A 72,089-nucleotide genomic window follows, 5' to 3' on the forward strand; every position below is an offset into this window, starting at 1 on the left:
TTTACAAAAAAAAAAAAGTATAGTTTTTGTGGAGCTACAAAAGCAGGAGATTTGCATCAGCTAGCTACAGTTGTCATAGAACTTACTATTTTCTAAAATATATCATGCTAATCTCACAAGTTACAAGTACATCGCTAGGTACTGCTTTAGATGTGAGTAACTAGCCAGACACAAGGTCATGTAAGTTATTTCAATTAGGAGAGGAAACTGGCAAGGGAAGCACATATCTCTGATGTTAAGCTGTTTATATATAAGGAAGCTGAAAATCTTGCCCCTTGTTAGAAGTGAAGTACTACACAGTTAGAATGCAGTGAGAGCACACAGAGAGGCAATGTTACGCACACTAGGACAAAGGAAATGTGCACCCTGGCTTATCTCAAAGTAACTTTTTGATGTACCCATGTCCTCAGTGGCACCTTGAAACCAATGGTATCTTTCACAAGTTAAAGTCAGGTACTTGAATTATATGCCTTAGTAACAAGAATAAAAACCTCATTAAGACTTCAGTGCCATGACTATAAGAGTGCAGTAAACAAAAGCTTTCATGTCTTTGCTCTGTAACAACAGACTTATAGCTTGAAAATTAAAATTTGTGAGTTTTTCTTTCCTCCCTTAAAAATATTGAAAGACAAACCTGAATTTTTAATGTGAAGCCTTTATATTCTATTTTCCTGCCACTCCTTGGGAGTTTTATTTTTCTTCCAAAAAAGCCTCAAAGAAACCAAGAAAAGTATATTCTCATGAACTGTTTTAAATATTTTTGTTCTTTCAGAGCTTTCTATGAGCTTAAAATACAAATTTCTAGTAATCTGTATCAAAACACATTAAAAATTACATTTTAGCAATGTCTTTTGAGTGTCCCACTTCAGACAATGCTTGTATGGGAGCAGGCCTTTTCTGTTGTTCATGATGTCATCAGCCACGCTGCCATGCTAACATGTTATGCATTCCAGTTTGATCCCAGCACAGAAACAAACTGGGAATCAGACCAATACAGAACTCTGGACTTCCTAACTGATAGTATGTAGTTGAGACAAGGAAGAAATAAGAAAAAAACCCCAAACTATTATCAATATCTGTTGGAAAAAAAAAATCTGATTTTCATAGCATTTTTAAATAAAATTTAGCACCACTACCCGCAGGTCCCTCTATACAGAAACTGAGCTGGAGTATCGATCAGAAACCTCACCCTAGTAAAAAAATTATACTTCACTTATCCTCTACTGTGATTTCAGAAAAAATATGACAATGGAAACCCCAACAACCCATCAGCAGCATGGAAATTCTGATGGTCTCTTTAGTTTGACTGACTCTGGTAGGTTGCTGCTATGAATATAGTTGCTATGGAAGGAATGTTTTAGTGCTATCTGTCTTCTAAAGGGGTCATGATTTTGAAATATCTCAAATTACAGTGATGGCTTAATGTCTGTAAATAGTACTACATTTCACATTTTCTATGCACAGTGAAGATTTTAGTTCATAATTTATTATTCAGAAATTACGTAAAAATATTTTCATGAAAAAATGGGAGAATCTGTTTAAATATTCATGAAAATAAACAATACATAATAAATTTATTTTACAATATAATAAGTAATAAGAAAGTAATCAAAGACACATTTAGAGCTTTAACAAATGAAATGGAATTTTAGTAGATGAAAAACATATATTGAATTAGGCCACCTCTATTTTTCTCCAAAGCAATGAAAATATTTTCACTTACTCTTCACCAGAACATCATTACACTGCACTGACTTATTTTCCTCTCTCAAATTCAAACAAAAAAAAAGCTTCCAGAGCAGGAGCTTTCCATCTCACATGTCATCAAGTTTCTTAATGCTGTATTTGGCTCTAACAAAGATTAAACATAAGCAATGGTTTAAAAACTGAGCCAGTTGTGGGCTAAGATTTTATGAAAACATGATCCAGTAGAAGACAAAACTCTAATGATAAAACTAAAAGTATTCTGCCCCTATTGTGATCTTCTCTACCGACTATTTATATGCTTCTATCCCTTAATTGGCATCTTCCTACTTCTCAAATGACAGTCTCCAACAGAGGACTGGTATGGGATGGATGTTCCCCAAGGTTCAGGGATACCTTAATCCTAAGCAAAAATGTAGCATGACAGAGAGGCCACAGGTGGTGTAAGATGCCACTGGAAAGAGGAGTGATGACTACATTATGCTTCATTTATGCTGGGTGGAGTGAGCTGTTTGGAATACAGTCTCCAAGCCAATGCTGGGAGGTCAGATTGCATGTTTGCAAAGAGCATTTCAATTTATGAAATTTTTTGCTATCTGAATGATAAAAAATGAGTGCTGGTCCCCATTTTTTTGAATGACATGGCATGGCTCATCCAGGAGCTAGTAATATCTGGCTAGCAACAAACAAAATTCAATAGAATTGAATATTTTATAATTTCCCTCATGCTTTATACCTGTTAGTCCTCAAAATTATGGCTCTTATTTTTGCTTGCATCCTTCTATTAGTTACAAAAAGGAATTTCACTACACTCTGAGCCTTTCAAGAGATTTTTATGCTTCCTAAACAATAAACAAGACAAGGTCTTTTAGAACTGTCAGTTTAATACCAAGGGGGACACAGAATTAACTTTTTGCAATGAATAAACCTGTAATTCTACAATTAGTATTTGAAAATGAGCCAGAAGGGTCACATTCCTCCTGTATTCTCAGGCTGGAATATAAAGCATCATACACAAGCAATTTGATCAGCATAGCCCTGGCAAGTGTTCCCGGTTCTCTTAAAATTCATCCCTTTGTGTCTTAATCCGCAGTAAAAAGGGCAGTCTGTCCTGCTGGCACATTTTCTATGATTTTTAAAAAGAACTTTTTCACAGCTGACTTGACGTTTGTATTCCACATGCCAGCAATGTCTTCACGAAGCATGTGAGTAGTGTAACAATACATATACAACACAGTATGTCACTTAGTAATATATCATCGTGTAAAAGAAGATTAATGACATCATCCAGGTAAGGGACAGGATTTGCCTAATATGAGAAATGCAATCATTTAAAAAGCACAGAAAGGAGAAGAGTGATGATGGAATCTGGGCAGAAGGCATGTAAAGGACAAGAAGCCCATTACAAATGTCCCTATTTAGGAATATGTGGCATTGCTTTGGACTTCTAACTATACGGGAGAAAAACGGTAGCAGAAAACTGGTGACTTGGCAGACACATGCTGCAGAGGATGACTGATGTCCTTCTATTCTTCACCAAACAAAATTCAGGTGTGTCTTGTGTTTTATTGTTCACATCACAAACAAATTAGATGTAATAATGTAATAACTGACAGTTTGCCCCCACAGTAAGACTATGCTTACAATTATTAGTTTATTTTTCTTACCATATAACCTAGGAGTGTTTGTCACAGAGCAGGATTTCTTTGTGTTATGGGCTGCCCAACCCAGAAAGAAAGCATGGTTGCTGATTGATGCTCTTCAGTTTAAGGACTAAATAAAAGGCAATGGAAGGGTATGGACTTATGGAGAATTAGGACATGACAGTGTTCATCAGCAGTATCACTGACATCAATTCATTTAGTGACTCAAAGATCTACTTTTTACAGGCTTCTTTGCAAAGGAAAGTTTTAAAGCAGAATTTTAAAGTCTTAAAGACAGCTTTGCAAATGTGCATGGGATTTTCTTTCTATAGCATAGGACAGGGAACAGTATATTTGAAAGTGTGTCAAGTAGAAACTGTAAGCTGAGAGTATTGGGGGATTTCTGACAACACAGAGCCAAACAGGCAGACATTATTAGAAAGCATCCAAGTGGTGAGTGCAGTAGTTTAGATATGCAAAGGAACAAGAAAGAAGCAAAGAATAGTGCAGATATGGATGCAGTCAAGACTATAGGTTAGATCAGCACTGTCATTATTTCCATTTGTTATTGTCTATGGTTATTGTCAAACAACTTGTGATTCATGTTTCTCAACCACTGTCAAACTACAGTAAAACCCCTATGCTTAAACTCAAAATGTTTACTGTACAGTGCCACTGAATCCACCAGCATAAACCCAAAAATGAACTATACCTGGTCAAACAGAGCAGACTCAATGAGTGCCACACAAGTTTAGCATATGAAACACCATCACATCAGCCAGCCTGGAACATACCTGCCAATGTAAATATACACTTGCAAAGAAAACCCCTCCAAAAACTGAGGTATGTAGTAAAAAGCTGCTGGTTTTAAATATTTTATTAAAAATGGAGGCAGGGAGACAAACTAACCTAATAATAGAACTTGAAATAGATTTCCTAGCATCCTAAAAAGAGATCCATTCCTTTCATTTTGCCATTGTAGCCTGCTTCAAGAGGGACATTTGCTTATGAAATTCAGTTATTATTTATAACATGACACCAGCTGAAATGTAAAACCATGATCAAAGTACAATAAAGCCCATTGAAATCATGGTGTGTATACAGCTATTCAGTCTACAGCTGAAGAATTTTCTCTTTCTCTGTCTCATACACATACATTTTGCCTTCAACTGCACCTAGAATAAGTACATTTTCCAGGGCTATTTGACTCACAACTTAGCCAGACTACACTAACTGATAGCACTTATTTTCCTGGAAAGCGTATTTTCTGGGCACTGAAGAGCACAATTTTGCTGAGTGCAGGACCCAGCATTGGGGGGGAAAAAAAATCAAAATTTGCCAGTTATTAAACTAAATGTCCTTGATGCTTTGTGCCGACAAAAATACGCTCCCCTTGACCCCCCAAGTCCATTAACTTTAGGAGAACAGTTCTGCAGTTGCTGGTCTCCTAAGGTGCCCTTTTCACAGCAACATGATAAGCTCTCAATATACAGTTAGTATAAGTGAGTTGTTCTTTGTAGCATAATGTAGGATATACGGTAGCTTCTTACCTTCTTAACCCTCTGGGATTCTCAGGATTTGTATACTGTGTGTTCTCCTTATCTGTTTTTCTAGGAGTTCCACCAAGAATTTAAGAATTTATGAATTTATTATCTTTCCCAGGCTTAGTCAATAGATAAGAATTGCACTTTAACTTCCCTTCACAATTTTTTTTTTAATTGCCAAGACATTTCAAGTTACTGGTTGCTCCAGGCCACCTGTTAATTTGTTCATTCTTCCAGTGTTGGCATGCTTTACTTATCCATGGACATACAATATACAGTGTTCCTGGTAACAGGGAGATTTTTGATTTAATCTGTAGAGTCTGAATTAAGGTAGGCAACAGAGCCATGGCTTTACAGAAAACATAGCCACACTGCCTGCATGGCTCAACAACTTTAAGGATGACTTTAAAATTCTTGTCCTAGTCTGTTCTAGTACTAATGCAAACACTGATATCAATTTTTGGGAGATGCTCTTTTCATTCTTACCTAACCAGGAGCAAAAAGTGGATACTCCTAAAAGCTTTGTAAAGAGATACTGCTATGGTTTTCAGTAGCAACAAACTAGAAATATCAGGTTCAATACTGAGGTGAAGCAGCCACTTCACATCATTTTTTCTTGAATAATTCTTCTTTAGAGTTGGGTTGACCATCTTTGCAAACCCCTCAATTACTTCATTTACCTTCTCCCTTTAAACTCTTGCCTTTCTTCTGCTGAATATCCCTCTGAAATCTTGCCAAATGTTTTGGGTCATATATACAAATGATCTGGATTGCACCATTTATCTTGCTACTTTTTCATAACTATAAACACTAAAAGCATACAAGCATATGAGAGACTAGTTAGGCACTGTGTCACAGTGTCACATTCTTCTTTCCGGTAAAGATCCAGAATACATGATTGTATTCTGCTATTTGACATCAATTTTTCTGAAAGCACTTGCCTGCAGTTTCAACACTTCTCAAGTTAGGACATATCTATCCATAATGTAACCAGTTCACTCAAGGAAAACCACATTAAAATGCTCCTTAGATTAATCTGTACAGACTGGTTTCCATATGTTCCTTAAATATGACAGTAGGATTGAATTAAAAATGTCAACACATTTCACGTTAATGAAGTTTAAAAAAAGCTTATTCTAGTATATTTGGATTTGGTTGAACTGAAACTGATTGAGAAATTAGAAAAGCCTTCATGAAAAAAAGAGCTTCGGGGTGGGTACTTGGGAAAATCTGCATCAGAGTGCTTGCAGTGAAGGGTTCTGAGCATTGAAGATGAATGAATGAAACTTCCTCTGTCCCATCAACAACACTTGTTTGTATTGAGCACTGTTCCTCTCCTTTTCATTTCCTCTCTCTTCCCTTGGCAAAATCACACAAGCAGGGCATCTGTGGCACTTTTTGAGCTCCTGCTTAGAGCTGCTACTACAGGAGCCTTCACTCCACTGTGGAAGCCAGGACACGCATGAGTGTAATTCTGGTTCTTTATTGATATGTTATTATTCTCACAAATCCATCTCCCAGTTTACTTGGAAATTTACATAACTGTGAAGAGCATGAATGTCTTGCATATATGAGGAGGGAATAGGATACCCTTGGGTAAATCTGGCAAAGAAATACATTAATATTTGTAAAAAAAGCATTACAGTTGTGAGATATGTGGTTATATGATAGAGTTGTTCCCTGCTAACAAGCAAGTAGCTATGGTGTAAAACAGCTGCAAGGTGATAAAGTACCAGAGTCCCATATAAGAAGGCAGGATGTGCTCCATTTACACATCAGGACTCATCCTGATAAACGTGTGGCTGCGTGTAGCAGAAATACTCTGGTCTACCCTTATCTGGTGTCAGATAACTTAAAAGAGTATCTGCCCCACAGACAGTTCTTTTTTCAGAACAACAACCTTTAGGGCACAGGAATAATTAGTGTCTGCTGTCCAAAAGGTCTGGCCCATGACTACAGCTGGGCTTCTATGGCTTCATGTGGGCAAACAAGCAACCGGGTCAGAAGAGAGGGACAGAGCCTTCTTTAGATTAACTGTTAAAGCAGGGAGGTCCAGCATTTCCCCTGCAAGCAACTGGGACTGCCTCATGACTAATCACTGACTATGGATTGCTCACAACTCCAGAAAAGATCACACAAAGCCATTAGAAAAATGGAAACAGAACAAGTCACAAAACACAGGTTCACAAGGCTACACTGTACCTGGTAATTTTGAGGACACCAACATAGCTGTGCCCTTGTGCATAGTAGTTGAGTGTGGACACCTGCATCAGCTCAAAGTGATGGCAATCAAACAGTGAGAGTGGTAATGGTGAAATTACCTCTCCAATACTTTCCAATACTCTGTGTATGAGCTTTTAACATAGTTGTGATGCCACAGCCCCCACCTGGTCCTTTTAGTGGCTTGTCCCTAATGAGTTCTTATTATATCTCAGTGCACAGAAGCATCCTGCCCAGACATTGTATTGCTAAATTCTCTGGGCTTTCAGACAACCTGAGATGAAAGATAATTCAAGAAAGGAGAGTTATTTTAATGTTTGGAATCCCATATATTTAACAGCATTTCACTACATGTTATCACTCATCTAACACTGAGTTCTGTGTGAACTCAACAAAAGAGGAAAATAGGCAGAAGAGAAAAGAGAAAGAAGCAGGGTTTCTCCTGCTCATGCACATGGCAGCAAGGGGCTTCAGTCAGGCTGAAAAGACAATGGCCTAAAGGAGAAGACGTGGCTGACTACCAAAGACTGTTGTATACACGACACAGGCTTTGTACTCCTATTTCAGATGACAAGTAGAGTGGATGCTCAAAAAGGCTAGCAGTCCAGGAGAGGCAAAAAAGAGTGCATATTAGAAGATCAAACATTTGACAGCCACTCATATTGCACACACAACCTAGCTGATCACTGGTGTCTACAGACATAGTTGGTTTCAGTCTCCTCAGAACACACTTGAGTAAATACAAACAAATGAAGGAGATATTTGATTCAAGCACCTAAGGTAACAAGTGTCTGGTCCACACAAAAGCAGAGCAGATTTGATATCCAGGGAATGAATCATGACAGCTCTGACACTCAGATAGTGCCCCTCCAAGTGACGTCACCTGCTTGGCTGGTCCCCTCCTCCCCACAGTGTATATTAGTTTTCCTCAAACTGTCACTTTAGGTTCATTTCACTGCAGTTGCCAAGCTATTGTAATGGGGAAAAGGAAAGAGAAACTATCACAGTGAAGCAGCATGACAGTCTAAGTCCAGTAATCAAAATAAAGGAGATTTTATTTTTAAATCACCTCATTCACTTTCTTTTCAAGAAAGCATCCAAAAAACAAACAAACAAACAAACAAAACCAAAGCAAAAAAACAAACAAACAACAAAAAAACCAAAAAAACAACAATAACAAAAAAACCAAACAAAACAAACAAACAAACAAAAAAAAACCAAATCCCAAAAACAAACAAAAAAGCCACCCAAAAACCTACTTGTAACTTTCAAGCCATGTGAAATAGGCTGTTTTACATACATAAGACTTAGCATTTTGCCACATGTTAATATTTATTCCTACTGAAAATTCACTTAGTCTAGCAAGGTCAACTCCTTTTTTTTTTTTTAAATATAAAGGGGAACAATACTTGAGTGGGAGTGTGGAGACCTCTGCCAGCTGCAGTCCCGTTTGCTTGCCTTCTTGCATTTACTCAAGGCTCAGAGGTGTCACTGTGTCTTCCCTAGGTAAAGATAGATCCATGAAGTCTACTGTGTTCACTAATACAAAACCTGAGCTGGCCTTAGCAGTAGTTAGAGCAGTATCATCTGTAACAGTACAAATCACCCCAGCCAGTTCTGCAATGCAAGAAGTTACTCAGCTTTCAGAGAGAGACAGAGTTCAGTTGTGCTGTGGCCATGCAATAGACTCTCATACAGTGTGATGCAGGGGCAGCACCAGGAATGTTTGAATTGAGCCACACATAAGAATTTCTTAACCTTCAAGGTACAGGTTCTTCATGGATGTTGACCAAACACTATGAAGAAGCATGCAGAGGGCAGGAAAGCTGGTGCTCCTGTTGAATCTGAGGCCTCAGGTAATCAAAACAGACAATAAGCATCACTTTTTTACATGTGACATATGACAACATATCTGAAAGAAAGTATAAAGCAAACAAACAACTGGCAAGTTGGACACTTTTGAAGGAAATGAGTGAAAAACTGGAAAAACATACTTATATTCTCCTACAAATATTAAATGTGTCTTTTTCCTGTTCAGTTTTCTATTGGTGCTTATACTAAATGGACTGAGTTCAATCAAAGGAAGCAGCAAAGGGTTTGTTAAAGAACTGGGAAGGAAAGATGTAAGACTGGCCCAGATAAGGAACCTCCCTCAAAACACTAGCACAGGATTTGTAGCTAGAAAGAGGGATTCCTTGTGTCCTTACCTGAGAAAAGGAAGATCAGAAAACACTGATCTGTTAAAAGACCCTGTCCTACAGACAGCAAAGCATTTTGGGCTGAAGTAGAAAAGACAGAGTGAGAAAAAGGTGTCAGCCTGGAAGATTCGGAAGCAGTCAGAACAGCCTTTAAAGCAAAGCAAGTTGTTCCTCCTGGCTCAGATGTGAACAAGACGGTGGTGCTGAATGAACTGTGGATAAACAGGGAAACTTTGGTATGTGGATGTGGGCGTAGACAGCCTGTTTTTTACTTTGGTATGCTGAAAAGTTGCTTGGGGGTCTTTTTAATGAGAGCTACTGTTCCAGGCTTCAAAAGATAAAGGATGGCCCATGCCTGGACCTGCAAAAGTAGTGACTGGTTGGTACTCATGGGATTTCAACATGACCTGAAAGCTGGTGGATTAAAGTATTCCACTCCCAGAGAAGTAATGACCTGAGACGGACCAAGTAGGAGAGGAGAGAGACATACTGGTTTTGATAGGTCTCAAGACATGGCAGTAGCTGTTAAAGACTAAAGAAAGGCAAGGACTGAAACTAACACTCAAAACCTTGTTTCTGGAGAAAAAAAGTACTACTCAGCATTTTATGAGAAAAAAAGAGGGATATTTATTTCTAAGACATTCTGAGCACTGAGGATGGATGGATGTACTGTCTGTATCTCATCCACTGATATTGTATTGACTCTTCCACTTATGTTCTCAGTGGTATATTCCTCTGACTTTGATTTGTATAGAAGTCTTTACATAGTCACAAATAACTATTGTACTGGAGAGGATAAAATAACATGATAGGGAAATATTGAGAGTATCATTATAAGCACAAATCTAAAAATCTTTTTTCCTATACTGCAGCTAGTAGGCTGCTCGATTAGAAGTTGTGTCAAATTGCTCACCATTGATTGCAAATGGCTTGCCAATTTTACTGATATGAAATGCTAAAGCAAGTGCCATTCACCAGTGGTGCAATAGACAAACTGGCCTCATGGCAGGCACGCAAATGTGCTCTTGTATTTACACAGAACCAAATCTGGTCAAATCTGAGGAAGAAAAGTACATGCAAATTCTGAGGTGTTTGTTTGATTTAATCATTGTGCCTCCTTTTATTGATGGTATATGCACAGGTGCTTGTGGCCAAAGCCTCATTTAAGCAAATGTAAAAGGATCTTAAAGTGAGTGGAAATGTGAAATCAGCTAATAGCTGACTGAATGATTAAAGGATATTCACTGAGCCACCACTTGTATGTACAAGGATCTGGACATAGACAGATTCATTCTCACATATTAAGAAAAGATAAAAAGGAAAACTCAGTAAATGAATTAAGAAACCTATCCTGTTGTACTAACAGATTTAAAGACAATTTATGGTCAGAGAATAGTTTACATGTGAATCAAGGGTTTTATGGCAAATCAATAAAAATAGTTTTATAAGCTGGTTGAAAAATCCTTCCCATTTACAAATGAAAGTTAAACAAGTCATTTCACAAACACTTGATAACCAGGAAGTAGTTTACTCACACCTCAATAACCTGATCAATTCTGCACTCACAGCACAGTGAAAACCTTTACCATCTGTGACAATCCCTTGAATCATCTTGAGTTCTGATATAGATTTGACTCAGCTCATTATAGAAGTCAGCACCCCAGAAAGCATCAGGAGGGTATTGAGAGCCCTGGCAGGTGCAGGTTCCCCACCCTAGGATATGAGAAGGCCAGGAGTAAGCTGTACTAGCTAAAAGAGATGAATAAAAAAGCTCCTCCCCAGAGAGAGAGTATCCTCCTGTGTGTGCTTTGTGACATGCAGCCTCTCCTCTGGGCTTGGACTCAGCCCAGAAGGTTTTCAGCTGCAAAGTCTATGGAGTTTGCGCATGAAAAGTCTCCTTTTTGTCAGGCTCTGAAAACTGCCTGGATGTTCTCTGCCCACCTTTCTCAGTCTCCTCTGCTGATCAACTCCTGCTGGCTGGATTTTCTTCCCAGATTATCCCCCTCATTACAAAATCTTTCCCAGGAAGCACTAGCTGCCCTCTGGTGAGGCGAGTCTGCCACCCTTCCAGGAAATCCCTCGCCCACTGCAGCAGCCAGGACAGGACAGAGGTGGCAGCTTCCTCATTGCCTGCAGCACAGCCGTCCTCTTCCTGAAGGATCAAAATGTAATGATATACAGCAGACAAAAAGGGTGTCAACCACTTCATATTTCAAAAAAAATGTCATCTTTAAGGTTTATAAGATTAACGGTTATTTACCTGAAGCCAAGAAAGGAGAAATTTAGGACTAAATCAGAATCAGAAGTTATAATATTGAAATTGGTGGAAATATTCCTGACCAGAAGAGTAACCTGTTTTCCTGGCAGAAACAAGAAGGATTTCAGAAAAACTTAATTTAAGAGAAGGAGATTCTTGCATGGTTTTTTTCTTTGCTTAACTCAGGTCTGCCGTATACAATGGGACCTTTTTCTCTGTATTATTTATACTCTTATATAAATGCTAGGAAGGAGAGCATTTGTTGCACTGAGAATATCCATTTTTGGGGAATTGTATAAAACCCCATGGAAGGGAGAATGCAAATTAGAGCCCTCTTGTATGTCTATCTCTCACACAGGTATTATTCTAAAAAGGATTTCCATTATTTATTTTACGTATCTAGAGCTAAACACACTGATCCACTTGGAGAAGCAGGCAAAATCCACTGAAGTAAATGATTGTGGATCTACTTACAACAACAGTGAATTTGGCCCTTACATATACAGTTTTATTTCTCCTCTAAGCTAAAAATACCTTTATGTTTCAAGACTACCCTTTATTTGAGTTTACATCCCTTAGGACCAACACACAGCAAAGCAGTGAACAGGCTGGAGGGGCTTTAGTGAACAGAGACCTCACAAAATGTGATCACAATGTGCTTTACAGCTTGAGTAAATCCCAAGGGATCTCCCACATACAATTCCTAAATATCGCAAAGAGTTAAAGCTGTTTGTCTAATCCATGGAAATGTGAGTTTTGAGCACTGATAAATTTGGACTGCCAAGAATAAACTCACTTTAAAATAACAGTGATTTTTCTCAGAGAAAAAAAAATTATCAGAATAGATTTTTCTAAATTTCACACACAATAATTACTATGTATCCATTCTTGCTCCCCACACACAAAAATTGCTTGGAATAAGTTGTCAAAGTAAATTGCTTATTCTTTCATTATTGGTAAATTATTCTTCTTTTGTGGGCTCTTAGCTTGATAATTTAGGATACAATAATTTTCATTTACTTAGTGTCTGACAATTTTGGAATAAACTACTAAGCCATTTCTTTTAGAAACCTATTAGGTAATTATTATCATAAAGAGAATTAGTCTGGTCGAATTTAAGAGGAAAGAATTGATGATTATAAGATGGAGGTCATGAGAAAAGGAACTATGAAGTAAGGTTACTGGGATGTGAAAAATATCCAAGTCACAATAGACATTGCCTATATACAAACTTGACAGTATTTTTTCTTCCCTGTAAATCAGTAGTATTTTCTGTGAATTCAGCGTCATTATGCTAGCGGAAAGAAATCAGAATTATACTAACAAGATAGTGCTACTGAGAGGACAAGGTCCCCTTCTACTGGCCTATCATGAGCTTATTCTTCTTGCCTCAGGTGTTTGTGGATTTACCAGGGCTCTTAGCGTCCACCTTCAGAACACAAACCCCCACACATGGGAACTCCCAGTGGTAACTGTGGTCCTCTGACCTGTGCCTCGTCTACCAAACTTGCAGACCTGACTAAATAAATTCTCCTTTTGATAACAAAATTATCAAAGCACTGAACACCCACATCTTTCCAGTGGAGCCTATTCACAATTTGCTATATTGATACAGAATTCTTCAGTCTTTAGGAACAACCTTCACAGAAAAGGTGATGTGACCTCAAATATGCAGTAAAGACTGAACAAATCAGTTAGAAACAGCTTTTCCTTACTAGGCTAACTGTTTTTTTCCAACCTGACCAATTTCTCCCCCTTTCTGTGAAGGAGATCCCAGGTCTATGGAGCATCCTCTGTAGTATCTGGAAATAGTAGCAAAGACAAAGCAGTTATCAAAACTGTAAAGCAGACTCATGAACACAGGAAAGGTAAAAGAGGGACCAAAATGAAAAAAAAAAAAAAAGGATACTGGGGAGGAAAAGATAGCTTGTTGTAAGGAAAACTCACTTAGCAATACAAATAATAAAAAGACCCTTCACATCCATGAAGGAAATTTAGTTATTTTTAAAAATAGAAAGCTCTTTGACAGTGCAGTGCTGCTGCCAATATGCATACTGTGTGCAGGTTAGTGAGTCCTTTCTTTGGGGAACAGCTCAGTTTCAGGCCTGTTGTTGGAAGAAAATCAATTTGTTGCTTGTGCAACATATATGTAAGAGAGATCACCTCTCTCTGTTGGGCAAGAACTTAGATTAAACAGACAGAATTACTTTAGTAGAGATTATTTCATACCTTCAGAGTATCCTGACAAAGATTTGACCCTGGAATTAGCTCAGTAAGATAGAGCATGGTGCTAAGAACATCAAGGTTGTGGGTTTAATCCCTGCATGGGCCATTCACTTAGTTGGATTCAGTGATCCTTGTAGATCCTTTCCAACTCAGAATATTTTGTGATTTGATATTTCAGGTAGAGGTGCCCTCCCATCTGGGTCAGGTTTTTACCCCACTTCACTCACAGCTCTGGTCAAAAGAGCTCTTCATTTTGCTCCAGCACATCATGGCATGCCAGGGAGTGTCGGAGAGGCAGTCACCCTGCAGTATATATATCCTGGGTCCCTTGCACATACTAACGAGAACATTTCTTACACTGCCTTAACACTGCAGCTGCACACAATCAGTAGGAAACACACCTATTTTCCTGCTGGGGACTGATTTACCAGGCATGCTTTTTTCTGCCAGCAGCTTTAGCTGAACTTTTTACTAAAATGCACTAACACAACACTTGAATGAATTTTGTACTAAACATTACTGGGTTAACTGCAAAAGTTCAGCAATGACAAAAGAAATATTTTCTGTATTAAAAAAAAAAAATACAGGGGAGGAAATCTGATAACAGGAGAGGTAGCTAGAAATGCTGAGGTTTTAAAAATGTAGTACTTTGATGAAGAAGGAGAAACCAAGTAACTGCTTAACTACTTATGATCTTATAGAAAAAGCAGAGGTCGTGGCCATGAAAAATAAGCAAATTATTATTTTGGCGAAACAATTTTAGCTTTAAGACTAAAGCATAGCCTCTAAATGTATGCATAGGACAGCATACACATGGTATATACAGCCACAGGTCTTTCTGTGGCCTTTGTTAGGTTTCCTATGACATTGAGGCCTGATCTTTGCTTGTAAAAAGCAGGATAGCATCCACTTAAGTTGCGTGTTACATATTACATCAAACAGAAATAAACTATCCACTTTGGCTCATTCACTGGTATTAAGATTAAAAAGGTGTACAATCATTTTTCTCTGTGAAACCAAAGCAATCATGAAGCAAAAATTATTACAAAGCTGGGAAAAAATAAAAAGATGGTTTTAGTACATGCATTAGCTATTTATTTTCTTTATCTAAATAGCAGTTGTAAATCTGAAAGTGCATCCAGACACTTTCAGAGAGAGTTTTGGAGAAAGTGGTGGCTAAGTCTCTTGCTGTTTTATCCTCTGAGTGAGACCATTGGGAAGTTTTCCTTAAAATAGGAACCAGAGCAGGTTTAACTGATGGTTAAAATTGTAACTCCATACAACTTTGCTGAAATTAAGCACAAATGGTGTGATTGTGAAAGTGAACAGAAAGCAAGAAAAATAACAAAACTTGCTTTGACTTTAGGCCAGCTGGACCGCACTGAAACCTTCTCTTGAGAAGCTACCTATGAATTGTTTCATTCAACAAAGAGGAACAGCAGCAGAGGCAGTGCCTTCTCTCCCCTCATCATCCCTGGCTTTGCCCAGGCATCACAGGATGGGGCAGGCATCACATGCACTCCTCAGGCCCCCTGTGAGGAAGCAGTCCTGGGATGGCAGGGTGTCCACTTGGTGGCCAAATGAAGCAGCCCTGTATTCTTAATGACCTGAGTGGCAGAGCCATGGAGGTTGTGTGGCCTGTCCAGCCCCGGTGCCTGGGCTGAGTCCCTGAGGCAGGTTTGGACCATGGTTCCCCCTGCACAAGTGCAAGGCACAGGCCTGGCGTCCCCTGCAAACTGCGTGACAAACACAATTAAATGCCCTGTCAGGTCCCTCTGCCTTGCAGGGAATAACCACAGTGATTACAAAGAAGCATTTCAGCATTCCCCTTTATTCCCTCGTTTGATCTTAGTAGGAATGACTCTGATAAAACTGACGCACAGTACCATTTTTGATAAAATACACACTGCCTGTGGAATAATGCTGTCCTGGCTGAGGCTCACTCATGAAAGCCCTTATCCTTTTGTATTTTCTAGCTTTCAAAACTTTTTTTTTTATTTGTCAGTTCAATTGTGTTGGAAGCTTATCCAGATGCCTCTATACTTGAAATAGAAAAAAAATATAAATTACTTTGTTAAGATGTTAGGCAGCACTGAATGTAGTTATCATTATTTGTGGCCTTTATATCTACATTACAATTTTGTCACAAGCTCAATGTAATATCTAGAAATTCCCTTAAAATAAAAACTAGTGAGTGTGTTATGAAATTACAGCCAGGACAGATGGCCAGATCCTGTCATTGGAAATAAAAGTAATGTTATAAGTGTATAACTCCATTGGGGAAATTGAGTACCATAATAAAGTAGACTTCCACTTTCTGCAATGAAATTCAATGACTGTTGAGGAGTTTAGGGTTTAGAAAATTGAAAAATGAAACCTTTGGTTTTCCGCTGCTGTTTGATGATGTGTAGCAAGTCCCTTTATGGACTGAGGCTAACATCCAAATAGTAACAAGCTTGCAGTGAATAGAGCCCACAGAGGATCAGCTACTAAATCTTGCAATAAAAGCTGTGTGATTTACAGTAAATTCCAGAGGGCTGACAGCACCACAGCTGAGGGCATAAACACTTCTTTCATGGCTGAAGCTTCAGTCAGCTCTGTCTGCTGTGAAGTACAATCGAGCAGTGAGGCATGCTGCTTACCAGCAATGACTTTGATAAATAACTAGGAAGTCCCACTGTTGGCTTAAAACTAGAAGTTGTTCAGTTGCAATTCTGCATTTGTCCTGCTTTAATGGGTATGGAAGTGGCTTTAGCTGTAATCTGTCAGTGATTGATTAGGCCTTCCTGGATCCCTTCCCTGCGCCGCTCCCAGCTCCCTGCTCTCCACAGTTAAAACAAAATTGGTACATATCTGACTGCCCTCTTATGAGGAAAGTAAACACTCTTAATTCTGCTCAAGTGAGTGTAAGTTAAATGTCTACAACTGATAAATTGTTGACAGACAACCCATCTTAACAACGGGGTACCTAACAGCGCAGGTGCTCATGCAACTTCCACTCACCACTTGGTTATGCCAGGGTTTAAAAGTCTAATCAGCGTAATTAATGCTTTTTATGCATAGGTACAAGAGCCATGGCTGGAGTGGAGCCTTGGATTCCTAACCAGAGAAGTACAGAGTTCCAAGGCTGAATGCGGATCATTCATTAACATGCTGTGTAAATTGGACATAATGTTAAACATGTGCACAAATGCCACAAAGCTACTCAGAAAAGAAGCGTAGCATTAACACAAGAAGCTCCAATAAGTCTTGAAATACTTGGTCATTTATTTTCTATTCAGATGCATCTGGGTAAAATGCAATATATAAATGTTCTACTCTGATTTGGAAAGGTATGGGAGTATTTTCCTTGTAATAAAGGCTCAGATCCATTCTTTTATTTTCAGTTGGAAAGAGAAAAATAAACACAAGCTAAAGTAATACTACATCTAGAGAAAGTTATTGGTAATAGAAAGCCAAGAATGTCTCTTTACCTTATATCAATATAAAGCATGTGAGAATTTAAACTGTACTATCTGACTTACATAAAAATTTCAGTGGATGGTGGGCATGATTCTCCATGCATGTAGATAAAGTATTATTGTGAGATTGTGTAAGCACAGACCTGCTAAGCAGCAGAGCAGTTCTTGCATTCTATATGCTGTTTTCCTGTGGTCTTATAATTGAATTACTACAAGCAAACTAGGGAATATAAACTAGGGAATATAATATGACACAGAGCTGCTCTATGATACTTAAGAAATCTCAGGGTAAATATTGGGTATGCATAGCCTTAAAATAGAGCAAACTTGAGTCTGAGTTCTTGAATCTGCCTCAACTGCCTCCACAACTACTAGGAACAAAAGAAAAGGAATTTATGGACTCACCTTTCCTCTGAAGCAGAATATTTCACTTTTAATAGAAAGAATGTATTGAAATCTCATTCTTGCATTACTTCAGATTTCCCTACCATCACAATTATTGAAAATCTTATTTATTTGGTTTTTTTTACAAATCCATTTGTTTACTTGCATATGCCACCATGTTATTTTTCAATGGTTGGGTAAGGGGAGGAACCTCAGCTGTGTTTTTGACACAGATGCATCAGTGCTCATGCAAAGTGAACAGAGACATTTTTCTGGTTTACAGTTTGTTCAACACAGAAAAGAGCAGTGACTAGGGAGAGGGTGAGTTCATTCTATAATTTTGGGGAGGTATTTATCTGCATTCACTCATAAAGTATATTGAGTATATTTCTCAAGTTTTTATTGTCTGAACCACAAGACCAACAAACAAAGTAATGCTACAGAAAAAAACATCTTCTAGCAGCACGGTATGACTTGATTTTAACAAGGTCATTTTCAATGCTTTTTTAAAAAGTGATCAAGTATGATTTTTCATTTCTGAAACCATCCACTTCTCATTGCCTGACCTACATGCATTGAATTGTTCCAAAAGCATTATAAGGGCAATTATTGTTGCCTTGAACTTCTCTTGCCATGTTAGAATAACTAGAAATAAGACATGGGAGAAGGTAGTGTTTGATTAGCTTGAGTGTTTGTGAAAAGGGATTTTTGCTTCCCTAAGGATTTAGGAAGAATCCTACCCATAAGTATACAATCAAGGAGAGATTTGCATACCTGAGAAACAGCAGTTCAAGCACGAGAATGTGAGGTCAATCAGGAGTAACTAGTTAAGAAATTCAATTGATGGCTATTTTCCCTGTGCTTTTTTATACTTGTGATTTAATACCAGTTGATCTGAACTACCATTAGTAGCTGCTGAGAGAATCAAAAGCTTAGGTCAAATTCACATATTAGACTGTGAAGGGGAGTTATACTCCTTTAAGGTAAGTATTCTACATTTCTTTAAAAAGGACAGAGGTCTTTTTTCCCATTTAGAATGTCAGTCCCATAATAATTGCTTATTATATCTATCAAAGTTCTAGTAACTCTTATAGCATGTTTTTTAGCTATATCACAAGTGCTTTAAAAGCTAATAAAGTTACAGAAAAGGTGTGAGGATTTTGAGCTGTAATAAATTCTTGTAAAATCATTTTAGGATTCTGTCCAGAGGAAGAGGCACTGCAGAGAGGATATGGATCTCTGAAGCTCTGCCCACTGATTCAGCAAGAACTTACTGGTTTGAAGAATCCAATTTTTCCATGGTTGCAGATTCTAGGCTGGACACAGAAAGCTTATTTACATGAAACTGCTCACTCCTTACTTTATGTGCACTGTCACCTTTGTGTCTCTCATCCCAGTCCAGCAAAGCCAATTCTAAGAACTAGCTCTGCCAATAATCATGCATATTCAGTTGCTACTGATTAATGTTAAACCCTGAATTTTATTTTAAACCAAGTGCTATTCACAATTTTTCATGTCTCTTCTAAGAATGTAAGCTATATATGTGAAGCAGTTCTTACTGTTTAGTAACTGAATTATATTTTAAATCACATCATTCAGAAGAGTAAAGCATAATAGTGTAGCAAACACCATTTAATAGTGACACGTTTCATTTGGACAGCCACTTAATTGAGATATCTTCCAGGGAAACTGTTTAGTCTACCAACTGTAAATGGCAATGACTACTGCTTAATCAGAACCATTTTAGCATAAATTTCACTTAATAGGGAAACATTTGCCTGGTGACAAATACTTGAATAGTGTTTAACCGAGTGTTAAATAGTTATACAATTCTAGACTCTCCTTTTTAATTTTAATAGTGAAGTGCCAGATAAAGATTAGAGGAAAAAAATACAAGTTCAAATGCTGTAAATATCATGGTTCTTTCTCTGGTTTCATTTTTTCTGTTCTTGTTGAGCAGAGTGTTTTGTCATTGTAAAGCTTTATCAACCATTTTTAAGACTTCATCTCTTAAGTGGGACAAATAATCAGGAACACAGAACACTCATGTATAATCTCAGTAACAGATTTTTGCTGTCAACCTAGATAATAAGTTTAATAATAATAATAGGTATAATAGGTATAATAATAATAATAATAATAATAATAATAATAAGTTTAATAATAATAATAATGTTATAGCATGATAACATCTATGTGCCCTGCCAAAAAGGCATGTTGAGTCTCCACCACAACTATCTCCAAGAAAAGAAGGCAAAATTCAGTCCTAACATTGATATCCAGAGATCACTTGGTCATCCCAGAAATTGAACCAATATATGAAAAGACCACCCAGAACAACTTACCTGAATATATTCAAAAAGCTTACCTAAAGTAGTTATGACGGCACTAAAAAAAAAAAAAAAAAAAAAAAGGCAACCCCCCCTCCCATTTCAAGGTCCTGTGAGAAGGACACTACATGTTTACTCAGGAATATATAACAGGTAGAGATGTTTCATAGTAAAATACACTTAATGAAGAAACCTTACTCCCACCAGCCAGTCTGTCATCTCTAAGTATATAAATATGGCAAGAAGTGTCTTCTTCTGTCATTTACTGTTTCAGGAGATATGTCATCAGGCAGTCCCTCAGGAATATGGCTGCTATTAATAATTATAGCTTAAGGATCCAATCTATAAAGGATTAAGCCCCTCAGTGAGAAGTCAAGAGGCACAAAGAACTATTGAAAGGCTGAGCACCATCCTGGATCAGGCCCTTCAGTACTTGTAGTAAGCACTTGAATCACTCTCATGATACAATACACAGTCAGTGCGATGCAGTAAATCATAGAACATGTAAAAGGTTTTCTTGAATAAATGGTTGCACTAATAATATCTCATTTAATTAGCAGAAAAACATATTGAAACATGTCGCAGAAAGCATGGCAGGGTAATCTCCACAATATACAACAGCTGATGAGTTAACTGGGTATTATGAAGATGGGTGACTATAACCCAAATATAGAGGTATCCATTCCAATAGGCTGTATGACAAGTAGCCCATTGTTTCATTAATTTCTACTTTTAAAAGTTAATTTCTTCACTTTTTACATAATACATTAGTCATGTATTATGAAAATTAACATAAAGGTGATGATAATGCATGATCTTTATATGCCATCTTATTAAAATGAAGCTATTTTTAATACTTTTAAGAGGCCTATCAGAAAACACAATTTATATCCTCAAAGTATATTTTGTCAGTTTCAAGTATAATTTTTGCATTCATATTCTTTTATGAATTTTAATGGAGACACTTAAATTGTAATTATTCCTCTCAGCTCAAATGCAGGTAACAAATGGAATTCAATCAGTGTTTGCGCATAATGACCATCATTAAGAGAGAAATAATAATGACATTCTCTCTGCATTAAACTTGCAGACTCTTTACACAATGATCTGAATCCCATTATTGATCTCCATGGAGATATGCAATTGTCACCTATTCTGCATAATATCTGAATGTTAAATACATTTGTTTGGAACAAATATTTTAATGAATACAGTCAGTTCCACTTAATTAACTATCTGATAACTGAATATTTTTGCTTAATAATTGTACATGGAACATCAAAATTGTCCTATTTTTTTAATCAAACGCACTTGAGATTAGACATAGGCACTAATTTAAATTTTTGTTAAATTTAAAATTTCCACTAGTTTTCTTTTAAGAATACATCTTAATAAAGTGTTCAAAAATCAGGTTTTTTCCGTCCTTTTAATAAACCAAGTGAAAGCTTCAAAATGGAAACATTTTCCTTCTAAAATATCTCTTTCTTTCTGTGGAAAGATATCTCACAAATGGGTTTGCTACCAAAGGTTGCTCATGAAGGTCTGAATATGGGCACTGAGCTGCCCTGATATCTCATGAAAAACAAGCATTGAATTATTTGTTTCAAGAACTGGATTGCTACAGATATCCAGATTTTGTATGCATACATAAGAAATGACGAGCTAAGAAAGTAGATTTTATATCATTTAGACCTACCAGCATTGAAAAAGACAACCACAGCCATTTTTTGCTCAGGTCAGCATTCTGAACTAAAAAAAAAAAAAAAAAAGAAAAAAGAAAACACGCTTAAATATAAATCAAAGAACTGAAGTTTTAGAACAACTGCTATCTTATTTTGCTAAAAATGTCTTACTTATTCTAAATTTAAAATTTATGGGATTTAGCTGTAATACAGATTGCTAAATTCAACCTTGTCTGAATAAATAAGGCACCTGAAAGTAAAGAGAATAATCCCACCTGGCATTCAAACAACCTACCTCTGGAGGCAGCCATCTTGTTAAAAAGAATACTTTTGGTGGCACTGGTGATGGGAGAGGCTAGTAAAAGTTGCCTTAGAGAAACGTATGAGAAATCCCAGAGTGGATAATTAAAAAATAACTTGGCCATAGGGGAAGTTTCTTCCCATTGTCAGTAGTCAGCTAATGCTGTGAAACATCAGGAGTCACATACTCTGTTTAAAGAAACACTGAAACTATAGACTTTTTCAATATCCATGTAAATGGCTATTTCTTTCTTAGGATACTGCTGAGGTGTCAGCCTCCATCATGTTGTTGTGGTTTAATGCCAGCCAGCACACAGCCTCACACAGCTCCTTGCTCACTGCCCCAGCAGTGAGATGGGGTAGAAAATCAGGGGGGTAAATGTGAGAAAACTCATGTGTTGAGGTAAAAACAGTTCAATGGGAAAAGCAGAAGCCACACACACCAGCAAAGCCAAACAAAGCATTTATCAACTACTTCCCAAGGGCAGGCAGGTGTTCTATTGTCCCCAGGACAACAGGGCTCCACCACACAGGGACTTGAGAAGACAAACACCATTACTGCAAACATCCCATCCTTCCCTCCTCTTCCCCCAACTTTATATACTAAGCATATACTCAGATGCATTGCACTCACTGCAGCCTTGGCACAAGACAGGAGGAATGAGCAAGGAAACTGGAAGAGCTTAATGAAAGCCTGTTTTCTAGTCCAACAGGATTCCTGCTTAGTGATGGAGTAAAGAAACCCCAGAAACCCCAACAGGCTGAATTTTTGAAAAACTAGTGTAGTTCCTTTCAACATAAATCGAACTGACGAACATGCAATCTTTTTATTTAAAGCTCAAATCAGATTTCTGTCAAAATCAGTCTATATACTTGCACCAGTTTCATGCAGTTAGAATAAGTGCCAAAGCAATGATGTTTCTAGTTCATGTTTAAGTCACCCACCCACTCATCGTGTCTTTTAAAGACTAAATAGAAAAGACTAAATAGAACCTATCGGTTTCTCTTCACATTTCCCACAAGAAATAGCAGACATACAGCAAAATTAGCAAAGAGAAAAGCAAAACCATTAAAACTAGATTATTTTTCGTTGGAAAAAAGACATTTTAAAAAAACTAAAGCAAGCCTTAAAGGTAATAGGAGAACTCGAAACAGTGTGCTTGTGTGCTTTATGCTTCCTCCTTCTTCGTCTTTCAGAATGAACAATCAAAGTGAGAAATTTTTTTTAGAGAGTACTATATACAGGATACTGGAAGATAAAAGAATAAAAGATTGTGAGACACTGAGAGAAGCACAGGGTAAAAATAAAAGTAGGCAAAGTTAGAAAGCCAATTTAAAAGTCATAACCAGAAAACAAAGACATTTAGCAGAATATTCTAGTTTAATCCTGCACAGAATAGTATTTGACCTGTGTTATTGAAAGCATTGCTTTAGTAGCTGCACCATATACCAATGTGTTTGCTAAGGACTATCAAAGCAGGATCTGCGTATACCATCATCTCCAGTCTGGGTGGTACTTGCAGTATTTGTATCTCTATATTTGATCATTCCCTTTACATTATACAGAATTCATGACATCCCATGGATGGATGCAGAATGTGTTTACTACACCACAACTCGATCATTATCTTGGGTGAACGGCCAGAGTGTGTCCCAGTACTTGCTCATTATTATGGGGGTTGCATACCAGTAATTGATCACTCTTCCAATACTGCACAAGAGCTCTTAGGGTGCACAGAGGAGGAATATATTCTGTATGTAGATTCTACATTTATTTTGTCTTGGACAGTGAAGTATACAGAGAGCGAATTATAAGATGCCTGTGTCCTCACTATTGTTTGTTGGGAGAAGAAACTGTTGTTTTGAGAGATAAAAATAAAACAAAGCATCCCAGAAGACTGAGCTATGACATGGCAAAAAGAGTAAATGCTTAGGAGAAAGAATGATCACATTGCTCAAGGAGTACCAGTAATGTAGAAGAAGGTAAAACATATCGATACACATTTTTAAAAAATGCATAAGCAGAATGGAAAACAGTGTTATGGCTATGGCTAGAGTCATAACAGACAAAATACAAAAAAAAGATTAGAGTGGATGCCAAGGTGGTTGGGTAGTAATATCTTCACTACGCATTTTACATCAGAGGCATAAAGCAAGTCTATTAGATATACAGCTCAGACAGCATATTTGAATTCCTAAACTCTGCTCATAATCTTCCATCTACTCTAGGTAAGCCATGAGGTGAATAGTAGCACCACTGTTGATGACAGTGTTCCAAAAAATACATATTTGAATGTATTATTATCAAATACATTTATTTGAATTTTAAATATATTGGTAACAGAGATCATTGTAGGTAATGGGGTGGGTGAAATCCTAGCAGTTTAGCTTGTGTTGCTGAGCATGAAAGGTGAACTGTGGGATTTTAAACTGACATAGTTTAAAAAGAAGAGAAACACACAGCACAAGAATTATTGTTAGCCAGAGATAATGCTGATATATCTTGGTAATCATTTGCACTAGATTAGGTCCTATCATTTATATAGAAAGAGAAAGAAACAAGCCAAGAAACTTTGTTTACTTTATTTGTTCAGTATGTTGCTTTTCAGGTGATTTATCCCTGTTACTAAGTTGGCTATTTGTCAGTCTGTAGGTTTATTTGTTTTCAATGTGCAGTGCCAAGACTGGCTAGGATGCCATCTTTACAGCATTATTTTTAATGGGTAGTAATCCCAGTATCAGTAATATGGCAATGTATTTATAGACAGAGCAAAACAAGAAGCTAAAGTGTAGGGTGACATTCTGTTTGCACTATTATGCCAAATTGAGGCAGCAAGCAATGACCAAGAACTTGTCAACACTTCACTGCCTCTTCATTTGTCATAGCTACTATAACAGAACATAACAAACAAGTCACTTCTTGCCAGGTTAATTTTTTCCAAGGACAGATCTCCTTCATTAAACCTGTAAATATATTGGCCCAAGAAAAGGCCTTACAACAGTGCCATATTGCACTGCCTGGGGGAAGTATTGCTGAAAACGGCTAAAAAGTGAAGTCATTGCACAGTCATCACTTTTCAAGGCTACTTGTTTCTATAGCCAAAATACAGCTGAGGACAAGAGTCCCTTTCGGACTAACCAGGAATCTTACAGGAAGCACAGCTAGACAGGTGTTTTAAAAAAACAAGGGAAACGTGTATACCTTTTATACTGAAGCTTGAAAACAGAAGACAACTGGTATTTTTTGGAAAGTGGAAAGAGCCCAAAAACTATGGCTATGGTTAAATGATGCACTAAAACTAGTATTACAGATCCTATAAGTGAATTGTAAACACACTGAACACACTGTAAACACAGGACTAGAAAGTGCAGCTCCCTTTTAGCCAGAAGAAAAGTGTAATAATGTGTGAATTTTATACTGTTTTCTAGGCACTTAACAGAAAGAAACCTGAATCAAATGCATATTGCTGAGCATTGAAGCAGGACATAGACTGTGAAATCACAGCCATAAAAGACACAGTAAGTATAAGAAGTAAGCTTGGAAAGAGACTAGCTTGTGAAAGTCAATGCAGAAAACTTTTGCATGAACAAATGCTCAAAATCAGCAATGTAGCATTCCAGAGTCAGTAGAGTTTGTCCACTACTCCTCTTCAAGTTGCTGACACATCACTGACCGAACTCTAACACTTGTGAGTATGCAGCCAGCAAGTTATGAGAGCATCTAAAGGAAGACAGGCAAAGATGGTGTTTTCTTAGTAATCAATGAAGATATATATGTATGTTGTCCTTTGCATAGCCATGAGTAGAACTGTTCTTCCTAATTTTTAGCACCTCTCTAACACTTAATTCAAAGTTTTGCCAAGGACATGAGCTGTTTATTGCTTGAGTGTGCATTTGTTAGCTTTTGCAGTGACAGAAGAGTACTGGTGAGTTTGAAAACTAAGTGTCAAAGAAAAAATGAAGCACTGTTTATAAATTGGAAGCTAAAAAAAGAATCCAGAACAAAAGTATCCTGTGACATTCCACATATGCATACATCTTACAGAAATGTAACCTACTGAATGTAACTGGTCCCCATGCAAAAATAAGGCTGAGAATACTGGATCAAAGGGTTGGAAGAACCAAATTTGGACCAAAGTTTGGACACTTGCAACTTCAAATGCAAGGCAAGAGCTTAAAACTCAGTTCTGATCCATATCTAATGTGCAGTGTTGCACACAAAAGAAAACTCAAGGTAAAAACTGTTATCTCACAGTCTGTATGAGAAGGGTCCTGGCATGATATAGGTATTTATAAAAGGAGAAAATATAATTATTGTATTTCTTCTGCTTTTCTCCACTGTTGATTATTTTGCCCAAATCAAAAGTCAAAAATAATTATCTGACTGCCTCTTTTCACACTATCTACAGAAAATGGAGCCCCTTTCGTGAAAGATAAACTGTTTTTGAATCCTTCTCTCTGGGGAGAACTGGCAATGCTTTATATTTAGGTGCCAAACCCCCATGAGATACAATTGCAGAAATACTTTTGTTTTAATTAGAAGTGCACTTTTGAAGCACATCAGTTGATCATCCTCACTAACTACATTTTACATAGCAAAGTACATTAACCAAATTTTGTTTGACTGACACCAAACCTGAACATGCCCTACAGGTCCCCAGGCATTGTGCCCCACCTACTAATGGGTGTTCAGTAATTGTGATCAGACCAGGGCAAGTACAAAGCAAACACCCTGAAGTGTATAGGGTGGACACTGAATTCTCAGTCTCACCTGTTTTGCTTTGTAAGCCCATACCTATTGCATTGCTTTACCTGCTATTTAGATGCAGCCAAAATCTTCTCTGTACTACCCATGCTAGAATCCCTTGGATTATCATGTTATATATTGTATTATTGCAACTCTTCGCTGTCTAGAAATTAAAAACGGATGTTTCTTACATGCTGTTTCTTTACTTGTGGTACAGTAATTATCCAGGTTTTTTAAAGCCACATTCAGTATGCTTCTTCTAATTTCATTTCAAACATTGAATGCATACAGTCTCCCAGAGCTGCCACAGAAAATTAACCCCAAATTTCTGTGACTTCTCCATTAATCCATCAAACCAGCAAAAATCAGTGCATTTCCTCCATTGGATATTTCCTATGAGGTTTTACTTTGAAAGTATATTCAGTCTTTCTACTTTATGTTCACTCACCCTAAAGAAGAGGAGACTGAGGGGAGACTTCATCCCACTCTACAACTTCCTCACATTCATAATGTCTGTATATTTTATCCATATATAACAAAGACAAATTATTACAAATGAATGAATGAAGTATTTAAGAATTACAAAGAATAGTTACTATTATTACAAATGACAGTATTCAAACTTTCATAAATGTTTGGACTTTTTGTTTTCTCAAACAAAAAAAATTGGGAACTATTGGGAAAAATAGTTTCAAAACTTTTAAAGTCTGCTTAGATTTTGACATAAGCAATTCAACAATATGAGTTGATAAACTGAGTTAGAACTAGTAAGTTTAAGTAAACTAGTTGAAGTAGTAAGTTTTATCCCTAGAAAGGATGCCAGTAACTGGAAGTCTATGGTAGGAGTTTAACGGGCAGATGAATCCTCTCCAAATCTACACTTCTGTGCCAAAGAAGTCCTTAACACACACTTTCCTGGACAGGTATCTTCACGTGGCTCTAGAGAAGTGTTAAAAGACAGAGAACCACCAGCAGCTGACTGACACACATGAAAATCCAAAAGGAGGTAGTATTGAAAGCAAGCATCAATTTATACAACTTTGTGACCATACTTCTAAATCCCCAGGGGAGGTATTCCATTCCTTGCTTTTCTACACCTTTTCCCCCACAATAGTTATATAGAGGGATAAACTAAATTACATTATTCACCATTTAGCTTAAGCTACATTGTAGATATATACATTCATCTCAGAAATGGTGTAACGCAGAAGTTTATACTCTAGTTTACCTTCCAATAATTTCTATATATATCTAATATCTAAAATGAGATTATACATTTCTACTAGTTGTCTAGTGTTTCCAAACTTGAACAAAGATAATTCTGGACAAGGAAAAGCAATTGAGGTTAACAAGTCCTGCGTTAGCTGGTCAATAGTCTGAAAAATGGAAGTTACAAATCTGATGATAAAGGTTGTCTCACAAATTAATTTTTCTAATAAATCAAATAACCACATTCCCCAAAGACATCACAAAACTACAGTTCAACATCCAGAAGTGAGTTTCCAAGCTATTCATGAGTGACTGCAAGCTCTCAAAGCATTTTTCTTGCCTAGATTGATCTAACATCTGGCGATGACCAAGTTAAGTTATTTTGTCCAGTTACTGTATTCTTACACTTATTTTTAAAAAAAATTATGTTGAACACCTTCTATAATAGGTCTCTACAAGCAAAATTCAAAAGTTGAGCCTGTTTAACATTTCAGGATTTTCGTAAATACTGGTTTTCTTTTTCAAATCTAAATTCCAGTGCCAATAAATTTTATCTTTATTCATTTGGCATTTTATTCCATGAGGCACTGGAATGTGTTTGTGACTGTCAAACAAGAACAAATAAAAGCTCAGTTGTCTATTTATGCATCAAAAAGAGAAGCAGATAATGTAATTCACAGGAATACACAGAACAGATGACTGCAAGAAATGATAGTTTGCAATAGCTGTGATCTTTGGACAAAAGAAGCTCAGATTTTCAAGTAGAGATAGTAATCCTCATTAGACTAGCAGCCTCAGGGAAATCCTGTCTATAAGGTATACCATGGAAATTTATTAAACCCTTTTGGAAATATTTTTATATTTGAAACCAGAAAGTGTTCTTATCTTGCTAATTGAAAACCGAAGGACCAACCAAACCCAAGAGTCAAAAAATCATGGAATCTGATAATAAAATTATATGCTATTACACTAAAATTGTATTTAGAGACAGCTCTACAAATGACACATGTATTTTTACTCTAATTTAAGCAAAACAGAAATCTGATTTTGGTAGTTCTATGTTAAAAAAAAAAAGCCTATAATTCTCCAAATATGAAAAACTTGCAAGCACAAACAGCTTTACTAAGATAGTAGTGCAGCCTTGAAAACTTATTGCTAGTGACAGATCAACGTTTTCAAGCAGGGACAAAGTAAATCCATTAGATGAAAAACGTCCATCATTACCTATTTTTAGAAGTAATAATAAATACAGTCATTATGATGATGAATAACTAATGAAATAGCAGGCGCAGGAAACAGTATTGCAAAGCTTTCAAGAAATTAGAGTCAGATCCTGGAACTGTAGGTATTACCAGTTTGTGTCTTATTTATCTACTGACTTCAGTAGGACATTTCAAGTACTGCATATTCCTGAAGCTCATTGTAAAAAAAAAAGTAACAAGATAGAAGGAAAAAAAAAAACACATTAGACTACACATCACGTCACGTTATAACCCAGCCAATAGAATATAGAGAACATGTAATAAATTTTGCTAAGAGAATTGCCACAGACCCTATTGTTTTATTATTATACAGAACTAAAATGTGTTCCACAATTAAAAGCACTTCAAATAATCCTTTAATAGAGGGGAGCCTTGCACTCTCCACTCTCCCCAGGACTTGCTGAATTCCATTTATATTTCTAATCAGGCATTACATAGATATAATAAAATGTGATAAATGGAACATACTTTGCACTGATTAATTTATCAACAAAATGGCATCAGTATGCTTTCATTTACTATGTCAGCATAGTGACTAAAAGCACTGAAGATATTTTCCTATCCCTATCTCAAAAAATATTGTAAGGGTTTCCAAATTTTGAGCAATTTTTCAAAAGTCACTCTCCAGAAATTGACAATTATGGAGCCACAGTGCAAATCTACAAACTTTTGGAGATACAATCTTCCACCTCTTTTGTGGTTTTTAGCTTTCTAATTCTCTTTAAATACGTACTTGAATATCTAACAGGTACCAGGGTGTTTGCCTCAATGACAGACACGTGTTTTTTAAGCATAGATGAAGTACAGAAACATTCAAAGTCTGAGCAATATGTTCATCTTCAAACTAGGATTTTATAAATTACCTGTTTTCAACAGATTTGTTTCCAAACTTTTTTTCAGAGGAGACATTTCATTCTCCAGTCAGGCTTAAAGTCAATTTCTGGTTCTAGCACCATTCAGTTTCTTCTGACTGTTTGAACAACAAGCTTTAGCTTTATTTACTAGTTGTCTCACCTTAGGAGTGCATACAATAACAATTCATTGGATAATGAAATATTAAAGATGGTATGGTTATTCTACTGAACATATAACAGGGTTGATTTAATTTAAATATTTCTAAAAAAATTTTTTTAAATTAGAAAACACTACATGAATGTCTCTAAATAGAATTAATTTTGAGAAACAAATCAACAGTTTTTAAAGACACTGATATTTTTTTCAAAATTTATGGGTTAATATATAATGGGTATATTAATTTTTTGTTTACTGTCTCTATCTAGCCCTTAAATGAAAATGCTTTGAGTAGCATATATCTCAATATGTTAACCTGAAGTATGAATGAATGTTGTCTTGGAGCTAATACCATTATCTCATACACTGTATACATTTAGCAAGTTTCAATGATATCACTGCCTTTTTCCAAACATTAATATTAACATTAATCTGAATGGCATCTCTCCAAACTTAATTTGCTTTTAAACAATCCTGTAGCATATGTACCTTCAAGTCTGAATCATGGAAACATTAATAGTCTCAAGTTTGTTTGTCTTTTGCACTTAGGCAGTTCTCAGATAGGTGGAAAGGTGGGCGAATCTGGCCATCTCCCAAGAAGTGACATTTTCTTAGTCAGTTGAATGGAATACAGAGGCCTTCATCTCACTCTAAAATCAAGGTCAAGAAGATTAACAGAGTAATGTTATACCCTTTTGCTAGGAAGGGCTGTATTTCTGACCCAGACGGAATATTAAAGATATTTTGTGCTATGCAGTTAGTAGAAAAGCACTCTCAGGAAAATTTTATAACCAATGATGGGAAGATCCCTTGACCATGAAAGACCTTGTAATGATGGGTGGACTCTCTATAGGATGTCAAAGAAAGAAATAACATCTTTAAGGCTGTCCTTATTTTAACAAGGCAGATTTTTCTTGGACCTTCTTGGGCCTCTGAAGAGTTTTAAAGGGAAACTTGGGAGCTGCCGGCCTCAGAACAAACCAGTTTGCTAGACTCCTTGCCATGTAGTGCACTACACACTCACACCTAGCACAGGATGCAATTCCACATATTGGAAAATTCTTTAGGGGTAGATGGCATGTATATTCCACAAGCAATAAAATGTTAATAAGGCAATCATAGAAAAACGGATATGTTTTAGTATATTTTGCTTTTAATATCTTCATAACTATGAAAACATAAGCCATGAATTTATACCACAATAGCAGCAAAATAACAATGCATTTTTCTCAACATGTAGTTAGATAAGACAAATACATCTATATGTTGCATTCAGTCTTGTCTGTGCATAAGGGAAGCATTACATATTCTGAAGGGACATTGAATGAAATAATACCAAATTGCTAAATAATTTTCAAAGAAATAGTTGTTTTGTTCCATCAAAGTGTGAACGGAGATAGCTTGAAGAATATCACAAAGACAGAAACAAGGGCTAATATAAAAGACAATGAAAGTGAACTGAGAAAGAAAATATTTAAAAGGACAGAATGGAGGATTACTATTTGAGTTATTAGTTAGGATTCAAAATCTTTTTTATTATTTCTGTAATAGTTTTCTTATTCTTGAATGATAATCATCTGGGACTGGTTGAGATTATTATTCCCCTTTTTACTTGCTACTTTATCTACACTGAATGTAAATCTCAAGACAAAAATGCCACAGTATCCACAGGGTTAAAATAAATGATTTATATTCCCCTTTTTTCTTCCCATGGATTATGTCTTCCCTGGGGTGAATTTCTCACAAAGATTCTAATTTGGGGCTACAGAAGTTTTGTCCCAAGCATGCACAATCTTTTATATACTAAACCCATATTGTATCAGATTGAATGAAATCAATTAAATGTGTAAATTCCTTAAATAATAGCAAATGGAGCAAATTGAATTTCAAAGGGGAAAAAATGGTGAACATGAAAAGCAGTGGTACGAAGGTCATCAGCAGAATTAGCAAAAAAGTCTGGCAAAGTTACAGTTAGGCAGTCAGTAATACTCTATTGATCAGACTTTCTCAATCAATGATGCTGTGCCTAGATTATTGATGCAAAGGTATTAAACAAAATTTTATTTCAGCTAACTTGTTGGCTCAGATGTCAACTGAAAGTCATTTCCCAAGTCAATCAAAGGTATGATAAATCTGAGCACAGTTATTTCTTCAACACCTTTGTGTATCTGCTACTTTCCAGCTATATAATGAGCTTTGAAATAGCAACATTTAAAAGAATATCTTAACTAGGAAGAGCAAAGATACAGCATTTACATAAAAACACAGAGAACCAAAGCACAGACTAAGTAGGGAATAGGAAGAAAGAAATACTTTGTATGACAAGAGAAATTGGCAGGTTACATCAGATAACACCAAAATCCAAATCCATATCTACATCTGGCTTACGAAAAAAAAATTATTTCCTCCTAATGTTAACTTGTTCATGTCAGAGAGTCCTCCACTCACACGACAGCCTCTGCTAAAGGAAGACCAAGAGCAAAGCAGGCAGTTACTGCAGAAAGGGAAAGCCCTAGAGGAACAGTGCCCATCCATCCTGCAATTGGTTTTGTTGTTGCTGCTAGTCTTACCCAAAGGCTGAATTTCAGTAAATACAGTATACAGTCTGGAAGGGGAAGAAATATAGAGCCAAGGACAGTGCACACATGAGTTCATTTTAATGCATACATTCAGAAGCAAAAAGCATTCTCACAAGGTATGTTTATCACAACGGTACTGAAATTTAGTGACAATGCATGTGAGATTTCGATTTCGCAGAAGTTCCTTGTTTTAGGATCTTGTGCTCAACATGATTCTAAAAAGGAGCCACTCAAACAAAAATTAATAAATATTTATCACTGGGAAATCCAGAGAGAGTGGTGCACTTGCAACAACAGTTGCACCATTCGACTTATCTTTCAGTCACAATCTATAAAACCATTAGCTATAGTAAAATGAAAAGAGTTAAAAAGAGTACTAAGAAAGTGTGTGTGTATTTTTGCAGGGTTTGTTAGCTTATGAAAGATGTAATTGACTTCAATGACCTTAAACTAAATTCAATGTAATATAAGGATCAAAAGAACTCTTCTATCAAAGAGAATACAACAAAGTTTTATTTTATACTCTTTTTTCTTTCATTATCAAAGTGAACAGATTTAGAGTATATAAATTATATTGGACAGAATTCAGAAATGTTGAATTCCAAAGAAAAATGTACATCCTTAAAAATAAAATTTGCTTATAAAGAACTGAAAAAAAAAAGAAAAAAAAAAGAAAAAAGAAAAATATAAGAAAAAGACACTTGAGAAACCACTTGATAATATTTTCTGTCAACTGAAGCATGATCCATTTCTGTGAGTTCTCTGAGAATTCTATCTTGCATGGTGAAACCCTAAAGAGTTTTTTAGAATAAAAAATACATTTGCATGCATTCAAACTAATTCATGAGAACCTACTTTGATCCTGCTTTATTTGCGATATTATAGTTCCTTTCTCTCCCATAAACTTACCAGGATCTAGGAAAAAAAAATTAGCTACAACCATTAAAAATTTACAATCAAAAATGTGCCATAAATTAATTTAGATTTCATTGAATTATTTAGGGCTGAAATCTTCTCTTTTTAATTAATTGCTTCTGTGTTGTCAAGTAATTTAAAGATAGACAAAGAAAAAACTGAAAACTCTTCAGTTTTGAAGTCCTTGAACAGGGCTACAGTGTCAAGAAAAAATCAAAACTAATGTCAAGTCCATAACCATAAGTCCAGCACAGACTTGAAGTAGAATATTCATGTATAAAGATATCTGCATAGGGTGTGTCTGATTCAGAGAGTTAAGCAGACTTTTTGCTCTCTGAGTATTTGATCACACTAATCTTGGTTGTGAATCCATCCACCGACTCCTACTTCATTACACGCAGTTGTCAATCTTAAGCCTAAATTTCCAAGAGCTTCTGTGATCTATCCAAATTACTTTTTTTTTCTGTATAAATACAGGCTTCCTCTGATCAGTCCATGATATGTCTACCTTCTCAGAGATTCGTTTTGATTCTCAATCCCATGTCTCCCTTTAATGGGCCTTCACCAGCAAGGATTCCTAGAAACACTTCCAACCAGCTCAGCAGCTGGGGGTGGTGATCATACCACTAACAGCTTACCACTTTTCACTCAATGTGTTTGTTTTGCCTCTTGACTTGAACACATGCATGATTCATCTTTTGATCATTTTTTTGCACCTTTAAGTCTTGTTTGTACAGCACCTGCCATAGTGAATAATAGGCTTGTGATCAAGCTATCAGGGATAATGATAATAAAAATAATAACAAGTGTATGCAGACTGTTCTGCATAGAAATTCTTTTTGTTTGGCCTTCATGTGAGGGTAGCCAAGTAGATTCAGTGTTAATAAATTGATCCCACTTTTGATGATGCCTGGGTAGTTACTATTCCCTAACTTTGGATCCAACGATAACCCAATTGGATAGTCAGAAGCAGTGAAATATCCAGTAAAGACCTCATCAAGATTGAAAATTGCAATCCTAAAGGTCCAATTATTACTTTTATCATTTCCAATTGCCTCCCAGACAGTATGACCACTTTATTTTTCAAAATACAGTTCTTATTCCCTGTGGTTCTTATTCTCTACCCTCTGCTGTGCTCCTACTGCTACAAGACTTTAGGAATCATCATGGCAATCGAATATCCGAACTTTTTTTCCTCACCTTTTAAAATTATGAATCTGTTCCTGCTGTCATCCTATTTGCTTCTTCTTCTACTACTGTGACAAATGTTTATTTATTTATTAGAAATGCTGTTTCACTCTCTCTGTTTTGGATTACTGGGTCTTTTGCTTAATCCCAACACTACATTTTTAGTAGATGTTCTCCCTCCACTGTTTTGTTGGGTCACTGAAAGTTACATTGCCTAGATATGAAGAATCAAAGAATCCTCATCCAAGGACTTTTTTTGTGTCTTAGCCTTCATAAGTCTGACAAATGTCTCACAGGAGAAAAAGGGCCTTGTGTTTCTTCTGCTGTGGGTTGTGGTTTTTTTCCTTAAATAAGAGTTTGAAAACTGATTCTGTACTGATCAAAACATATGCAAGTACTCTTTTGTATGCTCAAACAGTATTTAAGCAGTGACAGCTTCTCTGCTACTGCTACTAACAGCCTTTTTCCAGTGGTAATTATGTTGTTGCTGTTTTTTCACTTTTACACAGTTGTAAATTTGAAGTAACTTCAGTGAAGCATAGAATGAGAAGTGGGGAAAAAAATCTGTGTAGTGTATCTGTTTGCGATTAACCATCATGTTTCCACATGTTGTGGCCCTGCTTGAAAATTCAAGTGGTCTAGGGAAACCTGATCAGCACCGTAATTATGGCCTGCTCGAATCAAGTCAGTCAAATAATGTCAAAAACAATTATTTTCTTTTACAAAGGGCACAACAAGTTTGTGAATACACAAGAGAAAAATGCAGACCTCAATATGTTAACAGTTTATGAATCAGTCTCAGGGTATTCATTCCTTGATTCTTGTAAATGAGCAATGATGGGACTTGAAAATTTATTGATGCATTTTCATCAGTCACTGTTATCCTTTTTTTTAATGAAGGGCCTACACTATTATGATATGATGCTTTGCTATAGATCACCTTTCTAAATTGGTCCACTAGCTGAAAGTCAAGAATGAGAAGAAATAGTTTGTGTTATTAAAATACTGCAGTTTTCAGAGGCACTGAGTTTGATGGGATTTTAATGTGTTTGGTATTTTTAAAAAATTAGAATCTCTATGGAGTTTGAGTTGAAGGTTTCTGTTCACCTGTTTATTTCTATGTCTCTGGGGTAAGGCTGCTCACTCAGATGCCAGATAACTAACTGGATATTTTGTGCCAAGTGCATTCTGTTTCCTTGCCATTTGGAGTAAGATTTTCTGAAGAAGTTAAGAGTTTTTAACCTGAGCAAGACTTGCAGAATTAAACCCACAATAAATCAGGGTGATAAATATTCATCTAATAAACATGGCATAGTTCTACCAAAGTCTTCAGAGAGTAAGTGTTTATGTAGTTCACAAAACTAAACACAGAATAATTTGTCAATACAGTATTTCCAACAAGCACACATTTACACACTTTTCCTGTCAAAAATTCTTAGATATTCTTAAGAAAATTTTTATGAAAACTCGTGGTTTTAAAATTCCTTTTTTGCGAAATCATCAGCAGTCTTGAAAAAGATGCTAAAGTGAAACTCCTGAATCTGACATTCACTGCAGGAGCTTCCAGAAAAAACAGAGCTGACAGATGCTGAAGGCAGAGCTATACAGTGTGTTAATAGTCAACCTGATTATTCTTATATTCAGATTATAATTTATCAAACTAATTGTCATAAAAATTGCCATTGAGATCATGATTAACATGAAGAAAAATCAAACCAGTTATTTCTGTTGCACATTAGATTTTTTCATATATAAGAAATTTTTTTGAGAAAAAAAATGTACTGTTAAACATTACCATAGTTTTCAATATTTACAATAGTGAGGGAAGTCATCTACTGCTATTTGATTACTTGAACTTCTTCATTGAAGAGAAGGATAAGGAATAACAACTTAAGTGACCAAAATAATGTTTTATTTTCACCATTAAGACCCATCACAGACCTACATTACCTCTGTTCTGTCTCTTAATACATCATCTTTGCCACCTCCTTTTAAGAATCATAATGATTGTTTAGTTTTCCCCAAACTATCTTTGTTCCTGCTTCTGTGATACCTCACTTAGTTGAAACACTTTAATCTAAAACCAGTAAAAGTTCTGAATCTTGATATTGCTCAAGAAGTGCAATGCTTTCTACAAGATGTTAACTCATTAGGAGACAAGCTGAGAAGAATTAGATGCAGTTTATTTTAAAAATTGAATGCAAGACTTTGTAGTATGAGTGTGAATATATATCTACACTCACTAGGGAGAATATTTCAAAATGTAAAAATATCAATTTCACAATTTAATTTTTCTTATAAATATGTATAAATATGTACGTTTATATACACAGATGTATATTTAAGTGATTTTCTGTTATACTACACTACCACCTTTAGAAATAGCTTGTCATCTTGGTCTGTAAAATCTTTGGAATAGAGAATATCTCCTTTTATGGTTACACATTTCTCTGGGCAATTAGACCATGACCCTTTACAGAGATCACTGAGCACCACTACTATGAGAAAAAAAATTATTTTTTGTATGCATTTTTGCCTTAAATCACTGATCTGTTTCCAGGAATTTATATGTATTTATTACTTTCTTTCTACACATAAAATTGGATATAAATATTTTAAAAGGTTTATGCACCACACATTTGTACATATGAGTTTACAAACACAGAAACATTTCTGTCTCTGGTACAACTACCTACATACATGTTAAGCATTATTGTACTTGTAATGTACAATCAGATATTCAAACTTCCTTACCATTAAAACTGTCACTTTTAGAACCAACATGTCAAAGAAACATTTGTTTATCTTGAGAAACTTGGCAAAAGGAAAAATCAATGTACAAAATTTTGTGGATTCTAGAGATAAAGACACTGTAGCCTGATATGGTGACCATAAGGATCTCATTAAAGTCATTGTCTGCCAAGCTTCTGCAGTCATGCTCTATCCATTTAAACTTTATGTAAGATAAGTGTCTTATTCCATTACAGAAAATGCTGCTCTGAAAGTTTGGTGACAATACTTAAGACCACAATAACATTATATGGCACATTACTAGTGGAATGTAAATAGTTGCTAATAGAATCTATTATTAAATACTCACTTAACTATTTAATTACTTGATTCACATTTTGACATATTTCTTAGCCTGTAACTTCTGTGCAGAAATAATTATGCATTTGTAATCCTGCAGAAATCTTACAACAAAGTCATTGATAGAAGTATCTGTGACTGTCTCTTAGCCTGTATTCAGACTGCCATTTTCTAAGGAGAAATTTAGGACAATTTCATTATTTCTCTTAAGTTTAATTACTAATGATGAATGGTTCAAGTAATCATAACTGTTAAGTGACAATGATGTATGTCTCTGTCATTTCAAAAAGCTTTTGTATTATTGACCAGGAGATCACATTGATTCTTAGATATAAGGTCAGTTTATCTGCATCCTATAAAGCACCGCAAAATGTGATATGAAAAATAATATTTGTTTAATGAGCAGTAACATATAAAACATGAAAACATTCTGCCTGTTCATTTCAGAGTATCTGTATAACATAATGAATATGGGTTGCCCATCTCTAGGCCTAGACTAATGTTTCCTATTGTCACACTAGCAAAGAAGATCAAGGCTTCTGAGAAAGATTGATGAGACTAAGTGTATTCTTTGTGTATGATTTGCAGAAACAGAAGTGAAATGTCCATATTTAAGATATGAACTGGGGGTATTTTAAGAGTCATAGAGTATCTCCACTGCAAATTTTTACAGAATTAATTTTAAGTCAATCAAGGAAAAAAGAATTTGCTCTAGGTCATTGATATGTACAGTGACCTACTGCACGAAACTACTCAGAATTCATGAGAAAGGAAGGGAGGGAGGGAGGGAGGAAGGAAGGAAGGAAGGAAGAAAAAGAATGAAAGAAAGAAAGAAAGAAAAAGAAAGAAAGAAAGAAAAAGAAAGAAAGGATAAGAAAGAGCCTTCTAAAATGTGCAGTAAGATTCAGACAGTGCTTTAATTTTTGTTAGAAGCTTTATGGTTAGAGTGCACTCTGACATTAAAAATGCATAACAATAAAACATAAAACCATTTCCTTATTGCTGGCATTTATGCAAAACCACTTACAACCATTCAAAATATTAATATGCTTTCCTACTTAGCAATTAATGCTGCACTATGGATTCAGTACTCCATGCAGTAGAAAATAGCATTGCCACAGTGCACAGTGACCCACTGTACTTAATTACACAACAAAGTTCTCGACTTTAAGTCACAGAAATGAAAAGTCAGGGTTAGGTTTCACAGTAAAATCAAGTCAAAATCCATAAACAATTTCAACGTATGTACCGTGTACACCAGAGAGCAATTTGGAGATCCAGAGACACGTTTCTTGAAATAATGTCATGCCGATTTTACTACTCAATTTTACTAAGTAGATTATTAGTGGCAAAAATGTTATGCAAGTTTGTAAAAAACAGACACAATAAGCATGTGCTCTCAGTTGTCTGCAAAGAGAAATATGTATACACTGCTTTCATTTCCCTATGTGCTACTTAACTGACCTTTAGGCCTCAGTCCCTCATTCAACTTGCACAGAGATAGTTTCTTAGTGAGCAATTATGCTGTCAAAGAATAAGCAAATAAATAGAGTGTCTTCCTCTTTAAGGTTTTTCACAAAATAGAATCCAAAATTAGTCTTGGTTTTACTGCCATGCATGCCCAAGAGAATAGTTATGTGTAGTGTACAGGCCCAGATTCCTCTGAATTAAAATTTAACTGTATTTTTTTCCAGCAGAAACCCAAAGCTTCAGTATCCTAGTAGAGTAATGGAACTAAGACATCATTTGTTTTGTTGCAGAACACCAGAGTTGGTTCTAAGTGTCGGAGTTTTACTAATTGTTTTTTGAGCAAATTTCAGCTCTTTGAGTGGTGGGAAACTAGAGAAATCTTTGTCTTTATTTTAACAATGTTTTGAGTTATGACTTGCACCAAATTCTGCCTCCAGTTCCATGCATACAGATATACCTGGATTGAAGGCTGGAATTTGGACCATAAATGTTATGACAGTTTTTCAAACACATTCTTTGCAGTTTCACAAGATTCAACCAAAAGTTTAGTCATTCTACCTGACCTCCTGTTTTATTCTGTGTCCTGAACTCCAATCCATGATTTACAAGATGTATCATCCTGTATCACACTGGAAAATTTTTAATTGACAAGTGTTTGGCTTTGTTCAAAGACACCTGGAAAATGAAGCTTCTCTAAACCTGTGCACTTTCATTGCTTGAACCCCACAATTACAAGGTAAAATCTTGCCTTTCAGCAAGAATTTCAGTAAGCCATTCAGCAAGCACTTCAGCTGATTCAGTTCAAACTGAATAATGTAATTCGGGCTCCATGGATAACAAATGAGTGATATGAAATAGGACAAGAACAAAAGATCCAGACTCATTCTATCAACATGACAAACAAGCAGATTAAACCAGTTTTCTTAAACAGTTTGGATTATATTCTTTGTCATTTGATGAGGACAGTCATGCTGAAGAGCATCCATTTCTAAAACAGCACACTGAATTAATCCCTTTTAACATCTCGAGGAGATTAACCAGAAATATTTCCAAGTTTTACTATCCATCAGACTTCCTCTTCTTAAATTGTCATAAAAATTAGTCTTGTCATTGGACACTCAGTTGTACTGAACAAATGTACTGTGTCTGCTCATGGATTGGTCAAACATTCACTCAATATTTGAACTCAATAAGCACAGTCTGAAGCTCCAGATCCAGAATTCAGCCTCTAGAGTCTGGAAGACTTCATGCTTAGACCCAAGGGTATGTTTTGTTTTTAACTGTCCATAAATATTTCCATTATGTTTGTTAGAATTTTGTATGATTTTTTTCACTATTCCACTGATACATACATGGTCTGCATTCAATGTTACAAAGTGCTATTCTCCTGTATTGTAGTATTTTATTCCCTAAGAACAGCTATGTCTGCACTCATTTTCTGAATGGATTAGCAGTTTGCTCTTGTTATTTTTCTACCTGATGTATCTGTAATGTTTATATTTCATAAAATATTAAAAAATAAATAAATTACTTACCAAAAACTACTAGTCCCTTCATGTGGTATAAAACTACTATTGATAGTAAATTACTACGACTGTTACTGTTTTATGTTTACTGACTCCTGAAGTAGCTGCTGATTCTAGCACTGTCCATCCCTGCAGTGGTGCTACAGGTGCTTCAGCAGTGACCAAATGATTCTCATGTATTTCTTTAAATAACCTTGCCTGCAGAGATCCTGGAATTACTGTTTGAAGACCCCAAAGCAAACAATTATTCTCGAGAGACAGTTCTGATATAGGATATGTTGTTTCAACAGAACCTCTGACAAATGGTTGATGTGAAATAAAGTACATCGAGGGGTGGGGGAGAATTTTTCAACATGGCCATTTACCATACTGTAGAAATTAAGGACTCTGAAACATAATTTTTTAATGTTTCTGCCTGTAACAAAAAAATATTGATTATGAGAATGATAACAGTAATAATATGAAAAATCTTATTGTAATATCTGCTACTAATAAAGTCCTACCCTGCTTTTCAAAGCACATGCACACCTGAAAATGAGATTAGAAGTGTAACAGTTTTGTGGTGTCTGAGCACCTCAAAAGCATCACCTGGAGAACGAACTACAAGTTACCTAAAGCATACTGGCCTCAAGCATGTACCTGAATTAATGCCAGACTCAAGGTTTCAGTCTTGCTACTTTCCATCTGCCTTGCCTTTGCTTCTGAGGAGGCCATCTCTAGGGAGGAAGGAGGAAGAATATAGGACAAGTGCAAGTTTATTTGTGTTACTGTTACTTGGTTGAAAAAGTTCTGGTGATGTTCAAACTCTTTGAAAATTTAAAATTAAAGTCTCAAAGCACCAATTACGAACTTCAGATCTACAGTCTGCAGTTTTACTCCTCTGCAGATCTGTAAATCCCATTTATTTCTATAACTGTAAAATAAAAACTAAATAGAAAATGCAGAACACATGAAAGATCAGCAAGATAACAAAAATGTACTTAATAAAGAACTTAAACATCTAATATCTGAGTGTGTAGATGCCCAGTCCCAGGTTAAAGCACACAAAGGTCTACTTCGAAAAAAAAACAAAACAAAAAACAACAAAGTAGAGTTGAGTACATATACATGGAGAAAAACAAAAGTGAAAGGAAAAAAGTCATGTTAGCATTAAGAAGTAATTAGGGCAGATACATGAAGACTAAATATTGCTGTTTATTCTGGTGCAATCAAGAGTAGTAGCAACACAAAGAAACAGAAGCAGGATTATGTATTCTATTCTGAACAAGACAACACAAGAGTACAGGACTGCGAAAAAACTGAATCCCCACCACTAACTCAACAAGGTATTATTCAACTTGCCAGAACAATATATTCCAAACAAAATAAACTTACACGACATTGAAATTAAAATGATAGCTGAGATTTTATCCCATTGAAAATAAGAAACATTTGAGAACAGTTGTGAAACATTGTTTCATTCATTCTCTCAAACAAATGTTGCATTAATTTTGTAGAAGGAGGTGTTGCATTTACAACTGGAAGAGCAATACACAACACGTCTGTCACTTTTTAGGATACGATCTTTGGCTAAAACAGGACATTTCCCACTTCCTCGAAGCTACAATCTGTGGCACATATGGGATAGAATCCTTCTACTAGAGACCTAAGAAAGAATTTTGCAGTTTAAACTTTATATAACTTTTGTTCTCTTGAATGATTTAGTCTGGTCTAAAACAGCATTGAAAGTTTTTTCCAATCTTTGTCATCTCATAGCTTCATGAAACTTTCCCTGCATAAGTTTTGGTATGCTGTGCTAGGAACTATTGCTCCACCACCTAAATTTGGAACAGATATTCTATTGTTGCTCATTCTTTCTATAGCACCTTTCTTGGAAAGGAAACATCACAGGAGTGGGATTGCAATTTGCTCACAGTTCCGAATAGTCCTTTCACAGTTTATGGAAAAAGTTATACAGCAAAGAAATTGGGATGCATGTATCAGTCTGTTCTTCCAACAAAACCCTTTCCCAGTATTTACTGAACAGAAGGCAATTTTCATACAGCATTAATGTAATGCCAAGAAATCTTTTTCCATAGATAAATATTTGATTGCTTTCCAATGGCAGGGTAATAAGATGTTTCTATTCCTCTTCAATATCTGAGAGGAATACTACAACCTACCATTTCCTGCAAACCTCATCCATAATCTTCTAAGATACCATTGAATAACCAGGGTATGGATGCCTCATAGAACATCACTGTTATGAAACCCCTGAGAAATTTAAAGTTTCTCCTTTTCCTACAAGGCTAAACTACACAAGTTCCTTACAGAAGGTTTCTCCTTTCCAAAGGAGTTTGACGTGTGACTTAGACTCAAGATGAAAAACCTGACAGAACGTTGCATGAACTGTATTTTCAGTATTAAAAAAAAAAAAAAAAAGGAAGAAAACCCCCACAAAAATCCCAACACACTAAACAAACAACAAAAAAGACAAACAAACAAACAATGTCCAGGAGTCAATAGAAGGAACAACAGAAGGTCAGGCTGTAAGTACGCTGACAAGTCTAGATCAGGAAATACTACAGGGGAGGGGAATGGGAGTATTTCAACTTAATGTGCCAATCTTTAGTTGTGCAATTCCCATGGGGGTGTATTCTGCCACCATTACTCATGTCAAGTAATATATTATGCTATGAGGTATTCCTATTGACTTCAATTTCAGTTGATTTCATCCTACCTGGTCATAGATAGAAAATTCTTCAGCATCAGAAATTGTAACTGATAGAGGTCCTTGGCTCAGCTTGAGATATCTGTAGTTCCTCAACCCATGGTACATACCAATCGTATCATAGTTGTACTTTTAATACACTGAGTTCAGTGCTATTTTTGAAATATATTTCTCAGTCTAAATAAAACTGGCTCTCAGAGATTAATAGAACATTAAAGTTTAAACTGTGAAGCGTGTGCTTATACTGGAGATTTCTCATATATACAACCATTAAAAAAAGAAAAAAGAAAAAAGTAACTACATAGAAAAGAGGTCTGAGGTCTCCTTCCAGCAAATCTGAATTTTGTGTTGTCTGAAAAGGACTGAAGGATATTTGACTTATTCCTACATCTGGAGTGTAACACTTGTATACATATTTAAATATGGCTTAATAGTTTTCATGAGAATTTTACTGAAGTGTTCTTGTTGGGTTTTTTTTCACATTTTAAAAGTTGAAATATGTCAACAAGCTTTGGTCATCTACTATTATTCTGTTGCTTTTCCCAGCAGAATTACTATTCATCAACCAGAATTAGCAGTGCCGTATCAGGTTGAACAATGGTCATGTGGGGAAGGAAAACTTGGACCATGAGAAAGAAAGCTGCAGAAGCAATATCCAGACATCAGGAGTTCCACTACAGGGCAACTGAATTAAATTGTAAAGAAAACCAAACCTTTGGAAGAGATATCCTTATGGGAATTGATGTCAAAAAGTCACTGTTCTTGCAGCCATGTAGTCAAATAGGCTTATCACAGCAGGTAAAGCTCTTCCAAAGGCATATGTTATCATAATTCTCCTCTTTTCCCCCTGGAAGATGAGTTATTCTTGATAAAATTGCTTCAGTTTCAAATAAAATAACAAAAAAAATCAGTCTAAGATTGTTTCAGAGTTTATAGAGCACTTTCTTAAATGCACCTCACGTACTAGTAAGGTAGATGTGGAGTTGTTTTACTGCTTCACTTTCATGGTTTTTGAATTAGCATAAAGGGTTGGAATTATTCAAAGATGGAAGTTAGCATTAGTTCTGGAGTCTAATTAGGCTTACGTAAGCAGTTATGCTCTTGTTTTAGCATGGGAGAAACAGGATGCTTTGTTGTGTAATTAAGAACAGTAGGCCACTACACAATGTTGGCAAAGCTGTTTTCCATTGTAAGAACTGCATGATGTCCTCTACTGCACAACATTAATTGCTAGATGGAAGAGTCATATTTTGAATAGTGTAAGTGGTTTTGCATCAATGCTAGCAATCAGGCAATTATTTTACGCCTTATCACTATATATTTTTTAATAATCCTGGGACTTCTGTCTGTCAGTAAAGTATAATCTGTAATATTATCCTCTAATATTACCAAGAGCTGAAAAAATATCTAGACCCTTCTATATGCCTTTTTTGTGTGTTTTCATCTTCCCAGTAAAGAGAGACTCTAAACTGAATTGTCTTTACTTATTCATTACCATTTTAGTTTTGCAATATTGCCAGTCCTGATACTAAAAAGCTAGAAGATTTGCACAAAATAGTATTTTTTTCTCTTTTTCTGAATTTTTGATTATTCTTGAATGGTTTTTTTGAGCTGTTCTCCACAGCTATGAAAGCTAGTAACATGCACATTTTTAAATGAAAGGTGAGACTCTCTTTTATCACTTGTGTCCAGCAGCTGGTGCTTCAAGTACAGTGTTAAATACTGCAAGACTTACGATAACGCAGCAAGAACTGGGTTTGTTTGGAAATATGGGTTACTGGTAGAGAATAATGTTCAGCATTGGCTTAAAAGACAGGTTCAATGTGGGATGGGATTTGGTTTCTGTGAGTGTTTTCTAAAGCCACTCTAAGGAGCTTGACAACGTCTGTTTCCAAACCATTTTCTGTTTTTGTTTTTAAAGCAAAAAGGCGCTACACAGAAAGAAAAAACTAACTTTCCTAAAAATGCTGTCAAAGGCATAAAATCAACCTCCTAGTAAAGTAAAAAGAAGAATATTTCATTTCTATGTATTGCTTTGTCATTAGGCATTCATTAGTTATTTGCAACAGCAGAATGTAAAAGTGTTTGGAAAAAAACTTTCATTTTTTTAAGCCTGGGTAGTAGGTTGGGTTTGCATCTCTATGGGCATTACAAATTGTGAATTATGTGGGGACAGGGCAGAGTCAGTCTGCCAGTTCTAAAAGGTAACACTTTGTTCTTATCAGAAGGCCAAAACAGAGCATGAAAGTAGTTTCAATTACAGTACACTGAAAGATATATTTCCCAGCAAAATAATCTCAGGCATAAGAGGAGGAAAAAAAACCCTTCTTTGGGCCATGTTCTAACCCTCCTTACATTGTGTTTACTGGTGAGTGTCTGGGGATTGTCTAGGAATTTGTACTAAAATTAAACTTGCTTGCTAATTTCTGCTGTTCTGTTTGCCTGTGCTCGTGGGGAATGCCATTTCAGCTGGATGAGGATGGGAAAAAGGAATGGTTAATCTTGCCTCCAATTGTGCTACTTAAAAGGTCAAATTTGTCAGTGAAGTTTAACACTGACATTGGTTTTTAAGCTATATCCATCCCTGTTCCCACCAATTCCTTCTTTCCTTTGACCTCAGCTCAAATTTTTTTTACAAAGATATTTTATTGAGTGTCAAAGATAAACTTAAGTGGGTAACACCTGACTACTAGACGATGATTCTAGGTATGCTGTTCACTCTTGGACTTCAATATTTTTATATTTTTTTTGTCTGTATGTCTCCATACAGTAAAATACACTTATATATAACGTTGAGGATATGTATAGTCTCAGAGAAATAAAGAAGAATAACTTGCCTGCTTAAAGTTAGATGTGCTTTTGACCATTTTTCTGAACCATACTCTAAAGTGAATTTCAAAAAAAGCAAAATTAGATCCAATGTTCCTCATTTTATGCCTTCAATTTTGTGCCTATGGTCATCCATTGAGGGGAAATTGTAGGGACATTTAAAAGCAGTTTAAAGTTCTAGGTGGCTGACTCAATAAGCACAGTTTAGTTTGTTATTTTATTTTTTTACTGTCAGGATTCAGACATGGACATCCACTAGAATCCTTTCTTAAAATTTGGTTTGGTCTTTAGTTAGAAGAAAACAATTGCATCTTAATCATCTTGGAAAATCTCAACTGACTACTTCTCCAAAATGAGCGATTTTTCCCAGTACCAAGCAGTATATGTCACATATGACTATCAGAAATGCTAAATGGACCTTAAAATAAATATTATCCAGAATTTGGAGAATATCACTCACAGGAGTGATTTGTGCTGCACTGGTCTGTGAAATCTACAGACACTGTCACCTCCCAGTCCAAGATAGCTTTGAAGATTGCTAGTTCAAAATCCCTCTCTTTCTCTTTTCCTCTTTTAAATTTTTTTGCTTCTCTCTTTTTTTTTTTTTTTTTTGCAAACAAAGGTATACTGGCAACTTTTCATGTGTTCATGCAGAAAAATTCACAAATTTTTATTTTCTTTAAAGTTAACTAGTTTGCTGCCCACATTTTTATTAAACATGAACTATTCTATATAATTCTGCCAGGAGCAAAATAACCTATAGTATAACTCCTACATAATGGAATCATTTAAAATCATGACTTATTCCAGGTCTAAGGCAACCATACATTATTTTTAGCTGTTTCTGCTCTCCTTGACACAGGCAAGAGACTCATGTACTTAAGATCTTACACCACAGGATTTCAACTGGAATAGTATACCTATAAGATATCTCTTCCTCTTAAATTTAAAGCTATTTCATTCATGAAGTTGTTTTTTTCCCCAAAGCCAGGTGGATTATACAATTTCAGAAAGGAGACCAAATAGCAAGCCAATATACCATAAATAAAAAAAAAAAAAAGGTAAAATAAAATGGAAAGGATTTTGTCCTAGAACAAATTTTCTGTCAGAATAAATTTACTGTTCTGAATTTCAAAATATTACAGAAGCATAAAGAATCTCAAAATAAAAATACTTAAACTAGATAAATTTGTAGACATACATATATGTTGCAAATTTCAGCAGTGAGACACTTCCATTTCATCTTCAAAGTCTAATGCTAAATGTAGAAGGAAGCCATTAATGTCCCATCATTTATAAACGATATCTGCTTCTACATAATGCTTCAAAGCCATTTTTAAGCCATTTAAGCTTTTTCAATTTGCACTAAATATCTACTAAGAGATTATATTTTAGAATTTAGAGCAATATTTAAACTGATATCATATACTTAATTTTAAATAAATTTTAGTATAAAAAATATAGTGTCTCAAGATATACGGCACATGATTTCCCTCTTCTGATCATTCAGAGAGCAAACAGAGGCTTTAAAGTTAAGTTCTTTGTGTTGTTCCTAAGCTATTAACTTTCATGGTACACAGAATATGAATGACCACTGGGGCTACAATGTCAGCCGGGGCATGCTGAAAAATGATTCTTGCTTTTAAATACATAAAAACAATTAATTGAGAATTATTATTACAGAAAAATTATTATTGAGGTTTTTAGAAGAAAAAGGAGCATAAATGTTGTCTTTTCTTGTTTTTGAAGAAATACCATGATTTGGGAAAAAAAAATAAAAATCTGCCAGGTTCACCTACCCTTTCTAAAGTGTGTGGCTGGAAGGAAAAGCAGTTTTTAAAGGTAAGGGTGCTTCTAAAAACTTTTGTATTACAATGCTAATGAAGGATAAATGTGAAATATGAGGGTAGAACTGAATCTTGCTACAGGCAACATCCCAGTCATCTCTCGGTTACCCCTTTCTCATGCATGTTTTCTCACTACATATATTCTCCAGTCTGACAGAACTCACTCTCAGTTAGAAACTGCCTCATAGAAGTTACTCTGCCTTTTTCAGGTAAAATGGAAAGGCAGATCTTTCCAAGTTAGTTGTTAATACTCTTCAGCTTTTTAACTGTTTGGGCAGCAACAGTAAGTTAGTATGTTTGCACAGTGCCTCTGGCAACTACTACATTATACTGAATAAAAATGATGGAGAGAGGACTTCTGTTGAAAACCACAGGCCTCACCATGCTGCCTGCTCTGGTTTTTTTTCAGTATTTACTATAATAAAACAATGTTGTGGGGGGCACTGTGTCAGAAGTCAAAGAGATAATGATGATATGGCCATCAACAAGGAGTACTTTGCTGAGAGCCAAACCCCTTTCCAAGTTGGTACTAAGTGAATCTCAAGTAGACATTCTCTTACCGTTTTTGTGACAGGGAGAACTAGCTGAGAAATTCTTGAATTTATCATTACAATTTTATATTCAATTAATGCCCATTTTACTCTACAAAACAGTTTCCCTGGAAATATGAAGCAGAAATTTTGGCCTGTTTGAAACAAACTGATGGTGAAAGAAGGAGGAATGATAGAGGCAGAGGCTCTTGTGGAATTTCTCCACTGTTTTACATATTCACAGAGAAAATAGCTAAAGTCAGCTTCAGCACTGTAGCCAACTTTTTGGACAAGTTGGCTAGAAGGACTAAAAACTGTAATACAATTCTGATGGCTTGTCTTGTACATATAGTAAATAGTATGTTATATTTTCATGTAAACCTTTAGAAATAAGTCATAAGAGAGCATACACAGAAGCACAGGATGATTTGTCACAGTCACGCTATATGTAGGGACAGACACATGACAATATCTCATAATGAATTTTTGGAATTCTGAAAGAAATATCTGTTCAAGCAGGCCCCAGTTTCCTCAAGTGATTAGCTATTTTAGAATCATAGAATATCTGAAGTTGGAAGAGACCCATAAGGAACATTGACTCCTACTTCCTGCTCCTTGCAAAACTTAAAAACGACCTAAAACTAAACCATATGACTAAGAGTGTTGTCCAGACACTCTTTGAATTCTGACAGGCTTGGTGCCATGAATAGCTTCCATGGAGAACCTGTTCCAGCAACCAACAATCCTCTCAATGAAGAACCTTTTCCTAATGTCCAACCTGAACTTCCCCTGATGTAACTTCATTCCATTCATTCCTCATGTCCTATTACTGGTCACCAGAGAGAGGAGATCAGCACCTCCCCCATCTGCTGCCCCCATTGTGGAAGTTGTAGACTGGGGTGAGGTCACCCCTCAGGTTCTCTTTTCCAAGCTCAACAAACAAGTGGCATCAGCTGCTCCTTGTAAGTCTTGCCCTTTAAACCTTTCACCATCTTGGTCACCCTCCTCTGGACACACTCTGATAGTTTGATGTCCTTCTTGTTTTGTGGAGCCCAAAACTTACCACAGTGCTCGAGGTGAGGCCGCACCAGTGCAGAGCAGAGCAGGACAAACACCTCCCTCGACCAGCTGGCGATGCTTTGCCTGATGCACCCCAGAACCAGTTGGGCCTTTTGGCTGCCAGAACATATTATTGACTCATATCAACTTGCCATCAACCCAAACCCCAGATCGCCTTCTGTGGGGCTGCTCTCCAGCCCTTCATCCTCCAGTTTATGCATAAACAGGATTTCCCCATTCCAGCTGGAGAATCCAGCTCATGTTAAATTTCATGCAGTTGGTGATTGCTCTGGTCTCTAGTCTATCCAGATCTCTCTGTAAGGCCTCTCTACACTCAAGGAAGACCACAGGTCCTTCCAGTTTAGTATTATAGGCAAACTTACTTAATGTACATTTGATTCCTGAATCCAGAAAATTTATAAAAATATTAAAGAGCACTGACCTAAAATTGAGTCGCGATAGTTTGATTAATATCTTGTTTGATCTTTTACCTGTGATTGTATATATTCACAATTCGACCAAAATCAGAAAATTCAAATGGTGTTTTCCCTTTTTCACAACTGAACAAACCTACAGCTGTTCCTGCAATGAATACTTCTGTATGCTTTGAAAGAAGTGTTCTGCCACCTTTGAGTGAACTTGAGTGACGCTTCAATCAATGTGAGCAAAGGTGTCTGAGCATGGCCCTCACAATTCAGGACTCAGCCTACACTGATGACCAGTATTTGTTTTCTTTCTTTGCTAGAAAATGCATTTGCAATGGGGCTGCCAGACCATTCCATTGCTGTCTCTCCTTCTCTCCAAGCAACAATCCTCCTCCCACACTGGGAAAGGGGTGTTAGTATCCTAATAGCAGAGAGATTTAACAATCTCTTTCCTCCAGCTTCTTCATGGGTAACTTGAATTCGGTATTTACTGAAAATGATCACAACAGATCATGAATGTGCTGGGGAAAATAATTCTAAAATCTAAATAAATTCTTGATGATGTTAATATTTAGCATTTATCAACAGTTCTACGAGTTTGGTGGCAATACTAAACTCTTGAGAAAAGCCCATATAAACTAAAGCAAGACATATTAGTTCAAGAGTGGGGTAGGGAGAGGAGATGTAGCTAGAACAAATATAGTAAGTGGTTAGTAACAAAAGATGTTATTAATGTGTCTAGATCTGACGCAGGAATGTAGAAGACGAACTGAAGCACTGAGATAGGGTCAAGGCCACCATGCTTTCACAAGAATCTGGGAAAAGCAGTGTGTTCAAAAGATTCCCCAATACAAATATTTCTGATTTTGTTCCCTCATATTAGTTGCTTTTTGCCACCTGTGACTCTCGGCTGCCCGAATGATTTTGCAGTATCTAACACATTACTGTGATGCCTTCAAATTTTATTAAGGTTTTCCAATCATTTTCTAGTTTCCTGATAAATTAGCCTGTCAAAAACACTTTTTAAAAGATAGTATAATGATTGAGCTTTGAACATCTGTTAGAATTTGTTGTGGATAAGTACTGAATTGGATAGCCACAAAAATATAATTTATTATTGCTAGTAGATGCTTTTCTGCAGTAAATAATTGCTACCTGGAAAATTAATTTACTTTTTTATTATTAAAATCTTACAGAGAACAATATAAAAAGTACAGACTCCTCAATTCTGTAAAATCCTTGTCATGAGGAGCTGGAATAGGTTTCTTTAGGCTTGCTTATTTTCTTTCACTTGCCATTTTTGAGTGAGATATCCATCTTACATAAATATTTTTTGAGCCAACACTTTATATAATTTTTCTGCCTTGGATGGATATAGGATTTGGTGCATAAATTTATTCTTTACAGAATTAGTCTTTTTTAGGTATACAAACTAAATCATTTAATATATATTTCAAATTTAAGTCTGCTGTCTTTACATACGAAGTCTTATTTTCTACAGATCAATTAACTCCATTTTTACACCTTAGAATCTAGAAATCACAAAATCCACATTTTGAAATAGTTTACATCTGTACAACAGAAAGTCCTGCACCCTCAATAGCAGCTTCAGATTAACATTAGACATTGTGAAATCTCTTTCAAAATCCATTTTAAACAGTAAAACTAAGAACATTTATATAAAACATTTCATATAAAGTTGCTAATCTAAGTACAAATGCTGTGCTTCAAAAGCTCAGATCACTTAGAAAAATGTTCTCTCTAAAGAATTCGAAAATTAAAATGTCTGCATGTTGAAACACATCTTAATTTAAAATACTTATAAATAAGTAGCAATCATCTTATTTTTCTGTGTGACACAATTATGGAATAACAAGGAGGAACATTTTTTGAAGTATATTTAACAAGTAGCTTGTTTCAGACTGGATATTAGCTTGATTTACCATCTGCAGAATTACCAATAACATGATGCATTTATTACCCGTAAAAGCTATTAGCAGGTCATTTTGTTCAGTTCATCATATGTGTCTTGAGACACAATCTGGCGTCTAACAGATTTTCATACATTGATGTCACAGAGAATCAGACTGTTCTTTAATTGATTGTTTCTTGCTAGACTACTTTGATTAAAACAGGTTGTGCTATGTGCTTTTAGTTCTACATTTCTCGACTTTAAATGCATGCCCAGGAAAGGTAGAAATAATTCTCATTTCCCTGGATTTGTCTCATTCAATGTGCATGTGATAGTCCTTGTAATCAAGCTGTTTAAAAACCGTTCCAGTTATTCTAAACCCATTACTCCCTTCCCAATTAATACAATCTACACAATGTTTTAAAAGCTATTCATTTTTCCAGGCCAAATCGTTACAGGATTTTTAGATCTTAAGCCTTGGAGAAATGAGTGCATGCAGAGGAATGGCATCTGAAGAAAGTGGGGTTTTTTCCTTTAATTTACTGAGGGCAGGCTCATAAGCTGGGGTCTAGCAATAGTAAAAGAGTAACTGTTCTATATAACAGGATACAGCAGAATATCTGTGTACATTTTGCTTGGTGCTTCATTTGAAAGTATGGTCTCATCTGGCCCCCAAAGGCCAGGTCTATGCTCCATGGGGAGTAGAACATATATTGTGTGGTTTATACTTTTGTTTCTTCAAGAATCAGAAATTTGAAATAAGAAATTTGAAATGAAAATAAATGAAAATAAAATAGTGTTGTTTTTAAGATTAGAAAGTGCAGAATTCTACCCAAAATATTATGGTTAACAAAACTCAGTGTACTATTTGAACTGTGAACTTTCTCTTCTTCATTTGGTGATAATTCTCAGCTGATTTAAATTGGTATAACTACCTAGAAATTAATGGACATGTCACCTTACATTGTCTAAGGATTTTATTTTTTTAAAAACATTCAACTCTATTACTTATTTATGCTAATGATATATAAAAGATTCACTCCACACAAAAACACTATTCATGGACAAAATAAGGTTGGAGTGGTGCATAAAATTTATGCTTTTGTCTTTTTGCCCTAAGATGCAGTTTATCCTGCATGACTTTTTTTTTTGATGCTGCACCACTTTTGCTGTCTATAGTTATTCTGCATGTTGGTAACCAATATGAATTGCCTACAAATGTACCCAATACGAACTGCCTACTACCTGCAGTAGTGTGGCTCATTTGTAAAGCTGAGGTCCTGAACATAGTGATTTTTCATTCTTGCTTACACAGTTTGTTGGTTCTTTTATATATGATGAATATAGAAAAATCTGGAAAAAGTATTACGGAAGTTAAAGATAATGATTTCTTGGACATCTTTTATATTGCTGAAATTATTGACTGTAACGTGAAGTGGGATTTTCTATTCTCTTTTTTACATACTACATATAGTATTCTGACTCCAGAGACAGATGCTGCACTATTTATGGCTATGTGGAAGAAATCACCTAGAGAGAGAAGAATTGAAAGAAAATCAAAATGAGAGAGAAGAAAGAGAGACAGAGAGACAAAGAGACAGACAGACAGACAGAAAAAGGGAGTGGCAAAACCTGCATCCTGATGAGTTGCACTTTCCCTCATCTCAGAGACAAGCTCAATATTCTCTTTCCCTAAAGTTTCAACACCTGGTCCTAAGTAAAGTTATAATAATACTAGAAAAACTCTGTTTATCTTTTTTATCATGATTGTCGGAACACAGAGGTACCACAAAAAGCCTGGTGCTACTTGTGCCAGGTAATCCTTTTGTGTTTTCAGATTTACTTTATCCATTCCTAAACAGAAGATACTGTGGCTGGTAAGAGGCCACGTTTATGTTTAGAAGTATCTTAGATTCTAATTAGAGAGAATGGAAATAAGTCACATGATGGGAAAAATAAATTCAGAAAATATAGACATCTATAAAGGCCCTTAAACCATCCTACTTTCTCTTCCCAGCATGACACTAGACAATTGTATCTGTACCATCAAGGCAGCATCTTATTTGGCTTATTTAACACATAAAAGGTAGGTGTATGCTGTGGTTTAACATACTTGCCCCAGCAATGATAGCAGAGTATAGGGTTCATATTTTTAGTGGGTCCTTGGCTCACACCAGCTATATGATAGAAATATTCAGAAAAGATGATCTATTCCCAATATACTCCATGCCAGTACAAACTTGAAGGAAAATTTACATAACTCACGTGTTTATGCAGGTACATAACATTACTGTTTTTCAGCAAATGGCTTGAAGAATACCATTAGAATGACCCAGGGAGACTGGGCACCAGTGATTTGCCCCAACAGGACAAGAAGCAATGGCAAGAGGAACAAATGAGTAGGAAAAAGAGTGATAGTGACAAGTGGCATAAGATCCTTTGGGGAAGGAGAGAAAGGAGACACTTTCAAATGTAGGATGATAATAAAAAAGAAATACTGCAAAAAGGTCAGTGGGAAATACGATAGGACCCAAAGTGAAAGCACTGTATATAAAAAGAGCAGGGGGGGAAGCAGACAAGCAGTCAGCACGAGGCATCGAAAATGCAGTCAAAAGTGTCATTGCTTTTCCAAATGTTGAAGATCCCTGCTTTGACAATTTCCTAGATGTTTCTTTCCAGAAGTTCCTACAGAGTCTTCCAAAGGAGAGGAAGAGCTATTACCAACGTCTTCAATGACTGTTGGTCTCTGTTTTTGTAATGATGCTTCAATGAGGTCTTACTCATTCTCACACCCCGTGTAAAGACCTTTACTTTGAATGCTTGTGTGCCTTCTCACCACTGGAGAATCTTAACTTCCCCAATCTACTTTCTCCTTTGATAGCTTAGACAATGGGGAAAGTTAACAGAAGAAATAGAACACAAATACAGCCAATTTGTTGCATTTTGAATGATAATTAAAAATAATCCAATTCCCATGACTGTTCCGATTGCCTTTACAATCTGAAAGGTGGGCCTCTTGGAGTGAAATATTCCTGAATTACAGTCAAAAGCTTTTTTGCATCACTGAGCTCTGAATTCTGCAAATATCTATATCTTCTGTCACACATAGCTCCTATTACTCTAAATGAGAACTGCTCTTGTGTAAGAGATGGCATGTAAAGACCACATGATGCCCTGTTTATTGAAAAGCACTTAATTTCTGTTTAAGATGCGTTAAGAAATGGCACAATGTTCTTGCACATTTTCATTCTCTCTCCCCCTTTCCCCCCCATTTTATTTCTTTTGTGCCTCTGGTTTAAAGTTTCATGTAACTTTTCTCCCTGTGAATAGTTCTGAATAAGAATGCCAATGGAAACCCTCTATACTGCACAGCAAAAAAAAAAAATTCAAACTATCATCAATGCATACAGACATTTGTTCTTTAGTTTAAAGAACATTTGTTCTTTAATTACAAGTCCATTTAAATCTCCAAAAGAGGAAAACACTACTCCTTTACTTCCCCGCTGTTTAAGAACTGGTTAAATAAGTAAAATCTTATATATGTGGGGTGTCTATAAGCTTATCAGAAGACCAAAAATAACTTACATCCTGTAGAGGATTAGAAAATAACTTCACTAATTAATGACATGCAACCATCTCTAGTGAAGACCTTGTCAGTCATTCCAAACAGACATACATCATGTCAATTCTTTTTTGTGGGTGGTGGTGGGGAAGATTATGAGCAACAAATCTTCCTGAAACTACAGAGAAAATACACATACAGAGATTGTAATTACAAGAGTGTGGAAAATTACGAAGACATTGGAAAACAATGTCACATCTCTTGTAGAATGTGCTCTGAGCCTTCAGCAACCAGAAACTGCCGTTCCTCACTCTTGCTTCTGAATTAAACCGTGAACCTTGGGAACAGACTTGCTGAGATTTTAGCTCAGCACATACTCAGAGGGAAGAGTGCCACCTACTGAGAGCAGGCATTGAAACATGGCTTGTTCTTTCTGATTTAACACATTCTCCCTCTTTTCTTCCTGACAGGTAAAAAGCCATGAGCATATTTTAATATTCCAGCCTAGATGAATATGTATGTTTCCTGGAAGTTCAACATTTAAAAACCTCCCAAAACCAAAAAACATACAGAGTACGATAATTCACATTCAAAGACCCAAACAAGACAACATGACTTTGGAGAACTGGGTTCATCACAGCAGTGACATCCTTTCTTTTGGTTTTGGTCTCCTGATCAGCAATAGAACATAAGAGGCAGTGCATGAGTTATCTACTGCAACAAAACTGAGGAGGAGGGAAGGAATTATGTTTTTGAGGAAAGGAGATGGAAAAAACTGACTCCTCTAGTGAAATACATATTTCTTCACTTTCAGAAGATATTTATAGTGTGAGCAGTGGTCTTTTTATCCAAGAGTATGAGTAGGTCATCACTGAGTTTATTTTTGCAATTGTAGTCCCTGTTCACTTTCCTCTGTTTTACATATCCTTGCATCACCACTGGCAAAAGTGACATGAGCGGAATGTTTTATATGGGATTGAGTTGCAGAGAAATAGTGGTGTAGAGTAGATGCCCCATACTACCAATTGCTGGCAGTGTGCTTGACTGCATTCAACAGTGTTATCTGGTTCATGAATACAGATACACCACTTTTTCTACTTTTAAAAGGTATTATGCTATTGCAAGAAAAAAAAATTTTGTTTTAGGCATACAAAATATTTATGGGACCATGCAGCAAAGTGCAGAATAAGGTAGAAAGGAAAAGCACGGGGAAAAGAACAATTTCAGAAGAAGAATGTGCCAGTGATAAGAGGCGTAGTGCTGCTTACTCCTGCAAAGCTGCAGCCTTTCTGTGCCCTGCACGCTCGCCAGCAGCGGGTCAAGGGGCAGAGCCTTCACATGCTAACATAAGGAAAATCAATTTTAGTCCTCGGCGGATTCAACTACTGGAACAAAAGGCAACCCAAGCAATTGGTCTGTGGCACTTCATATACTTCTGGCATGGTGCAGGCAGCCCACCACTCCTAAACCCTGTGCCGGTTCTAGAGCAGCCCAAGAAAAAAATACCTACTGTTGTGAAGTCTCTGGCTTCACAGATACACTCAACTATAACTTTGGATTTGAAGTTGTTAATGAAAAAGTACAACCAGCTCTCTCTGTCTAAAATTATTCTTTAGCCAAACAGAGCTCATTATTTCCTTAAGACAGCCATAAAAACACACAGAGTAAACTAAGGTGGAATGACTGGTTAGCACTAAGCCAAGCTACCAGAAAACAAATGTAAGGTCTAGAATTTATATTTTAATTTAAAAAGTGGGAAACAAGCTCACTGTTTATTTAACATTTAAGTACATGCTACACAAGACCAATCTTTCTGTGCCTCTTTGTCTTGTGGGGAGAAAATTCTCATCAGACCTCCTAATAGCTGCAAAACTGCAAAGGACTCCCTTTTCTCTATTATTACTTTTAAGCTCTAGCAATCAACAGGTCCAAGATAAAAGCAGAATTTAGATGGGGGAAAAAAGTGGGGTGAGGAGGATAATTCTTGTCCTGAAGAATTTACTAGCTGATATCTCTGATTTTCTAGACTTCCTAAAACAATTTTGAATCACGTCAAACACTAAGATAATTTGTGCATGCGTTGTTACATTTGTTACAGAAAATGTTCTTGGGCCTCATTCAGTGACAAAACTAGTCAAGGATAATTCATCCAATATTATCTGTCTAAATCAATGAATCAATTCATGACATCCAGTTATGAAACCAAGAAGACTAGTTGGGAAGCCTTTCTGAGTTGATACCAAAGAACTACTGTTTGAAATCATAGACCTGTCTGCTTACTCTGTCCTCCTTGCCAGTGCCAAGACTCTTTGCTGGAGCAAAGCAGCCACGGAGTGCAGCGTGTGGATGCTGCCTTCTTGCCAAGGGGGCAGGGAGTTGGCCCACTGCGCTGAGCCAGTGACACTTGCCATGGCCTGGCTGAAAAACTGACTCATCCTTCTTCATGATACATGTATTTCCTTGAAATGTGGTACAGCTATGTTTATGTACATAAAGGAACTACATAATGACTCCTAATGATAACATAGGAAGTCTAAATTATTTTGGAGGAGTAGTATAAAATGAGAACTGCTAGTTTAATGTCATAATTAAGAACAGCATCATCCAGCTAACACCACACACTGCTAAAGGTGTATAGATCATCTACAGAAGAAAATGTCACACTTCCTTTTACATTACCAGCTCCAGCAGAAGTGTTTAATCTCTGAAAGTTTCAAGCTATCTGCTTCAAAATGCCAGAGATTTGTATTTACTTTTCCTCATGAACAGCAGTCCTACTGCCTCCAGCAGGACCTGCCAGATACTGTCCACTAGTTCCCTAACAAGGCCCTCCATTGGGGTAGGAAAGTCTGCTGTGACTCTCATCAAATCAGGGTGACAGACTAATCACACTGGGAGCGCCATGTATGAGAGTGCAGAAATGGGGGGAATATCCCCTGCATGTGTTTTGCCTCCATTACAGCAGTTTAAAGGAAATGCTGTGTCAGTGGTTTTGATATATCCAGGGACTGAATGTAAACAACACGGTACAACTCTAGAAACTGCCATCATAAAATATTTTAAGAGGCAGAGTAGAGTAAAATAAAATAAAAATGTCTTTTTATGTGATATCTCAGAGTAATTCAGGATTTATGGTACCTTAACCTTTAGAATCCAAAATATTAAGCTATGTTTCTTAGAGATAATAACTCGGTTGTCCCTCACTTATGTGTCTTAGATAAAAGCGTACTGCCACAGAATCCATGAATGCTCAAATACCCTTGCGGGCCTTTAGTAGTAAATCTTATGGAATAGCTTATGGCCAATGTAATGGCCCACAGTAGCCTGCGAATATCATGAATTCTAATAATACTTACATCAGTAGAAACATGAAGTAATGTCTCCATTGTAATTAAATGATGTATTTAGAGCAGTGCACTAAATGGTCCCCTAGTGTGTTGGTGATATATTCTAATAGTCTTCTCTTTACAGCCCCCACACGGTAATATTCATGCTTTATTCTGGAGGGCTTTGCTTCTTACTGAACATTTGAATTGCAACATTAAGCGGTAAAGTGGATTACAGCAGACCTCCATGAATATGGATTCAGATCAAGAATCTAAGTGCTTAAAAAAAATAAAATGTTACTATTTAAACAGAATGATTACCAAAACATTTTGATATGGAGGGATGTCACGAGTGCTTTCTTTCTTTTTTTTTTTTAACACACACATCCTGGACCCAGCTCAAATTTGCTGCAATTTAATACTGAACATGGGGAGACATCTGAGTTTAATTCACCTAAATAATTTGCACTGCAGTTACAGAATTTAATTTTGGTTATTTAAGACATAAATTCATTTTAATAATTATGTTACTACTGTATTTTAAATGTAATCTGAAAAAAAAATCAGACTACACTACATTGTCAGCTCATAAAACTGCTGCTGATTGTAAATGGTTCACATTTATGAAAGGAGTATCTGCTGCTTCAGAGAGAGAGAAAAAATCTCTTTTCTCCTGATTAGGTAGCAACAAAAATGTTCATTTATGTATTTCTACTCTTTATTTTCCCAGTAAATCAGCCAATAATATAACAGCTGGAGGTATTAAGGGCCTGAGGCAAAGCTAAGGGCACTTCAATATATCCAGGTATGGCCAGAAATTGTGGAATATTAGGAAGCATATTACAGTACATGTAAAACTATGGCTGACATCTTATTATGAAGCTATATTTTATATTATTTTTAAAGAAAAGCTGATTTTAGCATTTGAAAAAAAATCAGAATAAAACCATCTCTATCAATAAGAAGTTTTATTAAAAGGTTCTGTTCATTCAGGGTGTCTCAGCTTTTCCAATAATTACTTGTGAAATACTGTTTCCTTCTGGCACTCATACTAAACAAGCAACATTTTCAGAACACTGCTCCAAATAAATTCTCTAGGAATTCATGCATATGGCGTATAGATTTTCATATGATTAAGCGTCAGTTACCCATGCACAGCATTGCTTGTCTTTACTTAAGTCAGCCAATATTTTTGTTATGTAGTGCTTTCTGGAATAACTGATGTTCACGTAGGAAAAGCACAGAGTTTTTTTGTTTGGTTGGTTTGGGTTGGGGTGGGTTTTTTCGTTTGTCTACTTCAGGGTCAGTAACTAAATCATCAGTGTCGTTTTTGGAAATGAATGAGCTCTGTAGTTAGAGAGACCCTACAGAAGGTCATGTATTTTGCCATCACAGAGTCATTCAGTTGAAAACATGCCTAGGTTTCCTGGCCATTTGCACAGTCTATTTGGCTACATCTTTCTTTGGATAGTACATTCATGGTCACCTTCACTTCAGACTTTGAAAAGACCACTTTGACCTTAAACTTCCAGAAGCAGATCATCCAAATCTAGACTCACTGTAGGGCAAACTGCTGAATGAAGCAACTGTTGTACGTCAAAAATGCTTTAACCTTTAGAAAATAATAGCTTGAGTTTCCAAAGGGCATACATTTAGAAAAGGTGCAATATTTCCTGCTCTAACCCTAAATTTTACCTATTCCTAGAAGTGATAGTTTTTAACATTTAAAAGGATACTGTTTACATTTCTCTAATTTCCAGATGCCTATGCCCTGGCACATTCTGTCTAAAGTAGAGACGCCAAAATATAGTGTCCTGACAGTGTTTCTAGATTACTCCTGATCTGACAGAAGAAAGTTTTTGTTAAAAAAAAAAGCAGATCTCATTAAAACTTTTTTCTTTTTTTTTTCTTTTTTTTTTGCAAACCAGCCAATTTTGCAGCCATAAAAGGTCTGGATAAGATATAAAACCTATCTTGTTAATGCAGATTATTTTGAACATCTTTAACAACTGCACTTACTCTTCCACTTGGTAGGATGATGGAGCCCACAGAAAGCCAGCCAGGGAAGGAGTAAATTTAATGTAAAGGCTGACAATGCTACATGATGTGTCCCGCTCTGAGGAGCCTGCTGAAAGGCCACTTTGAGAAAGAGTTTAGTTTTTGGCTTACCAGAGCTCCAGGTACTTCCCATCTGTCACTCGGAAAGTCCTGGTCACAGATAGGAAACTTTGGAAAGAAAATGTTGATTCTGGACTTATTTTAATTTTGTTAGAGTACTCCCAAGAAGACAGACTAGAGAAAGATCACTTTGATCAAGACAGATAATTGTCTTTTTGGATATTACCCCAAGGAAAGTCATTCAGTCTGGCTACAAACATAACAATGAGTTTTCAAACCATTTGGCCCAAGAGACTCTATGTAAAGAAATTAAGGACAATTCCTTAGGATGAACTGGAGACCATGGTCTGGGTAACAGACTCACAGGAAAGGTCTAAATATCACATAAAAGATCAAAAATTTTCAAACTTTACAACTGGGATTCCTGGCAGAGGATGAATCTGACCTCCAGCCAGAATATACTTGGGCAAGAGCCCCAGTCTTCTCTGACTCCTGAGTATTTAGGAAACTAATTCACTACTTTGACTTTGAATACCCTCAATGGTATTCCTAAGATAATTGTAATTAGGTGCTGCCAAAGGGAAGTTCATCTGTCTAGGAGATAAGGTATTTTATGGGGTTAGTCCAAGACAGTAAAGTTACATGTTAAATATATTCTAAAATACCTAATTGAAATGAAAATGTATCTAAGGTAAACATAAAAAACCATCACAGTCTATTAATTGTTAATTCCTGTTTGACTGAGAGATGAGGAGGGAATAAGTATCACTATAACTCTTTGCCATGGTAAAAAAAGTTTCATCAAAATATAAAAAATACTAATGCTCATTAGGTGCTTTCCAAGCCCCATCTGATCAGCCAACTGTAGGTCCTGTTTAGATCTTAGCAATATAGAAAGAAAAAAAATGAACCATTGCTTCTTTTTGTCAGTAGGTTAGCACACCAAAAAGTTATTCCATGTAATATTTAAAGGAATTCTTTGTAAGAATTTTTCTAGATTGTATTCTCACATTTGCACAATTCAGATACTTAAATTTCTGACACTTTTGAGAAAAGTAAAAATTATTGCAAGGCAGAAGACTATGTACAATTAGTGTAAAAACAAGAAAAGAAAAAGTAAACCAGTCTTGAAGGAATAGCAAGTTCAGTTACTACCTGAACTGACATCTTAGTACAGAAGATGTACATAAAACAGCTAGAAAATTTCCACCTAAAGCCATTAAAAGCCCCTTTAATTTCATCCTCTGTTTTGGGAAATTTTCCAATGCCATGATATTTTAGGCATTATATGTGAAACACAGCTGTGCCTTCAAGCTTAGGAATCAACCCTCTAGTCCGTGCACTACAACTGGTACACCCAAAACACAGGTTTCATCTTCAGGGAAGCTTCCAAGATGCTTTATTAGAACAACAACTGTAGTATGCTGGCTGGAATTGACATTTACTTAATTTTTATATTAATTATACTATTCTCACCTTTTCTACCAGTCCCACTGATATTCAGAGCATGCGAGGGGATGCATGTGAAGCAGTAAATGCACTTGTGCTATGTCTTCCTCACTTTCATGTGATGATAGAGTTATCACAGAGCAGAACTACTCTCAAATTTCAGAAGCTTGACCTACTCAATAATCCCAAAGAAGGCAGCTGGTACTTTAGCAATCTGAGATGTGAAGACAGCAAAGGCTGATGAGATTTCTAGTGAAGGACAGGGGTGGATGGGGAGTGTTGAAGCCAATGATTATGAGAGTGAATCTGAAGCCCACCTTATGGAAGAGTTGCAGTTCTACAGCACCAATAGAAAGCTTAAAAGACTGTTAAAATGCATTTTTTAAAAAAAATAATTTTCAAGATGCAAAGTTTCTGTCTGCCAAGCTGAAACTGGTTTGTACACAATTTTGTCAGATTTCCTAGTATAAAAATTATTCCTTTATGTCTTTATATTCTGATAGACACCAAGTATGGGTTCTAAATGGCTATTAATATACAAGTTTTCTGAGTATAGATATTAGGAACACCATTAAGCCACTCATTGACATTATATACTTTAGAGCAGTAAATAATAAGTGGCTAGGCATTTATTGAAATGTCTCTTTAGCCTTATGAACCCTGTGGATATTAATATATGAGGATTTAAAGAATTCATATTTAAATTATAATACAATTCTTAAAAAAATATTACCAAGAGTTAGTTATTATTTGTAATTAGCAGTATTCATCACAACACTTCATAGAGGTAGCCAACGATCAGGAAGACTATTTATACAGACATGGAAGCAGAAGCAATGTTTTGTGCATTTAAGGACACTCACCCTGAGTTAATGACATAGGAATAAATTGAAGTCCAGTATCCCAACTCCCTTTTCTCATGCCCTATCTACACTACAGTTCCCTGTATCTTGGATCTCTGTAGCTGGATCTTGAGAGATTTTGCTACATGCACTTGTCTAACCAGAACTTTAACTTACTGTTTTTCTCCTTAAGAAGCATTTATTAGTACATGTTAATTAAAATCATTTCAAGATGAAAACAGTGATAGAAACAAAGAACAGCAAGAAGAAAGAGAAGTATTTCTAGATGCTGCAACTTCTGGCCATGGGCACTGCTGTGTCTGAGAACATTTCTGGAGGTACATAAAAGACCAAAAATTGTACAATTGTTTAGAAAAAGGCACTGTCTGTCACTGATTGAAGATACGTGGTATAAAAATTACAGCTTTTTTATGTTATTAGGAAAATAGTAGGCACAACTCAAGGGTTATGCTCAGATCCAACATTCATTTGCATTGTAAACACTCAGAATGACCATTATCATATGGAAGCCTACATCAGCTAGAAGACCAACTTTCCACACCACATGTGTACATTTCTCTTTATCATTTTCCCAATTTTAGCCTCCACCATGTACAAAAATTCTGGGCATAGGACACAATAAAATTTAGTAAGTGATCAAGTTACAAAGAGAGATTAAGACTACCACATTAAATGCAAAATCCTTGTAATTTCTCATCATATGAAGTAGGCAGGTATAATTTTTTCCTGAAACTGCTCTTGGGGCAGAGCAACTGTACAGAGGCCTTCATCCAAGAAAACTAACTATATAATCCAGCTTTTTGTTTCTGACCATTGTGTGGCATAATGTTTGCATGTACTTACCATGAAAAGTATATGTTTTCACTTCTATTTTTACACATATTCCTATTTTTCATACCTGTTGATTTTTGGAAGCATGCCTCAAAAAATCTTCCCAGCAGCAAAATAGCAGCAAGAGTCAAATTCTCAAAAGTAATGAGAAAAGATAAGAAAGGTAGTTTCTGTGTTTCAGTTTTTGCTGTTGTATTGAAACCTCAAAAGCTGTTCTAAATTTAATTTGCATGATCTTCTATACATATTAATAGTAATTAACAAATTAATAGCACTGCATTGGCTGCAGAACAAACAAATAAAAATACAGATTGGAAGATAAAACTAACTCCAAATCTTTTGTCATTGTTTAACCGCAGGGAGCAGCTCAGCCTCACACAGCTGCTCGCTCAGTCCCCACCAGCGGGATGGGGGAGACTGTCAGGATGGTAAAAGTGGGAAGACTCGTGGGTTGGGGTAAAGATGGTTCAATAGGTGAAGCAAAAGCCGGGCACACAAGAAAAGCCAAACAAAGCATTTATCCACCACTTCCCATGGTGTGGGAGGTGTTCAGCCGTCTCCAGGGCAGCGGGGCTCCATCACACCCAACAGTGGCTTGAGAAGACAAACAGCATCACTCCAAATGTCCTCCCCTTCCTCCTTCTTCCCCCCAGCTTTAGATACTGAGCATGAAGTCATATGGTCTGGATTATTCCTGTCTTACCTGTGACTACTCCGAATCTCCCATGCACCTTCAACTTCCTTGCCAGTGTAGCAGTAGAAAAAGCAAAAAAGGCCTTGACTCTTTGTAAGCCCTGGTCAGTAATAACAAAAACATCTCTCTATTATCAACCCTGAGTTCAGCACAAGTCCAGAACATAGCCCCATACTAGTCACTGTGAAGAAAATTACCCCCAGGCAAAACCAGCACATCTTCGTGGCCTGACTTCTGCCAAGTGGGTAACATTTGACAATCTAAGGAATAATTTGCTATATCAAAAATTATTTACATTTTCATAACTGCTTTTTGGAGATTAACACAAAGATATTTCATAACAAAAAAAGTAAAACACCTTTTAAAGATTCTAAAATGATAGAGAGCAATATCCAGTGAAGCAGGAAAACCTTTCAAATATAATACCAAAGAAAAAGTAGAAGTTCAGTACTAGATTTATCAGCTAAGTGGCATATCAAAACTAAGCTATGAAGAGATTTGCATTTAGTTTTTCCATAAATTCTTACACTCTTGTTGCACATATTCTACTTTTCTTTTTTTTTTTTTCTTTTAATTAAACACTGTCTAGGAAAAGATACTGAGGAAGACCATTTACCAGGCTTATGTGATATTCTGGTTTTCATATCTAAAGTAAGATAAAGGCCCTGACTTGGCTCACAAGTAGAGAAGGAAAATAAAAGGTTGTTATCACATCCTGTAAGGTTTTAGACTTTTACTGACATGAAAAACAACATCATTAAATTTGTAGAAGTGTTTTCTTGATGTCCCAGATTGTAATACCAGTGGTCTGAAGAGTCAGGGTTGTGATGTATTTGGTGGAGTTTGATGAACTAATTTTGCTATGTGTGGTGGCTCTAACCAGTCCCATTAAATCTTTTCTTTGATAAGCATCAAAATCACACAAAATCGTGTGTGTTATGTGTGCATAGGGTCTCACATATGTGCATCTTATCGGTCATACTACAATTTATCAGATGTTGTCTCTCTGAATTCCTAGCTTCTTTACAAATATTTACAATGTTAGAGATAGCTTGACCCAGTTCAGAATCATGTGGGCATGTGGGATACCCACATAATTACTAGTGTGTATTTTGCTACGTGGTGATAATGGGTCTAGTAGTTTAGACATGTGATTATGACTCTGTGCCTTCTGTATATTTATTCCATGGTTCCCTTGTGCATCTGTTATTTATTTAAGTATTTTTTTTTACTGTTAGCTCTAGATATATTTATGCCAGTGAGCATCTTTTCCATTAAAGACCATACAGAGGAAAAAGTAATGCAGCAAGAAATGCTGGCACATTATGTAGTGCAACAAGGGACTGAAGCACATTTCATCAAGAGTAAAGTGTTGAACATTGTATAAGGTATAAAAATAGAATGAGCTAGTAAGTTTGACTTTCTCATACTGTGTATTCCAATAGGCAATTTGTATATATACTCTGTTAGAACGTAAAAGCCTAACAGTGAATTGAAGTAGCTAAGCCAATTCATTTTTTCAATAACAAGGCAATTATTTCACAGTAAATGATTGCAGATTTAAAGCATGAACTGATAACTATTTGTATATAAATATAGTGAAATCTAAATGAGGCTAGTTTTACAATGATCTGTGATAATAAAATACTATGTATATTTGGATGAGCACTGAGTAAGAGGCAAGGTCTCTCAAGTGCAGAGATCTTTGTCTTTAAAGTAAAAAGTTCAGCAATGCATCTAAACATGCAAAGCTTCATATACACCTTTTAAATCACTTTTGTTTTCATTTTTAAATATCCATTTTGTAGCTAATTTAATAAAGTAGTTGAAATTTAGGGTATAAAACTCAGCATTGCTTAGTGTAGGATGAGGGGGCAGTTAAAGGTCATTTCATTAGAGGTGAAAGACAGAAAAAATTGCAGAAAAAGTATGTTGAAAATCTTTTTTCTGCCGTTTCAATTTCAATCTGACAGGGACTTGGCAGCTAACAGCAAAATCTGGGAAAGCCATGAACAAGGTTCAAAGCTGCTTTTTAAACGATAGCAAGCAGAAAAAAAGAAACGTGGAAAATAGACTTACTCTTTTTTTCCCCCTGTACTAGATTAGGACAAACATAACATACCAGGGAAAGGTTTGAAGACTGAACAATTCTGCACTTACCATTGATCAATACTAAAACTATTGTTTTCCTGAAAGAAACAAATTATACTACTACATATACCCAACCATTGTTTACCTATCCAACAGTGAGAAAATGGGAATGTCTTTAAGTTCTTTTGAACATATGGACACTCATATACACTGTGACGTGTCACAGAATAGACCAGTACAGATTAAGCTGGTGACCAGGAGAACTACGAATCGACACATTCCACAGCAGAAAATAAACAAGCAAATAACAGCAAACTAAATGTGTCATAAGCCCTACTTTAAATTGACTACTTTGTTTTAATTTGTTAATGGTTCATAATATACTGGAAATGCACTGTAACACATTAATTATTCATTGAATAATTTTCTTTTAGTAGCACAAAACCTCTAAATAGCAGCTTCTTTAGGGGAAGAAGCAGAGGAGAGCTGCTGACATACCAGCAAGTCTCCAGCATTTTCTTGGAAGCATTTAATCCTCTATCTCTACAAAAAAAAAAAAAAAAAAAACAAACCAAAACAAACCCAACCAAAAAAAAAAAACCACAATAATTTTGAAGCTTATGCATTCACACAGTTCTGTCCCTTTTAGATTTGTCTGCATAGCTACTATCTCAGTTGGATGTATTTGTTTCTCCTTAGAGACTTATTCATATAACAAAGATTACAGCAGCCTCTCAGCTTTAGCATAGCTCTTCAAGTTCTATGGCCCTGTCCAGCCAGAGCAGATAAATAGAGGAGGCCAAACTGCAGGGTCAGTTAAGTAGGTGATGGAGAGGGACAGTGGTTTGATGGGGGTAAGTACTCAATTGCAGTCATTTTAGACATTGATCATTAATTAAGTTCCAAATGTGTTCAATAAGTCAGCTACTCCTGAGTTTATTTTTTTATTGTAAAGGAAGAGGAGGTCTTCCTGTGATGAAAACAATTGAGATCACAACCGTATGCTTTATATATCTCACATTTCAGAAAATTCAAAGTCTGGAAAAACAAGGAAGTTCTTAAAAAAATAAAGATTTAGCAGGACCAAATTGAAAACTAGGCTTTTGCAAGCCTGGTTCTGGAAAGAATCTTAGCTACTACATATGGAGTATTGCAAAACCTTTAGCTGCACTCATCAAAGATAAAAAGGAGTCTGGAACACACAACAGATGCACCCCCTATGAAAACTGTTTTTGATATGAACAAAAAAGTGTTGGCACTGCAAAGAATATTAAACACCTTCACAATCAGCTAAAACCACCACTTACATAATTTCAATATTCAATGACTGCCAAGGACTGTCCTTGGGGTATTTTGGACAAATCAAATATTTGACCTCAGTTTTGGACTGTTTACAGTGAAGAATAGACTTCTCAAAGTAGCAACCAATATTTAAACTAATTTGCTCTTTATTAATGGCAATTATGGAAAAATAGTAACTCATTATTTACTTATTAACACATTTAATAATTTCACATTTTACAACTAAATCTCTTTTAAAAGATATAAAAAAGAGAACTTAAGCTACAAACATTAATATTACTGGGTTCTGTGTTTTTTCTGTTTCTTTACAGAATGGTTGTACTACAAAGCTATTTGTTCATGTCTTCTACAGATTCCTGTAATATCACTCATTTAAAAACAAATTTATTTTAATTCTGATCTGCATTACTTACTGCAAGGAGTTCTGCAAAAATTATCTATTTTGTGATAGATAATACAAAGACATTGAAGAAGCCTGAATTAGTTTTCCAGATGGCTCTTGTTTAGCACACCCCCTTGAAACTGCTTCCTACCAGGCAAAGGCAAATCCAGGCAACTCATAATTCCTCAAGGAGTCATTCCAAACCTTTTGACCAGGATCAATCCACGCTAATGTCTTATTAAAAAGGAACACTCTGCTACTAAAGGAAATATTTCTATTATTTTTAATTTATAAGAACATTTTGCACAGTGGATTCTTCTTGTCTTCAGATCATCCGTCTGCCTTTCATGGGCTATTGCTTTTCAGAGGCAGCTAGCTGGGGTTGCTGTGAGATGGACAAGAATGCTGACTAACAGGATATTTCCAGGGAAAGGGGTCTGTTCCAACGTCACATTCACCATCATCTCTGTGCATATCCTCACAGGTTTATTTGAGATTTGCTATATCAGAAGAGACCACTGTCATCCTGTGTAATACAAGTTATCTAATTCACCCAGTTATGCCTAAACAATCCTCTGTACAGTGGTGAGTAACAGAAAGGCATTCAGACCTTTGTAAGGCATAAGCAGTGGAAGGACCTACCATTTCACTTTGGAGTTGGTTTCTGTGATTAATTATCATCAGCATTAAAAATGCATGCCTCATTTCTTGACTGAATTTATCTTGCGTCTTCTGAATACCGGTTCTTGAGATGTCTTTTCTTCCTCTGACAGACTGGTAAGTCCTTTGGCACTCGGCATCTCTCACTTTGTAAAGTATGTATACACTTTCAACACAGATTCTTCTCCTGATAAGCTCAAAGTCTTGCTATATAAGACATTTTCTCCATCTCCCAAATAATTTCTGTGGTCCCTTCTTGAACATTTTCCAATTTTCAACATCTTTAAAAAAAAATGAACAGCAAAGGTAGATACAGCATTCTGACATACTACTCTCATTTATAATATCCAAAGATTACACTAGGCCCCATTGCCACAGTATCTACTGGAATCTCATGTTTAATTGCTTGTCCACTATGACCTTTAAATACTTTCCACCCACTCTACCAAAATACAGCTCCTCATGCTGTAAGTATGAATTGGTTTGTAGATATATATGACTGTGTATTTCTTTCTATTAAACCATATTTTGTTTAAATACGTTCGGGTGATAAAAAATAACTATGCACAGTGTTATCACTGACAACTTTGTGATCGATACTCATTTTTATGACACCAATTTTACTCCCAGCTTTATAATCTTAACTAAAAACAGAGTAAAGTTATAAAAATTCTGAGGAATTGCCTCCAAAGTATGGGGATTTTTTGCTGATATTGACAACTGTTGCTGTAAGTGTTTAAATCTGTGTTATCATGCATATGTTATGTTATCTTTCCTTTTTCTGGAATTATATAGGTGGAATTATATTCCATGAAACATTTAATGCTAATTCTTTACAGAAGAATCTCATTGGTAAATCAAGAACTTGTAATTTTCACAGAACAATATGATAATCAGTCACAGTTTTATAACTAGCTCATTAAAGGTAAGAATATTTTAAACAGCAAATGGTCTCATAATAGCAAAAAATGTACATACTCTACTAGGTGTCAGGATCTTGAGGTAAAGCCTAAAGTGCCTTTAATATTTTTCTAGCACCTTGGCTATTATAATTTCTTTCAGAAAAATAAAATCCTTTATTTCACAAAATGATCAAGAAAATGAATGCGCATCTACTGATTATAATCAATCCATATAATGGGAAGATGCCATAAAGGTATTAAGAATATGTGCAAGATGACAAAATAGATGTTCAGTTTCTGGCACTCACACATGGTCATAGAGGGGATTCAGTATTATCAGAATTTATTGAACCTCTGTTCAATTTCTCTGATATTACCCATTTTGGACTACCAAGGTCAGAAATGAAAAGAAGCGAAGACAACCTAGGAATATGGCAAAAACAATCTTGTGAATGCTGGGTTTGGTGTTTTAGAAACAACCCTCACAAAAAGGTCAATTGCTTTGTATTTATCTTGTAAAAATTCTGAAAAAATCTACCTATGCTGGAGCAGAACCTAATATTGTTTAGAAAAGAATATAGTATGTTGTAATTTCTGTTGGACTGTAATGGTAAATTAGGAGGAGATATGCAAGGAATTGTTAAAGGTGCAGAGGCCCATTGTCTGTGTACTTGATACTCCTTGAATTTGGGTGAAATGCTCTGGTTTCCTTCACAGTTTTGTTTGCACCACCAGTCTTGATGTTGACTAGTGGCAAGTTTACTGGACGTCATTCAAGGATGATAAAGAGCAAGCACAGTCTTGCAGCGGCAGTGAAGTATCCAGAGATCCTTGGTTTCAAATACCCTTTGAAGCATAGAAAACCATCTAATGCCATCAAGGACACATAGCCTAAAGATCTGTCCAGTTCAGCTAGGAGTAAGATCCAGAGTTTCTAAGTTTGTAGGTTTTTCAAAAAAAGGTATATGAAAATACCCTTAAAGCTGTTTGTTATAAAACTCACTAAACCATTCCTAAATTAGTTGTGTAGGCTATGCAGAATAGTCCTATACTGCAAAAATGAAGAGTTTGTTTGGAGTGAACCATTTACTTTCATAAACTCACACTAAGAAACTCTTTATACTATATTAAGATGTTTCTCTCTTATCACCTACAACCACCGAATGGAGAAAGGGAACTAATGTAGCTGTCAACTGTCAGCAATCTCTGAGCATCCCAGGATAAATGAATCCTCGAGGAGTAATTCTGCTGAAGTCACTAACAGATAAATTTGGGCTCTTAGTTCAACTGTAGTTCTCTGAGGCAGAGAACCCTTGGGTTTTTTATTCTATTCTCTCATATGTCCCCGCAAAGGGACTGTCATTTCTATGTTCTTATATCTGGATTCTAACACCTGTATGATCCATAGACAATAATGATACAAATATACTGTTATTTAAAAACATTTGACTTCTAGTGGAAAATATGTACCATCTATATTACACATATATCATACATATTCATCTGCACATAAGGGTGGGGATTGTTTTATAATTTTAAATCCAAATATTAAAGAACTTTGTCCTGTTCCTATATATTCTTTTAAATTTACTATTCACTTTTCTGAAATGAAGCAAGGAAAGGAGAAACAATGAGAGGTGGCTCTAGTTTG

The sequence above is a fragment of the Manacus vitellinus genome, unplaced genomic scaffold, assembly GCF_001715985.3.
Source record: "Manacus vitellinus isolate BGI_N305 unplaced genomic scaffold, ASM171598v3 scaffold_22_pilon, whole genome shotgun sequence".
Lineage (NCBI taxonomy): Eukaryota > Metazoa > Chordata > Aves > Passeriformes > Pipridae > Manacus > Manacus vitellinus.